Source organism: Ruditapes philippinarum, unplaced genomic scaffold, assembly GCF_026571515.1.
Source record: "Ruditapes philippinarum isolate M1 unplaced genomic scaffold, ASM2657151v2 ctg2076_1_1_1_1, whole genome shotgun sequence".
Classification (NCBI taxonomy): domain Eukaryota; kingdom Metazoa; phylum Mollusca; class Bivalvia; order Venerida; family Veneridae; genus Ruditapes; species Ruditapes philippinarum.
The window spans coordinates 89,068-161,156 of NW_026861980.1; the positions used below are offsets into that span (position 1 = coordinate 89,068).

Below are 72,089 nucleotides of genomic sequence, written 5' to 3' on the forward strand. Positions count from 1 at the left end.
TATAAAGGAGACTGGAGATTAGAAGTGACACAAATTAATCATTACCTGGTTGAATTGTTCAGTACAATAGTAACTGTTGCTGTCTGTCTGTCTGTCTGTCTGGCATTATTGTCAGAGAAATTCAATAAATTGTTTCATTTATTGTGTATGATTTAACCTTCTTACTGCTTGTCAGATGTACAACATGACAGAGAAATGGCATTTAGCAATCATTTTCAGCAAACATAAAGTCTCTGTTTATTTACATTTTGCTATCATAAATTATTTTTATACAATTCAGAAATTAATAAATAAAACATTTTCAAAGCCTAGCTTCACATATTCACACAACTACCATTCAGTTACGTTTATATCTATGAATAAGAGCAATTACAAGAATGAAGTAACGTCTTCTTAATACACAACTTGGTAAGTTGTGAAATTCAGTTATGCACTAATAAACTGATATTGTATCTGTGTTTCTGACCGTTCCTAGATATTTTCGGTTATTTTTAGAAAATCGGCATGTAAAAGGTAATTATCGTCGAAAATATTCATTCAAGTTTATGGTCAAATAATCTAAAAACCAATCCTAGCTATTCAAATGGATCTGCTGGAGAATGGAGCACCCAGTGCACATGTACTTAATTCTATATGGCCGGGCATAGATAGATCACGATGCACGAAGTCTATTGCTTTTTTAAACATTCATTTTCAGTTTGGAAATATGTTCAGAATAATTCAATGGCTAACTTGCTTTAACAGGAATATCCTAGTTTTTATACAAGCATTGTAAGTTAATTTGAACTCATTTACTGTCTATTTCTTTATTTAATCATATAAATACATATACAGTAGAATAATCAAGTTTTCAACAAAAAAACTGAATGAACCATAAATATTTTTTTTATAAACTTATCCAGTTATTGCAATCGTTTATTAATTTTGTTTTGTTGTTTTCATCTTTTTCACAATACAGTTCATAGTAATGGTCCTTGGTAGGATGGTTTCATCATTGTTTAAAGATAACTTTTAAATAATGACATTTTTTTAATAGAAGTAAACCAGAAAGTGCTTTTGGTCCTATATTATTTGTACTGTGAAACAGTAATGAACCAGTAACAGCCTATCCGTTTCCAGATAAGTAGTTTTCAGCTTTTTCCGAGCAATTTTATTGACATCATTAAGTAAGAGCCAGATAACAACTATTAAATTCATTAAACACACCATGTTATAGTCCTTTTGCATAAAAATCATAATGTAAAAGTGAAGCGCTTCGCGAAGTTATAGTATATTACCACTACATTCTCGTACATTTTGAAATCGAAAACCACAAGTCAATGTTAAAAAGCAGCTCGTTTAATTTCTTTCACTCATTTCAATATGTTTGTATTAAGACATTCGTATCTAAGTTTTGTTTTGAATAGAAAATCAACAAATTCAGTTAATATTTCAATTGCTTCTTCGGAGGGCTTCTTCCGAAGAAATTAATTATTCTTGTTAGAACATACTGTTTTTTTTTTTGTTTGTTTTTTTGTTTTTTATATTTGTTTTTAGTGGCTTAACAATCATGTTCCAGGTTTAAAGAAACTCACAATTCTTTAACAGGCCTGGTATAATGTTTCTTGAAAAAAGAGCCCTTTATGGGATACCTAGAGATTGTACAGAATTACGAGCTGAATAATTTTTCTAGCAAGGATTTTATTTCAATTTATTCTTGATCATGAATCAAACAACTCTCTGGTGAATTAAATATAATTCAAAGCAGAGAGCATAAACATGCCAAGGCACATTCTTGGCACGGTTATATAAGTAAAAATAATTAATACTGTATCGAATAGGTATTGTATTAGAAATAACTAACACACAAGAGAGTAACGGTAGGTCTGTGCTTGCTCACGTGTAGAACTTTCTCACCATATAATGTACAAAATATAAGTAGAAAAACATATATTTTCAAATACAAACAGGTTGTTGAGAATGTAACTCTACATCAGATTCCTAAAATATTTTACACTTTTTGTTATTTTCATGAAAAAAAAAAGTTTTCATCTAACCTCGTTATGAAAACATTTATTTATGACAAGATACTGTACATGTATTTAAATGTATTTCTATTTTGGTTGTTACTGTGACTTGATACAAAAACTAAAATAATACAATACGAAAACAAGCTACTTAGTAAAAGGTTATCTCATTTTTCCGAAAGAAATACCAGTAGAAGATAAAGGCATAATATTTTACATTTCTTGCTACTTTGGAGAGAAAATTTATCATATATTCTTTCCGAAATACAAACATAACTTTATAAAATTGTACAGATTTACAATACATTTTTTTCTTGCAATTGAGCTTAACATTTAATGTGTTACGTTGGGATGCTAGCTGGTGATATTTAAGTTCACTATAAGATAGGAGTTTTTATGTTTGAAAGCGTTCGTTATTGTCTTTCAAGCCAAAAGGATTTATCTTATATTATTGTTGATTCTTTATATTAAACTTCAGTCGAGAATGCCGAACTAAAATAAATGTGTAATTAAAGTTGTTACTTTATCAGACGTTGACATACAATGCTATTTTTTGTGACTGAAGTGTGTTTCTTTGGAAGGATTTACCCTTTTAATGGATTTTAACTCACAATAACACTATAAAGGTCTGTTGCGACTTTCCAGATTTACTGGTGAACGGAGGGGCTCCTCATTCATTTTATCAGACACCGTTAAATTTAACGTTTAAACATTCTCACAATTGCATAAGGCACAGCGTAGGAAATAGATATCACTTTTCTAAACAGAAGAATAAGGGAATCACTGAAAGCTACGAAATGTCATCATAGGTTAACATGTATACATTTTGTGCTATTGAATGTGTCGATTGTGCTAAAGATTGAAGATTTAAGCCATTACTATGGGCGATGTTGCACCTTACATTAACTCTCATAAACGGAACCAATCAATCCGCAATAGTAATCTTTTATGTCACCTATTATCCTTCATGTACAGACTCAATCAAACCGAGTCTGCGATTCTCTTGTAATTTTGTTGTGATTTATGCTTCCGAGGGATCACTTTGTTTCCAGATTTTTACATGTAAGACATGTTATGGCATTTCTTTATCTGATATGTTGCCATTTACATTCACTCTTCAATTTCGAAAAAAATCAGCTGTATACTAAAATAATTTCGTATCAAACTAATACTTTGGAGTAACGCTTTTTTGTATCCCCTGTTAAACCGTTTGCACAATGCTTTGGTTACCCATGATGCGATTTATTTTATCAAGCTCATTAAATTAAAAGATAATGCACTTATGAAAGGACCCTCTACTTACTGGGTATTATACAGGTGTCAAATGAATACATGTACAAATGCAAAAGGAGCAGGAGAACTGTGGCGGCAGTTTAAAGAAATATAAAGAAAAAAAGATTTAAAAGCAAAATATTTATTTTTGTGTCTTTAGATTGAAAGAAGTAAACTAAAGAATTCACATGAAAATCCTAATAACAATTGACATCTTAATTGTGTAGTTAAACATAAACATAAACAATGGAATATATATATAAAATGCAATAAAAATAAAATTAAATAAAAACTAAATACAAATAATGAAATGTTCTCACGTGAGTCTGTTCCCTAGGTTTTGTTGAACACTTTAAATTATTAAAATACGACAAGTTCCATAAGGGAGATTTCAAAGTTTCAACTTTGAAATACACGTTGCACATGTATAACATGTTTATATAAAATTGGTTACTGTTCTTTCCTATGTCACCAATTAGTTTAAATCCCAATGTAAAAAATATCTAATATTATATATCTAATAAGGGTACAAAGCCAAACTAATTTTTTGAATGCAGCGCAAAAACGATACGCAAAAATGTTTCTAAGTTCTTCTTTTGTTGTTATCCTTTTCATTATACTTTAACAAATTTTCTGACACATGTTTGACCTCCTCCAGTTAATGTCTGAAATAGAAAATTTTCTCTTTATTTTCATAACAAAATATATCAATACATAACAGCCTTTTTCAAGGAAGTCAACTGAGGTACTTAAGCCTAAAACAATAATATTTGATTTTATAAGATCAACTTGGTCACTTTTAAAACGAAAATATATGCAAAGAATTATAAAGAAAATAATAATCATTAAGAATTGAGAAAAAAAACTATGTACAACGTATTTTGTCCAATTTTAAGGCGATTCTAGTTAGAAGTATTTAAACGCTTTTCATTTTTTTGGGTCATCTGTTATAATGCAAATGACTTTTTTCTGGAAAATGGGACTAACAAATGATTTAAAAAAAATTTCAACAGACATTGGTCCAAACCTACATCAACTACTTTAGATTTTCGGACAAGTCATGTCAAAAAACCTCAGTGGAGTACCTCTAACGTTTTCAGTATTTGTTAAATTGAAATTTATCTAAATTCAGTGTTTTTTTTTAATTTATCTTAATCCAGTAAGGAAAGAAAACACTTAAATACCTGTAGTTATCTAAGTGTAGCTTTTATTGATGATATTAATTAAGGAAATTATTGTGTTTTTCACTAACATTCAAACAAGAAATATCCCAGCTCAAGCAGCTTTAAATTGAATTCTAACACTCACGTGATTTTGTCACTAAAAACAAAGAAGGAAAAAAAACTGGTGTTAAACTGCCAATAAACACTGGTAAGGGACTACTTGTATACGCGCTAGCTGTTATGTTTCCACCTTCGATTGTATAGTTCGTCGCCTTATTCTAAAAATGTCCTAACTCCATTTTTACCAAAAATGAGATAACTGCACATTTATTTTAGTATTAGTTTGTTCTATCTCCAAAACAAAACTTGTGAAGATTTACGTCATACTTTTGTAGATATAGCGTCTGTATTTTGTTCTATGTCCAATGGAAAGCTTTGCTGTTAGCCTTTTTTCGTCGTATCTCCAACACATGTAACACTTTTAGGCTAATCTTTCGTGCCAGCCAATCAAGTTGAAAAATATATGTCATGTGACCTGAAGGGGTCTGACAATATAATTGTTCTAACTCCAGTGATAACAACAACAATCGTATCTAAATCAGCCAGCTAACTAGGAAAGTAACAGTTAAAAATGATTTCTGAAGCATGTAAGTAATATATTTTAGCTTTTATACGTTTTATAAGTGAATTTATATTTTGTATTAGTATTTGTTTCATAGTATTATCATTATTTTATATATATTTCTCAAAGTTTCACAATCACATAGTTTCGGATAACTATATTCGGATATTCGTATGAACTATTTGGAACTATTTGGAGTATCGAACATTGTTGTTGTTTAATTGTTAATGATAATATTTTGTCCATTTCAGGTCAGACTTACTTACATTATCAGACGTTGTCCTTACAGAAATGTTGTCTCTTAGAACTTGTGACTGCAGTTAGCAGAACTTCCACAAAACTATGGAATTTTATATCAACAACATCAAGTCTGTGGGGAAGTTTTGACTTGCCATCAGTTTCAGATAAATCATTGTTTTAAGTCTTAAAATATTCACAAAATAAATAGATATTTAACATTCCAATGGGATCGGAATACCACTGTCTTGTCAAAACATAGATTTTAAGTTTGCATGCGAGTTTCAGTGTTCTCCGGGTCATCAATGATTATATTTATTAGATAATAGCAGAATTCTTAAAGCACAATACGGCATGATCTAAAATGTTGCCGGCTCGGTTTGATTAAGCCTGTTCATGGAATGTCCAGTATCTACGTTTTGCGACAAAAACCAATATGGGAGATCGCAAAATTCACTGGATGTAAAATCTTGAAAACGACGATTTTGCAATCTTGAAAGATTGTTAAGAACTTGAGCAGATATTTTTTCATACGTTGATATTAAACCACAAACAATACTTGAGACTTTGAATGCATGTGGTATTGACTTTAATTGTGTGAATTAAAAAGAATTATTGGTAACATTTTAACATTGATAGAAACGATGGCAAATGTAAACTATGTATATATAACTCTATTGAATCAGAATACCACTTCCTTTTATGTTGTCCAATTTATACTGTTATAAGAACTAAATATTTAGGAAACATTTCATGGCCTACTATACAAAAATTTTCGACTATATTGTCCACTAATAACAAAAAGCTTATTCTTAAATGTGCTCACTATGTTCATAATGCATTTAAGTTGAGGCAACAGTCTCTTGAAGATGTAACTGCTTCTTAATTAGTTTCATTCTTGTTCTCTTTTTGTTATATATTGTATGATGTAATATTTGTAACTATTTAACTTTTGGCCATATTTTTCATGATACTCTGTTAATGGCCAAAGGTAATGTTTATTTGCCGATTTGCCAATAAAATGAAATGAAATGAAATGGTAATATAATTTATATCTGTATCATTTAATCACAATATTAGAGATGGTTACAATCATTTCATTTTTCATAATGGTTCAAAATATGTCAGTTTGTTTTAGCAAGTTCATTGATTAAAAATTTTGTAAAATGTTTGTTTTTCTTTTTTTATGGCACAATTTTATATTGTTATTATCGAGAAAGGCCCACGTTGGAGATCACGTGAATGAATTTACACTTTGACATAGTAATTTACGAAGATAAAGTGATTCAGTGTCAGCGGTTCAACCACTCTGGCTGAAGATGTTCTTTAGAATGTAAAAATCTACTAATATTCTATAGTAAAATTATTACTCTTAAAAAATGCTAACTCAAAAAGTATTTACAATTTTAGCCTTACTTTGTCATATCTCCGCAAACTCATTTTTAGAGTAATTTTTTAATCTAAAAATAAACATTTTTGTTCTATCTCCAAATTTTTTTTTTAATTTTTACAATTGCTGCAAATTATAAAGGTATATAACAAAGTGCTTTCATCACATGTTGACATCTATAATACCAATCCAGAAGTCCACACTGTTAGGAGTTATTAAATAAAAGTTACAACGTCTTGAACCTTTAACCCTTTTTCCCAAAAAAGAGGAAATTGTAGATACACCATTTTTAGAATAGGGCGACGAGTTTACAAAGCATTTAAAGCAACAATAAAAAGTATTCTTATTTATATTTTCAGTTTGTATCATGTTTTCTTTTCATACAATACCGAAATAATATCTCAAATATACTAACGCCACATATTTGATTCATATCAGTTAATACATTTTTTGACAAAACGGCGCCAATCCGTAAGCAGCGTAATGACGTCATCCTAAGTAAACAACTCATTCGTAAACAAGCTGACGTTATTTCATGCATACAAGAATGATAAATGGGGCACTGATGTAAAATACAATACGACGTAAGTTTTTATTGTTGAAAACTTGATAAAATAACGTTTTCTTTATTATTTCTTTTGTTTAATAATTTCTATATCTTCGCAACAGTAGGGTGCGAAAATCGAACGGCGTTATACGAAATTCGGCACCGGAAGTTATTTCCGCTTGAAAAATAACATTACTGTAGTGATCTTCCTTATTTTATCATATTAGAATCGAAATAACATCGGCCTGAGAGGTGTATATCGGCTATTTAACACCGGTTTTGTCGTTTTGATGCGAAACAATTAACCACTCAGGCCTACGGCCTTCGTGGTCAATTCTTACGCATCAAAACTCAAAACCGGTTTTAAATGGCCAATATACACCTCTCAGACCGATGTTATTTCTTAATTATAGCATATAATTATACCAACTGACGTACATATATGTTAGAATATATACAAACTTACCATTGTTAGTGTATTACCATCACTCTTTCTTACATGTGTACACTCAAATGTATCACCTTTTTGTTTTTCTACTAAACTGTCACCATCAATTGTAAAAGTTACCTGGATTAGACAGAACAATGTCAATAAACTTTACTTATGTCAGGCATCACTTTAAAAAAATGTTACAATTTAAGGATTATTCACTTTGAAACGTCAAAATGTTATATGCATGAAATGACTGTAATATATGACTTACTTTTTAAAAGAAAAAACGTATTTTTTCTCTATCGTAAAGTATAGTTGAATTATTACCTTCATATTACGTCCATCAAGAGTCATGGAATTTTCTTCCTTTCCTATCGTGAAAGAGAAAGATTTTTCACCAGCTGCAGTAACTGTTGTTAATGTCCAGTTGTCTCCGTCAACTTTAAACTCCTGGGTCATGCCAGATCCCGCTGACAAAAACTTTAATGCAATTTCCCTCTTGTCATCAGGAACACCTAGAAAATTGATAATACTTTGTATATTTGTATTTTACTATATACTTTACTATATTTAACTATATATAGCATTTTAAAAGCAAGTTTGATTCCTTGGTTGATCTAATATATCTGACATATGTTTCTGGGAAATGCAGAAAAATATATCAGTTTTAGATATGGCAGAAGATTCACATCTTTTGTATCGAAAGATATAAAATGTAAATGATACACTTAGATAGCATATGAAACACAAGCTTTCTCATAAGTTTTCTGTTTTTAAATGATATACATACCATATAAAATTTTATACGATTTGGAATATTTATACATTTCTTAGACTCTTGACTCTTGACTCATTTATCTATAATTATTTTTTTGTTTTAAACTGTACGGAATATGCACTGTTCACACTTTTTCCTATTTTTTTTTTCAATTCATTCATCTACTTTTATCTTTAATATATACAAAAAAACTTTTTCATCTTAGCGGAAGAAAAATAAAACATACCAATGGCTTTCATATACTCTTCAAAATTGTCTGAACTGTCAATTTTCCATTTTCCAGCGACACTCGCCATTATACATATATTGTCGACTTTCCTTTGCTATTAAAAATATTCGTCAATTTTAATATTAAACTACTTTTGTTTTTATAACAAACTTATTTATTATTATTTTATATCTGATTAATAAACAAATATGATCACTGCATATATATCCTTTTTATGAAGTTTCCTTGTAGTAGTTATATCTCTGTGCTGTCTTACATAAACTAAGAAGAAGCAATTTTATCCTATCCTCTCTGTTCACTACGGAATGTTGTCTATTTCTCCTGTAGTTCAAGCAATAATGGAATACCTGGTCTGTTTATATACAACGTCATGACAGAGAGAGTGTTCTAATGATGAAGACCAGGTTATCACCGGTAAAACAAAACATAAAATGTAATCATTATCACATACATGTGGTAACGAGGCCGTTTAATTGTAATATGTTAATCCCACTTTATGTTCATTCATGCATTTTTGCTGTATTAATAATTATAAAGTGTAAGATGAAAGTTGGTTTAATTTCAAATTAATTATTTCCTGTTTTATATTCCCCACATTTCCTTGCCTTCATGTAAATGAAAGTCTTTCAAGTTAAACGTAGCTTTTAACATTAACTATTTTAACTTAGCCTTTTTATATAATGCTATGTAAAAAACAAAGATAGAAAATGATATATAACGACCTAATTAAGTATGAAAAACATCAACTTCAGACAGAAATGATATGGACTAATTAATAGAAATATAAAAGATGAACTCATATAGATCATTTTAAACACACTATTAGTTGATACAGCATAAAACAAATTTATAATACATATACACATATAAAACTAATACAAAAAAAATATGCAGCATTGAAAAAAAAATGAAAATTAAAGACTGAAAAATGATTTATTTAAACAGCATTGTGTAGTTCATAACTATGCAAACTATGTTGTCCTTACTTTGAAAAGCATCAGTTTTTTTTGTATTTCAGACTGAAATAAAATATCTACAATATTCAATATAATAAATCATGTAGAAAAAACAGGCATTTCTTAATTAAAAATCTTATATGTTTGTAAAGCTAAGACACTTTATTTTTAATGATTGTAACTATGGTTTCTTTAGCAGTAATCAATATGATACGTAGATAGTAAGAACATACTTTTTTTTATTTTAGTCTCATTTGTGTTTACTTCTCCACAAAAGTGCCGAGTAAAATGACAATAGTTGTATGAAAAGAATAATACCGTATATATTTAGGTTTCCCTATTTTTGCGTAGTTTAATACCTAGTCTATTTAATTACCGAGATACTGTTTTACAATCATTTGGTACGTGATTATGAATGTCAAGTCTGAAGTCTATGGTGACACTAAGTATGTTTTTTTCTTCATCTTTCAATTTTATATCAGAATTATTTAAAGAAAACGCAAGTTGAATGTATGTTTTCTTTCCAGCTAGAAGTACCTGAAACTATTTTGGATTCGTTTTCAATTTATTGTCAATTAATGCCTCAAGTGAAGCTCACTGCGCAATTTATACATCGTAACAGATAAGAAAGCGTATTTAGTTGCACTATTAAATAATCAGTTACAAAAACCACATGATTTAAAATCTAACGTTTATTTGCCAGTTTTATTAGAGTGAGTCATATGTATTGCCATATGGTTAATAAATGAAGCAAAATAACACATACTTTACAAGATTCAAAATAACCTTCACCTACAAAAGTACAAAATATCAGACATTTTATTAAGTCTTTGAATACTTTTTAGATAGTATTATTTATATATACTCTTCAACAACTGAAAGATGGCTAACTCAAGATATAACGGCGACATGGAAGTTATTTTATCAATCTCGGAAAAAGGAAATGTTCACGTGATACATCTGGCCTTAAAGCATAGACACACTTTATTGACGCAATGCAGGGGCATTGTTAAGAAGAAACAAACATGTCATACCGGTAGAAGGGAGCACTTTATTGAAGTGCTTGTCATTTTCATAAGCACTGTATTTTCGTACAATTTTATTGTGCAAGATGAGTCTTGGTGACATTGGAATTTGGACTATAACATCACGGTTATTGTCAAAAATGTAATTGTCTTAAAACTGGCAAAACGTTTGGACATTTTTTGGAGCCATATCTTATTGATATACTTTCGAGTTTAATTGCTAAGAATACATCAGCATTTATCGCCTGTAACTACCTAAAACAGATGTACATGTATATAAAAAAACCCTTGAAAAATTCTTCATTCAGTAATATTCAGTCACATTTTACTCGTTCTTTCTTCAGAGCAGCTGTAAGAAAATGACTAGCACCATATGGTGCTGATTCACGTAGCTTCAAAGTTGTTTTTTTTTTCTGAATCGTTTGCTTCAATTAATCCTTTTGTAATCTCTAAGATACGACTTATCCCGTTAAGTGATGATCTGACACTCGTGTCAACGATAGAATTCAATTTACGATTGTTTTGTCTAAGTAACAGCCTAATGTTTACTGTCGGTTTGCGTGCATCTTCAAATGACTCGTGTCCATTTTTGTATGAATGTATTCACCTTCTACCAGATGCATAGGACACTTTACCATCCTTATAGGTACTACAAATTTGATTATAAATACTATATTAGCTGAAACTCGAGGCTTGTCTCGAGCATTAATGTAACACCGTATTTCAGCACTTTTATCAAAGCGTTAACCAGCCTTAATTTACAAATTGTTGCTTTTGTAGACTTATTTTATATCGACATACAATTGTACAGTGAAAAAGAACAAGTATGTATGCGGTACTATTTGAAAGAGTATGCTATGTAGCATATTTTGGTATACATATGCATAGATTGCACGGATAATGTTAGCAATAATACGTTATATTGAATACATATTGACCCATCCTCGAATATAAACTACTAAAGCATATATTTTTCAGGGAAAACTTCTAACACGCTATAAAGCACATTAATGGTACTAACCTTAGCAAGTTAATTCCCTGAACCCGAGCGTTTCCGAACAACTATTGAAGTTTCTTTTTTACAATTGTTTCATATGAAACATGTCAGACACTAGATTTGCATTTTTTCCGCCGATTTTTACAAAAAATATATATTAGAGCTGATCCACCCAACTGGCATTCCTTGATAAATAACCAGTGATTGCCAATTATTTTCAAGTGATAGACTCTTAATTTCATATGATTTCATATAATTTCATCGGTAAGAGACAAATGGCCTTAAACTCAATTACACATCGCCTCAGAATTAGGATAAATGTTTACAAAATTTAAAAATAATATCAATTTAAATTATCTTTATTTTTTATAAAACTTTTCTGAAGTAAAAAAGATTATTTTAAAGATTATTTAATGTTTATTCTTCTTATAATACAATGAGAAGAAATTTTACAGTCATGACATTAAAATCAATAAACGTTTCCAAACTAAAATCTGTAAAACTTTAAGCGCAAAACTTTTACTGCAAACAATCTGAAAGGAAAGGGAACTAAACATATTACTTTGAAGAATGGCCAATACAATATCATTACTTATAATCTAATGCATATACTAACTAGTATTATCAAACGATAAATCTTGTTGTAATATTGTTAAAGTAATGGTAATAATTGTAAAAATTAAATCGAAATAACAGCCAAATCACGAGGGTGATAAAATTCTGACAAGTCTTACATAGTTTATGCACATAAATCTGTCTTTCTTAATTGAATTATAGCATGGGATTGGTATATGAACAATATAAAAAAGCGTAATAACAGCAAAATCTTGTGGGGAAAACAAATACAATTCTGCAAAGTCAGACATTTGTACATACCGTATGCACATTAATCTGTCTATCTTAATTGAATTATAATTAAGCATAGGTTTGTTATATGAACAATATTACAAAGAAAATATTCATTACTTTATTCCGGAAATAAGTAAATGAAATAAATTTTAATGTTCATATTAGTAATACTTTTAACAATTTACCATACCTTAAAATATAGTCCAATCATAAAGTTCCTTAAATGATTAAAATAGAGGTTACATGAACTTGATATCTCTTTGCCAAAAAGGATTATAGACTTTTTACACATTGTGAGATTTACGAATCGGATTATTCAAATTTAAACTTTAAGCAAAACAACACAATTCGAATTGATACAGACTGGGTTTGATTGATTCTGTCATGTAAACCTTTCTTTTATTTTACATCAAATAATATAGAAATGTTCCTTTTCCTGAAAATGACATTTTCACAAATATTCAACAGTATTAAATATATCTTATATCATGTAGATCTATATCATCAATAAAAAGAATCAAATCTTGTTCTCAAACTTTTATCGCATTTGCATATACATTATATTTTTTTCTGTCAGATAATTGACAGATATTATTTATTTTTCTTACATTTTTCCAGACATTAGTGTCTTCATTATCAAGAACTGAAAAATAACACCTGGTCATAAATATGTCTACAGTTCTACTACACTAATATCTTTGTAGACACCCGGGATTATGTGAAGACAACAATATATATGAGTTGTACAGGTATAATAATAGAGATAGTTGATTCGTCCTACAAGTAGAGCTTCTGAAAATCAAATTTAAGTACATTGTATAATTTATACATCGTAACAAATGAGTAAGCTATAAATTACACTACTAAGCCGTCAGATACAAAACTAGACCATTTGTAATGACAGAAATATACATCTTACTAAATAAACGCTTTATTTCAGAGACAATTTGAACGATATATAGTACAGCAATGGGAGATTACTTATGAAGTTAATTCTCAGAAGCGGAGTGATGTCTCTTGAAACAACTATTGAAGCTGATTGTTACAAAAGTTTCGCGTGAAACATTTCACAAACTAGATAAACGAAATGTAGACAAAAAAATAAAAACATTATGATTATCATATGTATTTTACTTCAGTGAAATAGAATTGATTAAGAGATTGATAAAGGTTGTCATCCTCGTTTTACTGCAATGTTAGTTAATACAGGTGTCTATAAACATTTCCCAATTAGAATCAACGCAAATCTTTCACTGCAAACAAGCTGAAAGGAAGGTGAATAAAACACATTACACATAGCTTTGAAGAATGGCCAATACAATATCATAACTTATAATCTAATGCATAAAGTAACTAGAATTATCAAAACGGTAAATATAATGGTAATAAGTAAACATTAAAGCGTAATAACAGCAAATCATGTGGGATATTAAATAAAACTTTGCCAAGTCATACATACGTTATGCATATAAATCTGTCTCTGTTAATTGAATTATAATTAAGCATGGAATTGTTATATGAACAATATAACAAAGAAAATATTTATAACTTTGTTCCGTAAATAATTAGAAATGAAATAAAGTTTCATATTAGTAATACTTTCAACAATTTTCCATATCTTAAAAATGTAGCTCAATCATAAAGATCTTAAAATAAATTTGAATAAAGATTACCTCTGTGACAAAAAAGGATCGAATTATTTTAATTTAATGGTGATAAATAAGAATTAGAAAATTCAAAATGTAAAATTTAAAAATGAAGCAGACTTGGTTTTATTGATTCTGTCATGTAAACCTTTTTTTAGTTTAGATCAAATATAATAGAAATGTTTTATTTCCTGAAAATGACATTTTTCATGAACTTTTAACAGTACTAAAACTATCTTATATCACGGGTATCATTAATAAAAAGAATTCAATCTTGTTTCTACATTTTATCGCTTTTACATATACATTATATTTGTCCTGGTAGATAATTGACAGAATATCATTTATTTTTCTTACAATTTTTTTCAGACATCAAGAACAAGAAAGAAAAATAACACCTGGTCATAAATATGTCTACAGTTCTACTGCACTAATATTCTTTGTAGGCACCCGGGATTATGTAAAGACAGAAACACTAGTATATGAGTTGTACAGGTAAATTTATAGAAATAGTTGATTTGTGTTACAAGTAAAGCTTTTGAGGATTATGTTCAAGTACATTGTATGATTTATACATCGTAACAAATGAGTGAGCTATAAATTACAATTTTATGCAATCAGATACAAAACAAGATGATGTAAAACTTAACATTTGTAATAACAGCAATATATCTTACTAAATAAACGCTTTATTTCAGAGACAAATTGAGCTCTATATAGCACATCAATGGGAGGTTACGTATCAAGTGAATTCTCAGAAGCGGAGTGATGCCTCTTGAAACAACTATAGAAGCTGTTAGTTATAATTGTCTCGTGTGAAACATGTCACAAACTAGATAAAAGTAAGATTAAACAAAAATGAAAAGTTATGATCATCATATGTATTTTACTTTAGTGAAATATAATTAAGTAAGAGATTGGTGTTTTTTTTCTCATTCTCGTTTAATTGCAATAATTGAAAATACATGTGTCTATAAACATTTCCCAAATACAAGCTTATAAGGTATTGAGAGTACACCATTCACTGCAATGCTAACAGTTTTAAAGGGAAAAAAGGTGTCAAGGGATTAAAGACTCATTACTCAAAGATTTAAAGAACTATTATTATTTTACTATACTACAGCAGATAGATCTCTCTATTATTGAAGTAAAGATATAAATTGTAAAATGTAATAAAGGTAAAGTATTCTAAATCACATGGGAAGGTCATGCATAGTTTGTGCATATAAATACGTCTTTGTTAATTGAATTTTAATTAATCAAGGATAATACAGTATAACAATGGACATAATTGATAGATTAATTATGGTTTACCTTACTCCGGAAATAATTCAATGAAATACGTCTATTTTAATACACTTTATAGTTAATCGAATTGACCATACTTTTAAAGAATGTAGTCCGATCACAAAGTATGTAACCATGGTTCATCATGTTCATATGTTTCATGTAATGTAATGATGAAAACTTTCTGTCACAGCACGGATTTAAAGACACAAAAGACACAATTATATTCTTATGGTAATCAATACGAATTAAAATGGCCAGGGTGTAAATTTAAATTACAAATGTTGCAGCCTCGAATTGATTGAACCTGTTCATGAAGTTCCTTTTGAGAGAGAGACAAACCTTACGAGGAAGAGATGAAATTGAAAGATCCCCGGGAAAACATAAGTTCATGAGGGGCTACATCTTGACCATAGGGCGGATGCTTGGGACTTTTACAACCAAGCAAGTTTATTTCAAGAAAGTTTGAGTGAGCCCTTGGTGCCGAGGTGATTTCTTTGTGAAATATTATGTTTTTCTGGCCGAGGTTGGGGCGTTTTTATTCTTCAAAGCCTGCATTAAGTCACGTCTGCGAAACTGACGTGATATGATTGAAATATTCTAGGGAAAAAGAAATATTTGAGAAATTTTACTGACCTGACTCGGTTTTATGGAACGTACTCCTTAAAACTTCAAGATCATGTAGACAAAACAGAAAATATATCAATTTACTTTTTACTAATTGTCTACACTGTCGAATATACATCATATTTATATCTTACATGATTATGCAATATGTCAAAGATGCAGCGATATCATACTAACTGTTTACATGCGACGCGACTTATTAAATTGATATCCCTTAAAATGATTTTAATAGCTCGTTGGTAACTAAATATTTTGAGCTTGTACAAAAATATTTTAAAGAATTAGAATTCTTGCAAAATAGATATCCCTTGTGAACAATGAAAAAAAGAATAAATAAGTGAAAACTAGGTTTGATGAGAGACAATAAAATCATCATAGCACTGGCTTAATTCAAAACTTAAAGAATTGGTAATGAATTGATTATCCTGCAAGATCAGGAAAATACAATAATATTGAGGTTAAGTATGTGTCAACTTCTTACGACTGCTTCACATTTGCAGAGTAGGTTCATCCCAAGTTTGTAGCAGTATTTTGAATATACATAGAATAATGTTTTACGTCACATCAGCGTTATTTGTGCCATGAAGAAGCCATAAATGAACGCCCAGTACATCCAATCAGGTACAATTTGTATATTATCTTTCCGATCCTTAAAGCACTACATTATTGCTTTGTTTGTGGTAATTTTCAGTTTCTTCTTTTTGATTTTTTTTTCAAAATGGGTAGCGCCATTATTCCTAATTGATAACTTGTTCAATAAATTAGCATCCTAAAGATATGTAGCTTGTGTTTTTGAAATTTACCATTTGAGGTATGTCTTTGGTTGCATGCTTCATAACCTCTGATTCCCTTTCATTAGGTTTTTCATTTTATCAAGTTCCGCCCATTGTTGTCTCGTTTAAGTTAAATGCTTTGTTTTTTTACTTGCAATGTTTGTAAATTTCAATTTCATCATGTTTATGTATAAATGTTGAATGCTGCAGTTAAGCCGGTGCTAGGAAGGAATGGACGGTATCACACACTTACTACCGGAGTCCGTAAATTACTTCCGTCCTATTGTGTACAGTATGCAAAATTACCAGCAATTGATTAACATTAACATTAAACATGTTTTCAATTAAACTAGTTTACCCTTTTAAAACATGTAATGTTGCCATTCACTTTGCATAGATTTACTAACTTCACATTTTCTTGACTGTCATAATCTAATTATGATCCTATATACAATAAGTTACATTTCATAATGTAACATTGCGTCTGAATACTAAAGAAAATAAATCTTGTTGTTTTTTTCTCATGCTTACTTAATCTTGAGAATTAATTTAAAAGCACTTGAAAAAAAAACGTTCAAAGTAGGTCAATGCATGTGTTGAATCCATCAACGCATACTTCTTTTGTTAAGGGAAAATTGTAGTAAAAGATATCACTCAATGAAAGAAAATACAAATGGTTTATACACGTTTGAAAAGTATCCTTCATGGCACTAGAACTAGATTTTAAATCCCATCAGACTAACGTTGATGTGTACATGTATTCATGTCTATGAGCTTAAAACAGTTTCTGTTTCTTTCGTTGAATATTTCAAAATGAATTATTTTATTCATCTCTGTTTTACAAGTAATTAATTGTTTAGCCAGGAAAAATTCAATAAAAATTATTAGTATCTGCTCTTACGAAACGTAAAGAATGTTTCACACAGACATTGAGGTCGTGTAGCAAAAATATAAAGTTGGTATAAACACATTTTTATAACACTGTTATTTAAATTTGAATAATTATTAAATTAATACACTGCGGTTCATCAAAGTGTGCCAAATTGAATATAACCAATGAATTGATTTTATAAATTGTGAATGATTCCTAAATTCGTAACATTTGATGGACAGATCAGATCAGAACAGAATAGATATTTTATTTAAGAATAGTACATAAAATACATAGGCATGCAAAATAACAAAACAATAAGTCATGATTATATATAAAAAGACAATATGATAGTTAATAAGGTAAGAGAAAATACATTTGTTTACAAAGAGGATAATAAGATACCGATAAGTTATTAGATAATATACATGTGTGTATACTAATTCCAATTTGAAACAAAACAAATCAAAAACAAAAATCTTACAGTATTATAATCAAATAAACGTACATAAAGATAGAGTAATTATTAATGCTTACAAGTAAGACTTCTTTCATTTCAAATGTGACGCAGATGGTCTTGTTCACAGTTGACCATCTTCACTTTTTTCACATGTTAATATTTTTAAGATTTTTCGTTTTATTTTATGATATTCTATAAGAATATAGATCAATATATTCTATATTTTATTATTTCTATAAGAAATATATATTTCTAATATACTATAAGAAACTCTTTGAAGATTGAAGTACTGTACCGTATAATAATACCAAAGCACTTGCAAATCGATTTATAACAGTTCCGATGAAATTTTACAAAACTGTTTGATAAAGAAAACTGTAATAAAACTTTTCTACTTTCCACAGACATCCTTAGATACGCACATCATATTGGAATATTGCTCTGTCCCTAAAGATTTACTTGATATATTGATTTGAAGTCATATAATAAACATTTTAAGGCATAGCAAAATCGTTAAACGTTATCAAAGTTAACAATGCTTATTTCAACCATTACTTTGCTTTTTTCTAGTTTCCCCTGATGTCCGTTGACAACTATTGACGACAAATATGGCTAGGTCAAATAAAAAAAATCCTGCGTGAATTAACATACACTATCTTGTCCAGATAATCAAAAGCTTAAAAGGTGTCAAGGTAAAGAACTAACCTAGTAAACGAGTGTGGAATGCACTGATTCTATTTCTTCTCATAGATAAAGCATTGTACTTGCATATTACACTAGAGAGTAAAATATTCCATTTTCTTTGCCAAACATTGATAAAATTAATTGAACTCATGGAGTGTTCAAATAATCAAACATATTTATAGAAAATACATAAACACACAAAATGATTTGCCAAAATCGTGTAGGCAAAAGAAAATGAAAACGTTGAAGGCCCATTAAGCCCTAAAATACTATACCTTTAATTGTTGCTCACACACTTGTAATTTGTTTAAATTGAAGTCTCAAAACTATACTTAATCGCCAATTAGATGAACTTTTGCTTCTTTTATCCTATGTCAATTTGTACAGTCATAGTGATTTAATATTTTGTATGGAAATCTAAATACAACTTTGTTTACATTTGATTACCTCTATGAGAAATAACTGCGCATTCAGTGCTTCTTTCTTATGGTGATAAGCATATAACAAGTTCATAATCCATTATTAAAGCATTATAAAACACATGTTTGCGCTGTCTAAAGAAGTAAAATGTATTCGTTTCTGACGCTTAAAATATGCCTATAACATATTTTTACCCATTGTGATTTTAGTATGAGCGATTTTAGATCTTTTATATTTCTAATACTTTATTATAAGTTTTATAGTTTAAGATTTTCAATATTTTCAAAGTAATGATTTTACCAACATGAAATTGATAACAGTATTGTTTAGATGGATCCCCAATATAACGTAATTTTATTAGTTATAAAGATTGTTGACAAGTTATATCACCCTATATGAACGGGTGTTTGGTAATATATAACTCGAGTCGCTAGTCGAGGGTTATATTGAAAGCAACCGTTTAAACATGGCCATATAACCTTACAGCAAACTTTCTTTTTCAGAGGAAAAAAAGCGAGATTTCTTCGTAGACAGCAGCTGTAGCGACGTTTCAAACGTGCAGTATTATAAACGTCGTTAATTGTTTTTCTCTTATTCATTGATGTTGGCAATAATAAAAGACATTCAGGGTTTGTTTCAACTTCAAAATAAACCATATAATGACCAGCTACTAATAACAAGGCAATAGCGTATATAAACCATGTTTTCACAGGGCAACAGTGGTTGATAGCTTTTAACTAACTAATTAACTAACTAACTTAGGAACTATCATCTCTTATTTTCATTTCATTTTTCAAGTTCCTGTTTTCTGGAAAATTCTTGGCTACATAGTATTGTGACATCATCTCAATTATAATCCACCTTAAGTTGGAACGTCATGATTGCAGTGCAGTATTAGTGCATATCAATTAGTGAAACATGACTGTATGCAATGGAGATATTATTTTTTCTAGGAAGTATTCATAATATCTGTAACCAGGAATGATAGGATTGTCTCATGATGTTTGTATAGAAGACAGCGACATGTAAAACTATTACAAATATCGTGCCAAAGCAATGCCGTAACTGCATCGTGCGTTCTTTGCCTTCCAGGTCATACTGATCTCGTCCAACAAACGTTGTATAAATACGCCAAATAATTCTCTATCGTCTGCAGTACAATAGAAAGAACGCGTAATAAACAAATATATCCTGCAGACGTACTGAATTCGAGAAAAAAAATCATTGGAAAAAAATATTAAAATAGTTGCTCAATCGTAAGAAGAGACTCTTGTTGTGCCTTTTTAGTTATTTGTTAAAAGGATTTATTATTTAAAAGGCTGAACATGGCAAGTGTTGTAGGAAAATGGAAACTTGACACGTGCGAAAACTTTGAAGAATACATGAAAGCTATAGGTTAGTATAAATGATCAAATAACATTTTGTTAAAGACATAAGAGTACCGTGTAAATGTATTTCAATATATTGTTTTAATTCTATGAAAAGCTTATATAATAGTGTCATTCTCCTGTCCGGTATATATGTTTAAAGACTATCTCGCTATAACTTGTTCTATGTTGTTCTTTATTTTGTTCTACCTTTCGACGTTATTTTCACAATTTATTTGAAAAGTTGGCAATTTGATCATTTAGAGTTTGATCTTTAGCAAGTGTCATTTGCCAGACACCAAAAATGATTAAAAAAAAAACAATTGCTAGACCATAATTTCGGATGTACAACAAATCTGTTGATATTGAACTATACATTCGGGTATATTTGAATATCATAAACATAATTAATATATCTAACAAAAACGCAGATATTATTCTGTCATTTAAAAACATGGAGTCACAAGAAATGAAAATTGACCAACCTTACTAATGGATATATAATTTTGTTAAGAGAAATCACTTTGATTTATATGTTAAAAACAGACAGCGTAAGAATGTAGATAACGTAGATAAGATAGCTTGCAAGACTTCTAACATTTTCGAATGTGACGCAGAAAATCTCCGTTTTTTTTTCACAGTTGACCATCTTCGACATTTTCACATTTTAATATTTTAAGAATGTTCCTGTTATTTTATGATACCGGTACTCGCTGTATTATAAGAAAATTATTGAAGAATTTATATATAATATACTGTAACGTTTTACAATACCAAAGCAATGACAAATCAATTTCCTATGAAAACACTTCCTATGAAATATTACAAAACTATCTGATAAAAAACTGAACTGTATAAAAACTGAAATCAAAAAACAACTTTATTTGCATTTGGCTACCTCTATGAGAAATAACTGCGCATTCAGTGCTTCTTTCTTAAGGTGATAAGCATAATACAAGTTCATAATCCAGTATTAAAACATTATAAAACATGTTTGCCGCTTCAATGTAAATTATGATACGTATAACATTGTATGGCCTATTGTAATCACAGAATGAGCTATTTTAGATCTTTTAACATTTCATTCTTGTATTTTGTTGTTTATATAATTGTATATAGTCAACGTATTTTAATGATTTCAGCGTATTGATTAATAGCAGTATTGCTTAAATAGATTCCGAATTGAACGATATATACGTCTTTATTACGTTTTTCTCTTATTCATTGATGTTGGCAATAAAAAACATTGAGGGTTTGTTTCAACTTAAAGATACATCATGTAATGACCAGCTACTAGTAATTTGTAAAACAAAAACTATGTCATAGCGTAAACAAATTATGATTTCACAGGCAATACTGATGGATAGCTTCTAGCTCTTTCTGTTGACTTACTAACTAACTAACTAACTAACTAAAATAGGAACTATCATCACTGTCAGAATGTTATGATTGCAGTGCAGTATGAGTGCATATCAATTAGTGAAACATGACTGTATGCTATGGAGATATTATTTTGTCTAGGAAGTATTCATAATATCTGTAACCAAGAATGAAAGGATTGTCTCGTGATGTTTGTATAGAAGACAGCGACGTGTAAAACTATTACAAATATCGTGCCAAAGCAATGCCGTAACTGCATCTAGCGTTCTTTGCCTTCCAGATCATACTGATCTCGTCCAACAAACGTTGTATAAATACGCCAAATAGTTCTCTATCGTCTGCAGTACAATAGAAAGAACGCTTCATAAACAAACATATGCAACAGACGTACTGAATTCGAGAAAAAAATCATTGGAAAAAAGTAGTTGCTCAATCGTAAGAAAAGACTCTTGTTGTGTTGTTTTTGAGTTATTTGTTGAAAGGATTTATTATTTAAAAGGCTGAACATGGCAAGTGTTGTAGGAAAATGGAAACTTGACACGTGCGAAAACTTTGAAGAATACATGAAAGCTATAGGTTAGTAAAAATAATACAATAACATCATGTTTAATGCATTATGGTAGCGTCAATTCATTTTATTTTAATTCTTTTTTATTTTATAAAACGCTTTTATAACAGTGTCGTTCTCCTGACAGGTATATATGTTTTATGACAACCCCGCATTGTTTTGATCTACTTTGTGCAGTCATTTTTTTGTTATTTTCACCATTTATTTGAAAAGTTGGAAATTTGATCATTTAGAGATTAATCTTTAGCAAGTGTCATTTATTAGGCAACAAGAAAATACAATTAATTGTTAGACAATTATTTCGGATATACAACAAATCTGTTGATTTCGAACTATACTTTTGGGTACAATGCAATATTATCGTTTTGCAGTTAAACATATTTTATACAAAACAAAAACACAGTTTTTACACAGTCATTTAAAGTCATGGAGACATGAAGAAATTAAAATTGACGAAGTTGACTAATGCTTATATAAGGTATCTTTCGACGATATTTCTAGGCAAGCGAAAACTGTGTCAAAATGTGATGCATGTTATTACTTTTAGCAAAAGCAAAGATGTTCTATATTCTACATGATCGCGATTTATGACAAAAGTACAATATGTTAACCATTTACCGACGAAAGTGAGACTGGTTATCTGGCAGGTTATATGGCTTACCATTGTAAGCTCATATAACCCAAGTCGCTAGGAGAGAGTTATATTACGAACAACCGTTTATATACGTCCATATAAGATTTAAGACATGTTTATAACGAATTTATAATATAACAGAATAACTTTATTTGAGGAAAACGAAAATTACTCCATAAATTGACAGCAGCCGTGTGTATAGATCATATAAAATAACCGGAAGTGAGATTTGTTTATTATAAAAATCTTATATCGACAGGAGCGAGACTTTACCTTACTAAAATCATTACCACCGGGAGAGAGCCTAGTTAATTTTGTAGCCATATACATTATTACCATTTCAAATCATTTTTGTCCAATAAAATTGCAGTATTTCAAATGAATCATATAATACATTTACTTTGGTTAATCCACTACTTTTATTTAGTCTAGTAAATCAACAGTTTTATAAAAATTATTTCAAACACTGCGCCGTTCTTGACCAATTTAATATTGTAAATGCTTACCAGTACCTTAACTAAAAAGTGAGAGTGATGCTTGTTTATAGTATAATCATACATCGGCTGAAGACTTTATTTTGCAAAGCATATAACTCTAGGCCATTCAATATTTGAGCAATAGAGAACACATGGTGCTAATATAATAATTTACGGTAAACATTGATTCCCACTTACACTGTAACCTACCAATACAACGAGCTAATGGGAAGGTTATTGTTCGAATTGCTCACAACCAATCTAAGTACATATAATACACGATATTTGATTGTCGCGTAAAAAGTTCTCATCTAAAATATAAAACGAAATTTCCTGGATACATTTCGAAGATTAATGACAATGTAGGGAAAAAAATATACGCATGAATATTGCATGAAAGTCATCATATTGCCATTACCGTTATCGATCCCAAGAACTTTTCTTTATGCCTAATGTAACTTTATCAATGGCCGTCACAGCGTTCAAAACTTTTATCAAGAGAAATCATGTGGCGCTGAAAGTGCATTATCAGTTATATTTAATTAAAAATATATGAGTCATGATAATCATCGATTTTGCAACATGTTCTATTGTGAAGGTGAAATTGTATGAAGATAAATGGAAAAGAATTAAATAGAACATAAATTTCATTTTTGCTAGTCACTGATCCAGGAAGTAAAAGAAATTGCTACTCTCAATTTCCTTATAACTTAGAAAACAATGCATTAACCTAGTAATTCATAGAGGATATCAAGTTTGTCTCTCCAAATTCATCGAGTGGTATGAAAAATATTTTCACGAATGACGGTAACCAAGACTGTAATACGATCATTTTATAACATGTGATGAAAATAGCATCGTATTGAAAGGGGGAAAATGAATTTTCTGTTTATTGTATACCTTTTCTCTTGTTTGACCTTCAGCAAACAGCAATTTAAACTCCATGGTTAAATTCCGGTATTGAAAAAAACTATTAAAAAAGAAAAATAACAATTGAAGAAGTATAAGGGAAGCAATTTAGAAAGTATAAAAAATCTTGTACATTTGATATACAATCAAGCACGTAATATAGCTACGGAAAAAAGTATGGCATGCTAGATCACGCCCGGCAAACTGTCGCTCCACTTCAAAATTGTGGTGTACGGTAAAACGAGCGAACGGCATTTCCGAGATAGAGCGGAAGGCCGATTTAAACGCCTAATTGTAAGTATTGTTTATGTTTTTGTCTTGTTATTCATTTAAGTTGTATTTTTTCGAAAAACGGAAAATGTAGTTCCGTGTAGGATTGATTTAGGCTTCCAATGATCTAAGCTGTTACAAAAAGAAAATTATATTAAGCCCGGGAGAACTTTTCTCCCTGACGAAGCGAACGATGATTTGTAGAATATTGAACTTCCCAACCATAGAAATGCCATACCCTTCAGATTTCTTGAAAAAGTGTATTAGTAAATTATCAACCCGTAATAAGAACTTGTCCTTCGTGCAAAATAAATTACTCCTGAAGGATTTCTTAAATTTGTAAATCGATATTTTTCGAAAGTAGTGGAGCGAAAGGGCAAGAGATGGAGCAAAAGGTTTGATGTTGAGCGCAAGACGATATTAATTTGACGTATTAGGAGGAGCGTAGTCTATGATTTTTTACATATAAAAGCTATAGAAGTTAAATAAGATATGATCAAGTGTAAAGACCGAGATATATGTACCTTTTAAAGACAACTTATAAAGTGTGATATCATTTCAACGACTATAGCGTAATAAATGTAATCGCGAAGGTGTCACCTGTGGCTGCCGTGTAGATTCCATTATTTATGTTCGAAATTTGGATGAGGCCCGACCATTGAATCATACACATGTATGCATGGCATCATACAGGATGCCACTTATTCGAGGTCAATCATGATATTTCACACGGTTATATACATTTAAAAACGTGTGTCTGTGCAAATTCGACAAAACCGAATATTTTTAGTTCTACTGCGAACAAATGTTTCCGAGCAGGTACGTGTAACGCGATTGTTCACGCCAAAATGTTATGATTTTCGAAAAATTAGATATTCAAGGTGCAGAACATAAACAAAATTTTGCAATGCATGGAACACATTAAATGAAATGGATCACTTCTACCGAGTTCAGTTCACAATGACTTTCTGTAATTAATAGCTCTAACGTACATGTTCAGAGCAAACACAAATAAGCCACGTTTTCATGAATTTGTAAGGTGAGGAATCGCTATGAAAATGGTTGACAAGGTGTCAGTCGTTATAAGGATATAACACGTGTTTCAGTTATGTTTCAAAATACTTCCTCCCTTATTTTGCATTGTTGTTGAGTTTTTTTATTTTCCTCTCAAAGTGTAAATAGAAATTTCTAACTTTTCGAAAAACATAACATTTTGGCGTGAACAATCGCGTTACACGTACCTGCTCGGAAACATTTGTTCGCGGTAGAACTGAAAATATTCGATTTTTGTCCAATTTGCACGGACACACGTTTTAAAATGTACATATAACCGTGACCTCGAATAAGTGGCATCCTGTATTATGCCATGCATACATGTGTATGATTCAATGGTCGGGGCTCATACAAATTTCGAACATAAAAAATGGAATCTACACGGCAGCCATAGGTGACACCTTCGCGATTACATTTATTACGCTATAGTCGTTGAAATGATATCACACTTTATTAGTTGTCTTTAAAAGGTATATATATCTCGGTCTTTACACTTGATCATATCTATTTTAACTTCTATAGCTTTTATATGTAAAAAATCATAGACAACGCTCCTCCTAATACGTCAAATTAATATCGCCTTGCGCTCAACATCGAACCTTTTGCTCCATCTCTTGCCCTTTCGCTCCACTACTTTCGAAAAATATCGATTTACAAATTTAAGAAATCCTTCAGGAGTAATTTATTTTGCACGAAGGACAAGTTTTCATTACGGGTTGATAATTTACTAATACACTTTTTCAAGAAATCTGAAGGGTATGGCATTTCTATGGTTGGGAAGTTCAATATTCTACAAATCATCGTTCGCTTCGTCAGGGAGAAAAGTTCTCCCGGGCTTAATATAATTTTCTTTTTGTAACAGCTTAGATCATTGGAAGTCTAAATCAATCCTACACGGAACTACATTTCCCGTTTTTCGAAAAAATACAACTTAAATGAATAACAAGACAAAAACATAAACAATACTTACAATTAGGCGTTTAAATCGGCCTTCCGCACTATCTCGGAAATGCCGTTCGCTCGTTTTACCGTACACTACAATTTTGAAGTGGAGCGACAGTTTGCCGGGCGTGTGTAGATATGATTATGAAAAAAAATGTTTGGCCTTAAAAGCAGTACTAAAAATATATTGCAAAAAAAAAAAAAAAAAAAAAAAAACAGAAAATGAAAATCAATGTATATTTTGAAAAAGTAAAGAAAATTAAACTAATGACATGTCTTTTTTTCTGAACTTCTCGAGTCAATTTCTACTTAAAGAAAAAGATAATGGTGATACTTTCACTTCTAAGACTGAATCTGAAACGAGCAATGATTGACTACGTAACAATACCCGATATTTAAGAAAGTAAAGGATTTAAGCAATGACAAGTTCCCGTCCCCTGTTTTAAACCGTACACCCGTAGTGTTGTAGGAATAGCAAATGCCACAATTGATTGTTTGGAGAATCAATTTTGGATTAAGTCCGGAGTTCCTTCCCCTTATACTACATTATAAACAGGGAACCAGACTAGTTTGGATTATGAAGACCGTACATGAATAGTTTGGGGGGGGGGAAGACGCTTAAAGGGTTATTTATAAATATTCATGGTTATTTGAGTCTTACGATATTTTTAAATTTAAAATATATGAAAGATATCAAATGCCTTTTGCCTTAAAATAATTGTTTTACCTGGTGATATAGGAGGCGGGAATTGTAATATGTTGCATTTTTAATTATTTCTCATGTACAAATTTGCATAAACTTTTTTTTTATTTAAATCTATTTACCATTGTTGACTCGGCTCAAATCAGGTTATACACTCATAGCGGTTTGAGTTTCGTGATAGCAGTATAAAAAATGTTCAGTCATTACATTATTGCCAGAGCCAGTATTCTGGTCCTTCGGGATCATGGATTCCAATATATATTGTCACAAAGAATGGATACTGTATAAAACCGGTGCTAGGGACGACAGACATAAAACATGTTTATTGTGTCTGGTATACAAACCCAATCAAATTAAGTAAATGTATGCAATTTCCGAATAGATATTTTTATTTTCGTTTTAGTCTCCCCTGTCACAGAATTTTGTAAAATAATGGTACAGTTTATAGTGTCAAGATATACATTGAAATTTGAAGTTAATTATTTAAACTTATATGTCATGGTGGTGAATAGTTTTTTTTTCAAATAAAATAAGGTAAGGTCATATTTCATTTGGAACGTAAATATTTTATATTAAAAAATATAGGTTAAATCATATGTTTTAATGATCAGATGTAAAGTCTTCTAACCTGAAAATTTTATAATATAATATAAGATGCACTAAAATCAAACTTCAATCATTGGCACCAAATGAAAATAATGGTTGAATTATAAATGTATTTCATCCGAATAAAACACAAGCAATTGAAGAATTTCATTTTTGCACAACTGATATTATAGATATAGTCCGTTTCTAATGTGTATAGTTGGTTAATAAATATTAGAAATTGCACATGTATAAGGTGTTGAAATAATTTGATTTGTTAAGTTATAAATATCGATAGAAATAGATATCGATAGAGAAAAACATTATATGAAAACAACTTATTTCAAAAAGGTATGGTATGAGAACAAACAACAAGAAAAATCAACAGCAACAACAAAAAACAAGAACATAAACACATAAACAAAACACTTTTTCTTTGCCAAGACAAGCGACAAAACTGAGTTATATGTAGAAGAAGGAACCTGTCAATGTAAACTATACGTTTGAGACAACCGTACACATGTATAGCTGTTTCAATATTTATAGCTGTGACAATAACAATGTGAAACACAAACTTATATGATTACGTACGTGTTTCTTAGGAAGTTATCAAAGTAAAACTATACGTTTGAGACAGTGTTAACCTTACATTACCCTAAACGTAAATTTTACAGCATAATTGTTACAAATTTGTTTGCTTTGTTTTCTTTCAGATTCACTCCTCGTGTTATTATCAATTGAAAATCAATAATCCTGTAATAATATAATAAAGAAACTCGTGTATCTTAATAATCAAGATGGTGAAATTATGGTGGATCCCAAGAAACGTAGGAATCCGAGGAAATCAACACCTAGGATTACGAGGAAATAAAAAAAAGATATGAATATGTTTTGGCTAAATAATCTTAAATTACTCAACTGTTACAGTTACTGTTACACTGTATCAAATAACCCAAATAATTGTTTTAAACCTACCATAAGTAACTTATATCATCTGAATGGAAATCAAATTGGGACAAAGCCATATAAACACCTGCCTTAATGTGTCGCCATCTCTATTATGAGCGGGTGGTTTTTCTTAGAAGTCGAATAGGACACACTAGTCGTGACCTTAATTCCAGAAGCGTCTAACTTGATTTTTTGAAAATATGGCGTGTTTGGTATCGTTGGATTCGTTTTAAAAAGCTCTACAATATGCACTAACATATATGTTTGTAGCTCTAATGTAAAGAGGGTAATGTACTGTTCCACAAACATCTAACTTGGCGGTTTTGAGTTCCAGTAAGATCCACAAGCAAATAACTCGCCTGCCAATGAAGTAACCGCATTTATACCACGTGATTAAATACAAAACAACAGAAAATGGAAAATGTAAAACGTTTTCGTTATTGTTATAAGTGTTTTTAGGATTTCTTTGCTATGTAAGTAGTTCTTTTTCAAAACTATGTATACTTGATAAATAAATTTTACATAAAAGACAGATTAAAGTAAAATTTTTAACTTGTTCTGGTTGTAAATTCCGTATGTCTTTTGAACACATTTTCGGATGGTATTAAATTCGGATCTGTTTTACTTATTTCAATAATTAGTATAAACAAATCAAAACAATGTTGTACTTTTTTTTCTATCTGTTTACCTATGGTTATACCTGTTTAACATTGTACATGCAGATTTCTCTGATCTACTTGCATATTTTTAAGTTTTTGAACTTAAACTATTGAATACAATTTCCTGTCCCGTTGTCTGTTTCGAATAGGCAATACAGAAACAATTAATATCTTTGACTTGTGTTTTTTTGTTTTCAGGTCAACATTAAATTTTATCAGCCTTCCTGATGATGTCCTAGTGGTGGTTTTAAGCTACATTCCCTTACAGGATCTTCTGACCTATGTAAATAGGACGTGCAAAAGACTGAATGATCTAATCAAGACCAAATCTTCTCTGTGGCGTCATTTTGAGTTTGATTGGGAACTTAATGTGAAATATGGTGATTTATGTGAGATACTGAATCATGCAGCGAGTTTTACCTATTTTCTTTTACCACAAGGCTCTGTTATCAACTGTCCTGCTCCAGATATTGATTTCATATTCTTAACTAGATTTGTACCAGCTAGACACTTATACTGGATCTGCCTAACTGACGTTCCGATTTCAACATTAAGCTTTATAAAGTATATACCAAATTTGCAGATTGTGAATTTAACAGGATGTTACAATTTACGTGATGAGGATTTCCTTGTCCTTCGTGATTGTAAGGAACTAGACCAAATATATGTATCATTTACAGACATAAAACCTAAAACTTTAAGTGAAATTATAACTGGAAAACAGGTCATAGTTTTAGACGCATGTGGTGTAGAGTTTGATATTCACGAGTGCAAAACGATTGTTTCCCCAATATTTGGTAGCCTGCTTTCCTTTAGTTTGTCTTTAAAAGCGGATATCGAGACACAAGACTTTAACCACCAGATAATTGATTAATTCATTGACACACAGTTCCATATTTACCTGAAATGAAGTTATACATTTAACTTATAACACATATAAAAGTGTGAGCATTTCTATCGTTAAAAACAAAATGAGTAGACTGAACATTCACGAGGTTCTGTCAATGCTTGATGACTATGATGACGGAAATGAGATTTATGATAATTTTCAAAATGCTTAAATGACAGAAGTACCTACAGAGGCAGTACAATCATTTGATGAATCAAATAACAACATATCTGTTTTTTCTGACACTTCTTTCAACCCAAATGATTTCGTTGAAATTGAAATTTATGCAGAGGATGCAGCTGAGTTTAAGAAAGCATGTCAAAGTCTAGAAGAAAGTAATGCAACATGCGACGAAACACTGATAAACATTGAACAGGCCAAATTTAACCAGGCTACAGATGTTTGTGAAACAAAGGAAGATGATATGACTAAGACATCAGCAACTGAAGAAAGTAATACATTAGTTGCAAACATAAACTACAATGAAGTTGCCAACCTGAACTACATAGAGGAATCTGAAGAAACACTACCGACTCAAAATGAACATGTCGATGTGAATAATAATCATGATGATAAAACAACTCCAGATAAAGACATAATATTAGAAAGGGAAGGAGATATACCCACTCTTTCTCCTAAACGAAGTAGATCAAGAACTAAACAGATTGATTCCTGGAAGAAGAATATCAGGAAACGCAGGCGGCAAGCTGGATTGGAGTACATAAGTTCTAGAGGAACACTCATGGCAAAAAAGTTGAAACAGAATCACAAAGATTGTAAAGGTAAATGCAGATATGCATGTTCATGGAGTTTCAGTAATGAGGACACAGATAATATACACTCAGAGTTCTGGTCCCATGATGATGACACAAAGATGTTGTTTTACGCTGAGACTACAGAAAGGATATTGAAAGGTACAAAAGGAAATAAGAAAAGAACAGCAGGTAACAATACCTCTAAAGAAGAAAATACAAAGAATGATAGTAAATCCAGGAGAAAGTATACATTTCAATATTTTTTCAGGAAAGGTTCTGAAAAGATACGTGTATGTCAAGACTTCTACAGAGGAGTTTTGGGTATTAACATCTCTCGTGTAAGAAAGTACTATGAAAAACTTGACAAGAAAACAGAACTAAAAGATATGCGTGGTCGGAACACTACATCTAGGATTTCTGAAAATGATATTGAGTTTGTAAGAGAACATATTCGATCCTTCAATAAAGTTCCTTCACATTACTGCAGAAGTAAAAGCATTAAGGAGTACCTTGAAAGTAATCTGAATAGGACAAAGATGTATGAATTATATAAAGCAGAATGTGCTAAATGTGATCGTAACCCAGTAAAGTTTTCAAAGTACAGAGATATCTTTAACAAAGATTTTAATCTTTCATTTTACATTCCTAAAAAGGACAGGTGTGATTTATGTGAGGAAATTGAAACGAAAGCTAAAAACAAAGAAAACAGTGAATGAGCAAACTAGAGCTAAATTTGAGAAGCATAAATCTGACAAGGGTGACACAAAAACAGAACGAGACACTGATAGAAATCTAGATGACCCAACAACAGCAACAATCTGCTTTGACCTTGAAAATGTTATTGCCTTACCAAGAGCTGATATATCAAACTTCTTCTATAAACGTAAGTTAAATACCTATAATCTCACTGCACATTGTTCAGTTGACAAAGCTGTTTATAACGCGATATGGACAGAGGCAGACGCTGGAAGAGGCGGAAATGAAAATAGCAAGTGCTCTTGTAAACATTTTGCATGAAATTAATTCAGTTCATCCTGGAATCAAGAACTACATCCTTTGGTCGGACGCTTGTGTACCTCAGAATCGTAATTCGATAATGACTTTTGCACTTAAGACTTTTATGAATACGCATAACATACATTCAATCACACAAAAATTTGGCTGTCCAGGTCATTCAGCGATCCAGGAAGTGGATAATGCACATAGCAACATAGAAAAAGCCCTGAAATGTTTCCGAGGTCTTCAGTCCAGTGTCATTGGTTCGAGTTTTTAAAATCAATCGATGCACGACGGAAAGGACCATTTAAAGTGATACAAATGCGACCTCCTCACTTTTATGACTATCAAAAAGTCACAAATACTTTAAATTTTGGAAGTGTACCATACACAAAGGTCAAATGCTTAAAATACTCACGAAACGATAAAATGGGTATAAGTTTTAAATTGTCGTTTACTGAACAAGAATTTGGACATGGGGTAATATTGACTGGATCAGCGACTCGCAACGCCCGACAGTGCTTATCTTTACCAATTCCATTACCAGTTTCAAGTCATAAGAAACCGGTAATAAGCAGTCTGAAAAAGAAAGACTTAACTAGTATGCTCAAATATATGAGCCAAATTGATAGCCAGTATTATATGGCTAAATGCTTGATAATAACTTAAAAAAGAGAATACAAAATTGACAGTATCACAATAGTTCAGTTTTTTCCCTGAAAATTGTTCTCATGTTATAAACAGTTTATTGTTTTATTTTAATTGACTGTTTTTGTGTGTTAAAAAATCAGAAATTTAATTCATGTTTTGAAAAAATGATATGTCGAAGTTGATATTGTTATTGCAATATTTTATGTTAAGTAATGATGTACTACAGCAAAGCATTTAAGTGGTATTGTTTTTAATGATTTTATAGTAATCAATAGCAAAAATACCTATACTGCTATTGTAAAAGATGTAATAGTCACTTTGGCACAGTATCTGTAAATTGCGCTAAAGTTACATCATGTTAAGTACAATGTTTTACTAGCTTGCATTTGCGGTAGACAATCATTGTCATAATCAAACTGTTTTGATTTATAATTATAGTGGTTGTCATATTAATCATAGATGTTTCAAGCTTGTAAATTGTTTAAGAAAACATTATCTTTTGTAAATCGGATTTGCGTAAGAAAATGTACATTTAGTTTGATGGCAGTTAAGTGTTCAGTTCAAAATAATAAAATTTGTAAATCATGAATATTCTGGTTTATGTTTCCATCCGAAATCCAGTTTACATTGTCCCGAAGACAAAAGATTTAAGTTCCAAAGTCATATATCAATAAATTTTGACATAAATTTTAGAGCCAAATGCAGCTAAGTTCGGAGCTGACTCTGGAATTAAATTTATTCATAGAAAAAGTAAAATAAAAGGAAATTTTGAAATATGTTTTGTGCATTTTTCAATTTGTTTTATTTTGAATTTACTTGATATTTAGGATAATGTGAGTCTATATAAAAACAAAAGAGTATACAAAAAATCATAAAAATCTGTAAATTTATGTGAGTTCTGGTGACATTTCAATCTTTAAAAACGTTTTTCTCAAAACAAAAAAAATCGAGTTATATGACTCTGGAATTAAGGTGACGTAGTGTTACACATTCTCACCTTTTAACGGGCTATGATGCTCCTTTTTAATCTTATAGCTTGCAATGAATATATTATTGTCAACCATGTTCTCCTTGAATTCCATGACCTTGCACAGGTTCGTAATAGATATTAACGAGTAAATTCACTTGCTGAACTTTTTGCCTCAGTTCCTTCACAAAAATTATTGGTCGACTACTTTTAAGAAATAAACATGCATTCTAAGATTTTACTTACTCATTTTATATACCTTATATTTTATAACTTTTTTTTTTTTGGGGGGGGGGGGGGTGTTAATAATCAAATGTTTACAATTATATTGTTCGGCGCGGTATGGCCAGTAATGTATGAATAAGCCGAGAAACCCTACAAACAAAACCTTCTAGTTTTACAAATGAAATCTGGGGAAAATATCAATGTAAAACTAAACGTTTTTTTTTTTGGCCAAACTTATATACTGAAAATGATTCTTCTGGGGATGATATACAACATGTAAATGTAAAACTATATGGTTGAAAGACAACTTTACATATTTACAGTTATTTCTGAGGTCAATGTCAAATATAAAACATTATATGATTACGTGCGTATCTTAGGAAATGACCGATGTCAAACTATGCGTTTCTGAGACAATCTTACATTTGTAGTTGTTTCAGAGGATAATATCAATGTTAATTTATACGTTTTTGAGACAATCTTATTTATTTACAGATGTTTCTCGGACCATTATCAATGCAAACTATACTTTTGATAGAACCTAATATGAGCCGCGCCATGACAAAACCAACATAATGGGTTTGCGACCAGCATGGATCCAGACCAGCCTGCGCATCCGTGCAGTCTGATCAGGATCCATGCTGTTCGCTTACAAACCCTATAACAAGTAAAGAAACTGATAGCGAACAGCATGGATCCTGATCAGACTGCGCGGATGCGCAGGCTGGTCTGGATCCATGCTGGTCGCAAACCCATTATGTTGGTTTTGTCGTGACGCGGCTCATATATTTATTTACAGGCGTTTCTGATGAAAAACGAGCAGACGCACACAAATACCTGTCTACAGGATCTGACATGAGCCAAGAGTTTAAAGCTGATGGTGATAATTGGACGATGACAACGTGTTCTGCTGGCAAAGAACTTTCAGTACAGTTCTCGTTAGGGAAAGAATTTGATTCCATGACTTTAGATGGTCGCCAAATAAAGGTTTATATACATATTTGAAGTTATGGTTGAATTTTAGTTTTACTAAGTACCAGAAAATCGTCAAAAATAATATATCATTCCTTGCTTTTTTGTCTAGTATCAATTGACGTAAATTCTAGATATCATTAAGTAATATAGGCAATTTTAATACGAGGGTTGGTAAAAAAATTCGTATTATCCTTTGTATATAGGGCTTTTTAGGAGTAGTCTCTTCAAACAGACAAAAATTAAACGAATGTATGAACAAGTAATAACATCGACCGGTTGCGGGCTTATGATTACTTTTGTGGTTAATTTAAGTCTATTATAGTGACCAAGGATATAGCCAACCGTGTTACATATCATTTTATATACATAATTAGTATACCAATTCATAGTGAAAGAGGGATGCAAAACAACTCCAAGACAGTTACCACCAACATAGAGCTTAATTCTATACATTTTATTATCATACTAATATGATTTTTTTTATAAATATGATGTGATATAATTCATTGTTTTAGTACGAATCATGTCATATTCACTCTAGATAAAATATACTTGATTTCTGTATCATCGACGAAATTCTATAATTATCAACGTGTTTCAAATATTTTGTAATGTTCGGTCATGCATATGTTGCATTTAAACGTCTCTGACAAAGTTGAACGAAAAATTGCAAATTCTGCTATGATGGCTGATTTATACGCTCCGCGGGGTGACATAGAAAAACACGAAAATACAACAGTGATCAGTTGTGTTTTTTTTTTCGTATTTTCGCCTTTTGCTCCGAAAAACATGAAAATACACTTTGTCGACTTTCGTTCTTAGGCTCGCCAGGCATGATTCGTCTGGCGGCCAGCGGAACGAAAAAACGACATGGCACAAATCAACCACGATCTAGTCTGTTGCTGTGTACAGCTAAATTCCAGGCAAATAGATTATGCTGTATTGGCAGCTAGTGAAGTTATGTGGTATAAACAAGCCTACATATATCTTACGATGAAATACTGAAACTTTTCTGTCTTGCGATATATCACGTGATAAATTATTATGCTATGGCATTTTAATTTTACTAGGTAACTTTTACAACTGCTGGGGACAGTCTGGTGGAGAAACAGAAGGGTGACGGTTTTGAATGTACTCATGTTAGAAAGGGAGACGGAAACACACTGACAATGGTAAAAAATCTTACTTTATCCTGTTAAATTAGTAGAATTTCATCATATAAGCTTTATAACAAATAGAATTGGTTTATAAAGGAACGTCTGTGATACCATAATTATGTTTGTAATGGCGATAAACATGAGCTTAGTATTACATATCTATATACATGTATTGCAAATAATAAATTGTTCTACAACAAAGTATATTTTTTCAACATATAAATGTCCATGATAATCGTTTAGAACTTTATCAACCTTTTAAAAGAAATAGTTCAAAAATAAATATCAAAATGGTAGATTTGTATTCGTTTATCAACATTTGAAATACTTGTTGACAATGCGTCGAATATATTCTATTGACCAATCCACTTTGTTGCTACCTATTATTTATCATATAAAATTTCTCTTAAAAGAGGAATTCTAAATAATTTAAATGTTTTCCTATTGATCATTGTTAAAAAAAAAATTGGCTAACAAATCACACAAGCAAAATGATTCACTCAAAATGTTTGAATTATGTATAAAATGTTACCCTACCCAACCCAATTAAAACACTTGTTTGACTATTTTCCTACTTCTAAATATCCCAAAAACTTACCAAAATGAGAGGCTGTTTTCAAAGTATGCCTAAATTTTCTTAAACGTATATTGGTTGATCTTGTCAAATATTAAATACCTTTACCTTGTAGTTTTGATCTTATTTGACTTTGAAAATATAAGGTACCAAATCTGTTATTACATTTATCATAATTTTTCCAATAACTACTTATAAGAATTAATATATAAACACAATTAAACATTCTTTGTTCTTTCCAAGAGGGATCTTAGAGATACAGTAATAAAGTTTAAAGATAATAGAAATAAATGTAATGTTGACTCTTCTGTGGTTTGAATCCACGCTCTTCAGTTTCAATGCAGTTGACAGTACTGTAATTCTAGCCTATTTGAATACCCTTCAAAGCGAATTAATGCATTAGAGGGGTCATACAGTGTATTGATATGAGATTTATTTTAACATTTATCTGAAATATTATTATAAATATTTTATATTGCAGACATTGACGGGTGGAGGACAGACATGTATAAGAAAGTTTACCAAAATATAACCACATTCCACTGGTGCCAATTATTGACAAGAAACTTCTATTTTAATACTCCAATAACAAATTATACATTTGTTTAATTTAGTATTCGTAATGCATATATTTATTACAACTTTTCATCTTTTCATCAGCGAATATTTTAAATATATTGTGTGTGAATGTGTGTACGCGTGCTTTGTACGTTTTTGAATAATTTCGAAAATATTATCGTGTTTCCATGGAGACATTGAGGAAATACAATGAAAGTTTCTGTAAATAATTTACATCTGAAAACCCTTAAAATATGTTGACATTACATTAAAATGTCTGAGCATCTAATTAGAATCTATCTAGCTGGAGTACCGGTGAGTGGAGATCCTTGAGTCGGCCAATTTTAACTTTAGTTCCTTGAGTCAGCGAGTTTCCAACTTGAGAACGATGAGTTGGTGGGCCCAGTTTCCACTTGGAACTCCCGTGAATGGGTCAGTTTCCTATTGACGATTCGTGAGTGTGCCAGTTTTTACTGGAGATCACTGAGACATTGTGTTTCAAAATGGAGATCAATTATAGGAGTACGCTACCTGCTGTACTATTGTCCTTAAGACACATTGAAGGTCATTTCGTTACAAATTCAAATCAAGGGTTTTCATGTGCTGCCTAGTTGTGGTATCAGAATCGCACAAATCTAGCTTGATTGCAGATATTTGATTGTAAATTGTCCTTATTTTTTACATACAGACACATAAGGAATATTCAAATGGTTAAAATGTTATGTTACAGTTTACGGAGATTTTGGGAGGTGACGTGGTATGCGTCAGTTCTTACATTTTGAGATAATTTAAATTTTGGTCCCAGATAATCTTATTTGAATACTGTTTTTAACACGTCAAACACTGATTATGCTAAACAGACAAAATTAAACAGAAATGGGTTTCATTTGTGCTAAAAATGCTTTAAAAGATATATTTGATATTTCTATCACCGTTAAAGAAAAATCTTGAATTTTTTTACAGGGAATGGTTGGCAAAGTGATAAGTCTCGGAGCACAATGAAACCTCTTAAAATCTTTAAAATCAAGATAAATCCCGATTTACATATCTTTTTATTAGTAAAATAGTGTTGTCTCGTATATTATGAATATACCTATTTGCGAAAGTATTTATTTCGTAGCTATGAACTACATTTTAGGTTGGTTTTACATGGTATCTATGTTAGACCTTGGCTATATATAATGTTAGATCCAGAATGTAATAAATGTGTATGTATACGTGTATTAGATCAAAAATTACATGTTGTACAAGTGAAAAGATATCTTGTTATATTATGTTAATAAGGTTAATCCAGATCCATTTCTATTTTTTATATCAGTCACAAGATCATCTAAGGGATGTTAACGGTCTTTTTTCGATGGATTTTAACTAGCACCAACACGGCACATGTCATGTGACGACTTGCAAGCTTTATTGGTGAAGGAAGACCTCATGTGCCCCTCCGTCCATTATTTCGGACGCGAGTAGAACCACCGACGTTCCATAAACTTGCTGTATAGCTTCTTCACATGAAATAATCCGAAGTCCATGGCGGGATTCGAACCTACAGCGGTGAGGGACAATTTGTTTGAAGCTTAACCACACGACCACATACGTATTGTTTGTTTGTTTCATTTTACGCCTTTTCCCAACAGTATTTCAGTCATATAGTAGTTTCCTTATCATCGCTCCTGGAGAGTTACACCAGTACTAGACAACCTTGCTCCGCCACAGACGTATCTAAACGGCCCAGCAACTGCTGTACCCTAAATAGCCATAGGCCAACCGTTATCCTTATTTGTTAGATTTTCAGTAGTGGTGCAAATATTCAGTCAAGACTGAAACAATATTTCATGGACTTTGTGAATAAACTGTTTTTCCATTTCATATATAGATTAGCACACATTGTCAATCAGTTTGGTTGTGTTTAAGTCATACTAACATTGTTAAGGTCAATGCTGAAGCTTAACTGGTGGAAGAGGACCTCAGGTGCCTCTCTATGTATTATTTCAGGCACGCTTAGGTGCCGATAAGAACCAGAAATTTGGACTTGGTAGAAACTTTCAACACCAAATAAAATACATAGATATTACTGTATTATTCTCACACATACACAATTATCCACACTAGCTTAGTTTGCAATCAAAATGACATAATTAACCGATGTTACCATCATAAATACACAGCATGCGCAACACAGTAGAATAACTATTTCTAAATATCACTATTGCCGCACCAACAATGTTAAGGTAATATTCCAACTTTCCAGTTTTAGTTGTGGATGAAGGCCTCGGGTGGTGCCCCTCCGTCCTTTATTTCTGGCACGATTAAGCAAATGAGTAGAACCACTGACTTTGCGTAAGCTCGATGCTGTAAGAATTAAAAAGTCCCCTACTTGATGTGGTGTGAGGGGCAAGTGGTTTGAAGTCAACGACCTTAACCACTCCGTCACGGACGGTCCCTTAAATATCACCAATGTAAGGTTAAATTAGCTGTTTACATATGATGTTCTTACAAATTGTACATTATTAATACAGCATTTCACCATAAAGTACGATTAAGGATATCTGCGGCATTTGATAAAACACCGCCAAAATCGTATGATTCACGTACGTACATAAGGATACTTGATAAGACAGGCCTCAGGAGCTTCATAACATTTTAAACAACAGTTGACTATATCAGGATATTTTTCTTCATATACAATGTATTAAAAATAAAAACAAACAAAAAATGAGCAATGTATACAGCAGATGTCCAGTATTTGAATAATTTTATTTTTTTTGTGTATAGACTGAATGACAGTGAAGCAAATATCAACACATGATTTACATAAACACCACCCATGTCGCAAGATGAAAATATAAATTAAAATACTTATTAACAACAACACAAGTTGAGGAATATGAGCAAAACAATAAATACATAAATATTTGTATATTGATCAGAAAAAGTAGTTTTTTTAATCAGGGACTGGTAATGTGTACCTATATTATCTAATGATACATTGTATGAGTACTTACATTTAAAAATAACACTATAGTTAACTATGGACCGACAGCTTTTTTTTCTAGTCTTTGCTAGAAACAGGTGTTTCTAAAGTTTCTCTGTCTGCCGTTGTTTACACGTTGATGCTAACTTTGGGACTTACTCCACTAGCACTAGTTGACAAGTGAGGAAACTGTATATTCATCGTTCAGTACCAGTACTGTAACTGGAATTGGTTTCAAATTTGTATAAACTTAACAATTGTGGTTGCATTTTAAACTATTTGAATTTTTTGACAGCCATTTTAATGGTCTTCTTTATTTTCCATTCCTGCTAGAATTTATACTCCCTTAATGCTAGAATATTTTATATTTTATAATACACAATACAGGTAAAGTACATTTTACCTGAGCATACAGTACAGAAAAACAGTGGCTATAAATGACCTCCCTTGTGATTGTGGCTTTTACCTAAAGGTGGTCTCTTAAAATAAAATATTTTGACTATGAATGTTTGGCTATGTATAAAGAGCCAACAACATGCAATAAAAAATAAGAAAATAACAAATATAACTACTTACATTTCATTATCAAAAGAATCAAAATGAATTATCAAAAGTAACCAAATTACTACATGATTTTGACAAAGATTACAATGCATTTCCAAATGGCAATCTTCATTTTAGTAAATGTTTATACATCATAGAAATGTACTGGAAAAAATGACTAACAAAATCATTTCTAAATTTCCCCTACAAATATTGAAATTTAGTAAAAAAAAAAACAACAACAAAAAACGTATCAATTTAAAAACAAAATCCTACAATGAAAATCTCAAACACTAGAGAAATATATAATTATTTATATGAAGAGTTTAAATGATAAATGAAGAAAAATCAACAAAAACACAAATTGGATCATGGTTGTAACTGGTACTTATATTCCAGTGTTAAACATAGGGTATGTCTTATGAAGGGGATGTTAATATTACCCCTAATAACTTCATCCCTCCTTTCACAGCAGCATTGTATAAATACTAAAATTCAAACAATTTTATCAACTTGGCCGTTCAAATGAAAAAACAATTAATATAAAACTATTGTATAATGTAAATTTGTTTATCTATCACCAGAAATGCCTTAACAAATATTAGTTCAGCAAAGCATCAAAATATTAGCACTTTAGAAACAAGTAAATGTACCAGTGTTAGAGCCAGAAAAACAAAACATTCAACAATTAAGCCTGGTGTGACAGCTTGGTGTGAAAGGGTCGTAACTCCTTCCTTATTTAATACAAGTTACAACCCTTTTGCACAAAGCCTTCGTAATAATATATTGGAGTGAAAATGAAAAGACGATGAAGAATTCAGGCAATTTACAGAGAACAAAAATTTTGGTGCCTTATTCTTGGTGAAAAATTTGTAAAGGTATAGAATGTAAGGGTACCCTTTATGCATTAACATATCTGTTCCTTGATGCCATAGTGATCAAATAAGGCATTAAAGAGATCATGTTAACTGCTATGTAGATCATGTTAACTACAATGTAATATGTTTCAACAAAAAATCTACACATATCTCAACAATATATCAAAACTACACACTCCTAAATTCATGCAAATTTTCATAAAAATTTAGAAATTGTTACCTATAGTAAAAATTTTGTCAAGTACACAAATAAATTTATAATATAATATATTAGCCTTAGGAACTTAAAAACTCATAAAAATTAAATAAATGTGAGATGTTGAAATATACAATTAAAGTCTGTATTTCCTAAGTAACAATGTAAGAGAAAATGGTAATAACTAAGCAAATTCAATCATATTATGCAATGCAATTTAGATTGTTAAATGGTATAAAGTTATATCTAATAAAATATTTCTATAGAATATATTTTTAGAAAAAATTATTATGTTCCATTCCCGCAGATATTTTACATAAACTGTCACTGTTATTAAATACTGTACACATGACTATTGTGCATAAACAGAAAAAAATGTTCCTGAACAAAATATTATGCTATTTTAAGGATGATTTTAACCTTTAGCTATGATTTTGCAAATGTACCATTGGCTCTTAAGGATATATGCTAACATATTTCTTTTGGAAGTATATTTTTTTCAAAATTCAAACAATTTAAATATACCCAGCAGATATATAGCTTTATACACTTAACTAACATTTATTTCTCAATAAAAAATAGTGATTTTTTTTGTGTGGAAAATTTGTAAATTCATCTGGAGATGTGTAGCTTTAAGCCTTATCTTGCTGAATTTGTATAACGTACTTGCCCTGCTTTAAACAATGGAACTTTCCATAGTCACTTTATTGCCTGGCTTTTATAATGGAATTTTTTCATTGTCACTACTTGACATACTTTGAACAATGAAACTTTCATTGTCACTTTACTGCCCGGCTTTGAACAATGGAACTTTAAATTGTCACTTTATTGCTGGGCTTAGAAAATGGAATTTTTCATTGCCCCCTTTTGCCCTGCTTTGAACAATGGAACTTTCCATTGTCACTATATTTGATTTCCCGACGCAAAAAAGGCTATATTGCAGCCAGCAATATAAAGTTAGGTCAGACTTCACTAATGAGTTGGCTCTCCTATGACTTTATACTGGTGGTGCTTGGGCAAGTCATTATACTTGTCAGCATTGTAAGGAATGTAAATCTCACACAGTAAGATATGATGATCTATGAAGTATAGAATATAAATATGATGAGGTAAACGCACAAAATAAAATAACAATAGGGTCATTATAACCCTGGATTGCTCATTCCATTTTTTTTCTTCCATTTTGTTTGTACAAAAAAAAATGCAAGTTGTTGTTGGTTAAGTATACATATGAAACAGACAACAAACATTTTTGATCACAATAGCTCACCTATAACCTCAGGTGAATTAAATTGGTGTAAATAAAGTGTATATACATAAAGAAAATACAACACTGGCTCTCTTGCTGTGATTGTCTCCCTTTCTTAGTTTTACAATAAATTGTTTACAATTTGTTGTAATAATCTAGTTTGCATTATAAAATCATGGTATGTAATTAGAAATAGACCATCAGAAATATATAAACAAAACCAACAGTACAAATCAAACCATGTTTAAACAGTAGAATATCTGTGCCTTACTTGGCTCAAAACATTTTAATTAGATTTTAAGTGGCATTGACATTGTGAAGGTCATAGGGCAACTTTTCAGCAATTCCTGGTGAATGAAGACCTTAAAAAATCCTATGTGCATTATAAAAACCACTGACCTTCTGTTAGCAAGATGTACAGTCCTCACGTGGAAGAAGCATATCCCTTTTGGGATTTGAACCTCCCCTAGTGGTAAGGAGCCAGTAATTCAAAGTAAGCAACTATAACTACTCGTGCCATGGAGGTCACTTATCTCAAAATATAGTTCTCTTAGTAAACTGTCAAGCTCATTCGGGACAAATTGCTTTCAGTAAACTCACAAAGAAGTTTAAACATGAAAATGCTAAGGCATTAGATTATGGAATGTTTTAACAGAAATATGACTTAATATAAAGCATTATGACTTTACCAGTAATATATAACCAAATAGCTAAAGCAGTCAACAGTATTATAACAGAGGCAGGGATAGTCTCAAAGAACGCACGATACAAAAAGTATTCTCAATGGGGAAACAAACTATAACAACAACAACAGCAAGAGACCAGCTTTTTTTTTATAAACAAAACATCTGTCAACTTTCTCTACATTCCTAATAAAATTATAAAAATAACACACTGTACTTTTCTCTACACAAAGTGCATAAAATCACAAACAATTATGGATGACATCTATTGACATCATGTGATGACATCATGTGAGTTTTTTAACAAAAGAAAGAAGAGTACCTATAAATAACAAGCAAATTCAGTTATTTTGTATTTTCCAAAAGGGAAAAATAAATGTGAAAGCTTTAAAACATAATTAACAAAGAGTGGGATGATGATATTTTTGTATTCTTCACCATACATGGCCCATTGAAGTTAGATTTTCATGGGCATTTTTAGAATTTCTATCAACATATAATTTCCGTAAGCTGATCATGTTCTTTTTTCTATCATACAAACAAAATTAGGATACAGAGGGCATTAAATTTTGCTAAATTTTATTTAATATATGACATATAGTTAGGTTTGAAAAAAACATGCATTTATTTCTTTGTGTGATTTTGTTCCTGTTGAAATCAGAGTTATATAACAAGTTTATTTACTTCAAGGAATAAATTTATCACAAGATATTGCGGACAACATGTTTGATATGACTATAAAGTTCACTAGATATAGATTAAATGGAAGGACTGACTGACCGTACAACAACATGAGTACTTCTGCTTCCTAAAACTGGATACCCTAAACTAAATGTAAAATTCTCAAACAGAAACAACCTAATCAAGTCCACACTTTTTTTTATAAATATATCTTTTACGTTAATGAATTGCATACAAAAAATTTAAAACCAAGACTAAGCATTATAATCTAATTTGTTGTAAAATAAACATAGAAATTATGAAATTATCAAGATTTTTTCTTTCTGTAAGTTTGGAAATGTTATAGTCACTAGAGAGAAGATCAAGTTGAAGGCTGTGAGACAAGGTGGGGAGGTAATGATCATGAACAACCTCCGTACATACAGTACCAAAGGTCTAACTAAAACACAACAACTTCTCCACTTGTACACACGTAATTCTGTAAGCTGCCCTAGGTATTTATCCATACATCAATCTTCAGCTTTCATTCCCCGAAGTTCACCATGCTGTCTTTGCTGAAATAAATACAATATATAATGTGAACTACAATTTCAAACAGTACCAGGAAAATTGCTCTTAAAGCAGCATGCCTCCAGATAAATGCTTATTTTCATGAAAATTTTGAAAATTAAATTAAATGTATATTATTGTATAGTAACCAAAAGGAATCATTTTACACATTATTAATGGCAGTTACAACCCACGTTTATTACAAAAAGAGGTCAAAATATGCAAAACATGCCCTTACTGCGTTAGTAACGCAGTAGAAATATAGTTACACATAAGGAAAAATTCACCAATAATCGCTCATAACATGTAAATTATTACTTGAATCTTTCTACTTTGCCTAAAATCTTAGTAAATTTTAACAAGTTTGATTCATTGAAATATTTTCAATCATCTTGAGGCATGCTGCTGTAAGTTTAAGAAAAAATTCTTTCAGATGTTGTTCAAATTGGAAATAAGTCAATATTTCACATGTTATGATACATAACAGATAATTCAAAATTCTTAACAGACATGTATCTCTGAAGTACTGAGAAATGGTGTTCCCACAATCCTTGGATCTGGTCCAAGTCAGACGGGACATTTTTTCTCACCCTGCTACATGTGGCACCCAACAGATTTTACCTCTTAGTCAATGTAAATGTTTTCTATTCCTGAATAGAAATTTGTGGTTCATATTCAATACATAGGGGGAATATGCTATAGTATGGAACTGATCATAAACTTAAATGAAAATGTGTTAAGTAGTCAAGTAGCTCAGCCAGGATGGTGTTCCAAAAGACCTAGGGTTGTGTTGAGGTCAGATTGCACATCGTTCTTTGCTTCTCCTCTTGTGCTTAATGTGGGGCCATAATAGTTTTAAGCTCAGAATCCAATGTTCTATATGATATTAATACATGTGGAGATAATGTCATGGTATAAGTACAATAATTATTAGAGAGGAATATCTGTAAGCAGTTATGAAGCTACATCGTTAAGAGCTGCAAGACCTATTTTGAAGATCAATGGTTTAAGACCTGGACAAGCTGCACATTTTTCTCATCCTATGAGACACACATTAAACACTTACGTCATCTAATTCTTTCTTTGTGGCCTCCTCTATAGCTCGTATATCTGCCATTGTCATTCCATACCATTTATCTGTCCAACAAAACACTTGTCTATGAAATGTTGTGAATAATCTGTGTTCTTGCTGAAAATATAAATGTACATTATGAATAAGAAATGTATAGATATTAAACAAGAGCACTGCATGGAGTGTTAACTCTCGTCTATAAAGGGCAATCACTATCAATAACTGATTTTTATAAATAGTATAAGTTTAAAAGGGACATAACTCCTAAAAGTAATGATTTCAGGATAATGTCCCTTGTCTTACAAATGTGCCTTGCCATGATAGTTCCAAATTAATTAAATAAAAAATTAAAAAAGCAACATTGACAAAAATTCTATGTTAAGGAGGGACATAACTCCTAAAAGTAATGATTTCAGGATAACTGTGCCTTGTCATGATAGTTCCAAGTCAACAGATTTGAAGTCATCAGACTCATCCTACTAATAATAGGCAATTATGACAAAAATTCTACATTAAAAAGGGGCATAACTCCAACAATATAGCTTTCAGAATAGTCACGTTGTCTTTCAACTGTGCCTTATTATGACAAACAAGTATTTCAAGATTCATGCTGATATCTTTCTTACTTTTAAAATGATTTTACTACAATTAAATAGGCAATATGTATCCAATTAAACTTACTCTATTTATAAAACTCTCTACTCTTCCTTGAAGTCCAAACCATTTAAATTTTATCGTAACTAGTTTGTACGCACACATCACAGGCTCAACAGATTTCTGAAGAAAAAGAACAATATTTGTTTAAATAATAAGTGATACACCTCTTTTATTTTAAAAGAAAAAGGGCAACATCATTGACACAGATATGATTTAATTATAAAATGGCTCCACAAAGGTTTTTTTTATATGAAAGGGTAGATATTTTTTTTTTGAGACTTGTGAACCCTTCAATGTAGATCTGGACCAATAACTAAGCATGCAAATTTCAGATCATTGCCTCACTCCTTTTCTTAAGAATATTCCTGCTTATTGTGTAAAATGACCCAAAAATAAAAGCTTTGTATGCTTTTCACTGAATCAAAATTAAGAATCATATTGATTTTCAATTTAATTTCTTTACTAACTTTGGCAAGTATTTCTGTTTTAAATGGGAGCCAACATTGCAGGACAGACAACAATTATGGCACACCATGCTGAGTCGTTAAAGAGTTCGACTAGTAATCTAAGGATTGCAGGCCGCGTGGATTCAAACCCCGTCAGAGGCAAGCCGTTGTTACCATAAGCAAGAAATTTTAAACACATTGCTAAGTACTGGTTGGTTCCAGGACTGGATTCGAGAGTGTTTCAATATCTTCCAGTACAATCAAACTAAAATAATTTTTTATACACTAACAGACAATCATTGATTTCTAATAGCTCACCCTTTACCAGTTCAGGTGGTTAGAAAAAAGGCAGATTCATAATAAATGCGGAGCTGGAGAGCCAATCAAAAATCTCCAATCTCATAATAGATAGCAGAGATTTCTCATAAAGGCCATACTTTTTGCATAGTGGCCCTGTTTTATGTTCATAATGTTGTGGTGAACTTCATATTAGCCTTAAATTTGAAGTAAAAACGTGCCTTATATTGGAAAGTTAATTAATAAAACCTAAGATAACTTGAATACTCACCATCCAATCTTTCTCTACCAGCAGACCTCTCCCAGTCTTTTCTGACTTAAACAATTTTGGGTCAAATTCTTTCTTGTAATCCTGTAATAAAAAATATTTTAGAAATCCTTAACCTGCTGAATCTGTTTAATGGACTTGCTGGGACTATCAATTCTCAATATCGGGGACATCAAGGTAAATTTAATATTGATCCACCAAAAATATAGAGCCTGCCAGACTGCACAGACTTGCAAGCTGGCCTGATTTTATACTGGTGGCAAAGACTAATCACTTTTGGTTCCACCAATTTAAAGGGTTAGATCATTTCACATATTTTGCAATATTGAGCTGAAATTAAATATTTTCTTAAACACTTTTTATGTGTGTCTATTAAAATACCAAATAGAGCTCGAACCTGTGTTACTCATAATCGATCATGTGACACTCAAAATCAGTTGAAATCATTGGCAATTTTGTTTCTTTTATATAGTAACAAGTGTATTAATGTTCATTAAAATACTGACAATGGCAGAAGATGCAACAATTTAGTGCCACATCTTTGTGAAATTTCATCTTCCTTATTCAAAACTGCATACTGCTTATTTTCATATCTAATAATATTATCTAATATTCACCAAGCCAAGATTTAGTAAGACTGTCTTAACTAGTTCACCAGTATATTGATTATTTTACTGACCTTGCTACTAATGGGGTCATTAGCTATATCTATGGTTGTTACATTCCTCGATGTTAAATCTTGACCCTCTAGCCCGTGTATCTGAAATATAGAAATGGTAATCATGTTTTCAATGAAATATACAGCTTTATTATACACAGTACCTATAAGTTTTCTTAGGAAAGAAAACAGAAAGTTACAACAGAAGAATATCACTAGAGACATAACATTGTTTATGAGCATTGATGTTGTATTCATACGCCTATTCTGAAAGAAAAGTAATTCCCTTGCTGTTGTTTTTTTTTTAACATTTTCTTAAATGCATTCTAAAGAATGTATATCATAAAAGGTAAATAACTCAAATGTGACACTCTGGAGGGTAGTGTCACTCTCATTGAATAGAGTTGTCTTCACATTAACCCTGCAAGCATGGATTGCACTAGAGACGAAAGGGAAACAACCCATTAGAACAGCTTACTCATGTAATTCTCTCCTATTTCATTAATCCTTACAGTTTAAATGATATGTTAGATAACCAGTATTAAGCATGGCCAGTCTGTGCAGTCTAACTAGACACTACAATTTTATCTTCAATAAGGAAAACCTTTAAAGTTACAACTTTTCAACAAAAACCAAGTCAATGTCACAAATTTATTATGGTACTGGTAACAGTAAATAGAATCCTTTTTGCCTTACAATAAAATATGAGTTGCAATGACTTTAGCTGGCCATTCTTCAGAGGGGGGGAAATATATTTTTATTTTGCACATATAAACAATATTGATTACAAGTTTTCCAGTGTAAGACAAGTTCTATATCTAAATAGTCTGTCATTTTGCTTTGATAGTACAACTGGTTTTAGACTATGTATTTGCATACATTTATGTAAATGTCATAAGAAGTCTGGTGATAAATCTAAAACATTTACATAATAGATCTTACATTTCCTGTTGTACCTCGGTCCCCATAATGCATTGTTTCTATCATAATGTAAAAACCTTCTTTCATATAACCTGGATTCTGAAAAACAAATCAAAACAAAATTGTTGTCAATCAATACAAGTCTAATACAGCTGAAATAATGTAACTATTCCATATAATGTCCTTACACTAACAAGAGCTGTCCGTAGACCAGCACGCTCAACTATTCTCAGTGCTTGATAGTAAAACAAGAGCCTTGATAATGTAGAAATTTCTATCTTCAAAATGGACCATTACTTTTTCAAAATCCATGTTAAAGTTATGAGCCTTGGATAGTGACCTCCTTTTATGCTCTCAAATATGTGTTTTAAGTTTCAATCTATTCCTGTCAGTAGAGTTGGAAATACCAACATGCACACAAAAACATTAGCAAAGTGTGACCGTCACAACTGCCTGAGAAATAGCTCTCCCTATTCATTGAGAACTCAAGCTAGAAACAAACATTGTCAGATCTCACAATGCATGTGTGATAATGACATGTGTATATACTCATCCACTTGTATACCAGTTCACTTGTATACCAGTCCACTTGTATACCAGTTCACAGTAGCCACTTGTATACCATTACCAGTTCACTTGTATACCAGACCACTTGTACACCAGTCCACTTATATACCAGTCCACTTGTATACCAGCCCTTGTATACCAGTTCACTTGTATACCAGCCCTTGTATACCAGTTCACTTGTATACCAGTCAACTTGTATACCAGTGCACATGTATAAAGACAGTGTAACCAACACAACCACAAAGTCTTCTTAAACTCTTGAGGTTTAATAATGGAATCCCTGAATCTCCAATTACAAAGGGCAAGTCAGGGCATATCTATCGCACAGATTTGGGTGACTCGAGTGAAAGATTATTGATCTATATTAGCTAATAGCATAATGCTATGGTTAATGTGACCTTTAACCTTTTAATTCTAAAGCTACCAGTGTTGTGTGGACGAAAAGGAAAAGTTGAAACCTACCGGTGTTATAAAATTTCTTTACACAGATACAATGTATCATACAATTACAGACTTTGGTAATTATTAATATTACAACATTTATCCTATTTCATCTTGGATTATGTATTATATTCAAAGCTATTTAACCATATCATCATTATTACAACAAACTGACCGGAAGTCAAAAATTAGTCACAAGTAGGGCACTTAAAACACTTTGTCAATTGTCATAAATCATTAGTCAATGTTTGGTTGACATTGTGTATTTAAATCAATTAATCTCTCCATATTCTATACACACATACCTAATTAAATTTACTTAATCCTCTGAATATATCAAATAATAATTTGACTAAATAACAAAGTATTGTATACTACAGTTGTCTCCTAGGATGACCTAAGAAGGTAGATAATACAGACTTAATATGTCATACATTGTTTTTCCAGCGTGATTTTATATTAAAACCTATATCAGAATTAATTCTTTATTATTTAACAATTTTACATGTACAGTGTACCAATTCAATCTGACTAAAGTTCAGATCTACTTATTTCTTCCATGTAAATCTGATGATGACCATATATGTTTTGCCTTCTTTATAATTCAGATTTTCCAATTAAACTATTTTTAGCCATGCAATCAAACCAGTTTTTACAGATAGGCATTAGAAGAAGTATCAAAATACCGTTATCCTTGGAAGTTAAACAAATTCTTGATTTTTGTTAGCATGAAAGAAAGACAAGCAAGAAAACAAGAGCTGTCACAGGAGACAGCGAAGCTCGACTAATAAAATACTGGACGCAGTAAGGAGGACAATACTATGAAAGAAAAATCAATTATGTATAATTATGTATTAAGTTACAGTAAAAAAATTACATTTGTTAACATAAATTCCAAGATCAAGGGGAATAATTCTAAAAATAGTCACGCTAGAGTTATGAACTTTGTCACACAACATGTGTGTAATGATAAGAAATATATATTTGAAGTTTGAAGTAGATACCTTAAAAGGTAAAGAAGTTTCTTAAAGAAAATCCTAAGTTCAAAGAGAGATAAATCTGTAAATATTGCTTCAAGAGTTATGAACATTGTCACATAAAATGTAATTGATGATAAGGAATAAGTATTTGAAGTTTGAGGTAGATACCTTTAAAACTGAAAAAGTTATAGTAAAAAATAACATTTTTCCAGTGAAAAAATCTAAGTTTATAGGGAGATAATTCGCTACAGTTACGAACCTTGTCACATAAGATGTGGATGATGATAAGGTACATATATTTGAAGTATGAAGTTGATCCCTTTAGAAATAAATAAGTAACAGTAAAAAATAATATTTTTCAAGGAAAATTCAAGTTCAAGGGGAGATAAATTTGAAAATATTGGTGCTAGAGTTATGAACCTTGTAACATAAGATAGGGATGATGATAAGGTACATATATTTGAAGTATAAAGTTGATCCCTTTAGAAATAAATAAGTAACAGTTTAAAATAATATTTTTTAAGGAAAACTCTAAGTTCAAGGGGAGATAAATCTGAAAATATTGGTGCTAGAGTTATGAACCTTGTCACATAAGATGTTGATGATGATAAGGTACATATATTTCAAGTATGAGGTTGATCCCTTAAGAAATAAAGAAGTAACAGTAAACAAGAGGGCCATGATGGCCCTGAGGTCGCTCACCTGTATATAGGCCCCCCCCCCCCCGGGCCAATTTTTACCCAAGGGCTTTTATTTGTTTATTTGAACAGACTTGGTAGACACCCATAAGAAGATGTTTCATGCTAAACATCTAAGTTCTAGCTCATTGGGTTTTTTAAAAGAAGATTTTTAAAGTTTTTACTATACACATATAGTTAAAAACAATGACACCCCTGGGGCAGGGCCAGTTTTGACCCCCGGGCTTTTATTTGAACAAACTTTGTAGATATTTACTTAAAGATGTTTCATGCTTAATATCTAAACTCTAGCTCTTTGAGTTCTTTAAAAGAAGATTTTTTAAGTTTTTACTATATGCATATAGGGAAAATCAATGACCCCCTGGGGCAGTGCCAATTTTGACCCCAGGGCTTTTATTTGAACAAACTTGGTAGACACTCATTAGAAGATGTTTCATGCTAAATATCTTAGCTCTAGCTCTTTAGGTTCTTTAAAAGAAGACTTTTTAAGTTTTTACTATATGCATATAGGGAAAATCTATGACCCCCTGGGGCGGGGTCAATTTTGACCCCAGGGCTTTTATTTGAACAAACTTGGTAGACATTCACTAGAAGATGTTTCATGCCAAATATCTAAGCTCTAGCTCTTATGGTTCTTTAAAAGAAGATTTTTTAAGTTTTTACTATATGCATATAGGGAAAATCAATGACCCCCCGGGGTGGGGCCAATTTTGACCCCAGGGCTTTTATTTGAACAAACTTGGTGGACACTCACTAGAAGATGTTTCATGCTTAATATCTTAGCTCTAGCTCTTTGGGTTCTTTAAAAGAAGATTTTATAAGTTTTTACTATATGCATATAGGGAAAATCAATGACCCCCTGGGGCGGGGCCAATTTTGACCCCAGGGCTTTTATTTGAACAAACTTGGTAGACATTCACTAGAAGATGTTTCATGCTAAATATCTAAGCTCTAGCTCTTACGGTTCTTTAAAAGAAGATTTTTTAAGTTTTTACTATAAGCATATAGGGAAAATCAATGACCCCCGGGGCGGGGCCAATTTTTGACCCCAGGGCTTTTATTTGAACAAACTTGGTAGACACTCACTAGAAGATGTTTCATGCCAAATATCTTAGCTCTAGCTCTTTGGGTTCTTTAAAAGAAGATTTTTCAAGTTTTTACTATATGCATATAGGGAAAATCAATGACCCCCCGGGGCGGGGCCAATTTTGACCCCAGGGCTTTTATTTGAACAAACTTGGTAGACACTCACTAGAAGATGTTTCATGCCAAATATCTAAGCTCTAGCTCTTAGGGTTGTTTAAAAGAAGATATTTAAAGATTTTTCTTTCGGTTGCCATGGCAACCAGAGTTCTGCATGGAATTAAATTCTTTGAACAATTTTTAAAGGTGATCACCAAAGGAACATTCCTGTGAAGTTTGGATGAAATTGGCTCAGTGGTTTATGAGGAGATGTCATTTAAAGCAAAAGTTTACGGACGGACGACGGACGCCGGACGGACGACGGACGGACGGACGGACGCCGGACGAAAAGCGATCACAAAAGCTCACCCTGTCACTTTGTGACAGGTGAGCTAAAAATAGTATTTTTTAAGGAAAATTCTAAGTTCAAGGGGAGATAAATCTGATAGTATTGGTGCTAGAGTTATGAACCTTGTCACATAAGATGTGGTTGATGATAAGAAACATATATTTGAAGTTTGAAGTTGATACCTTAAGAAATGACAAAGTTATATAAAAAATATTTTACTGCACCAAAACTTTAATCTGAAATCTGGACGTGGACGCCGGGGCGGGTAGGACAGCTCTCCATATACTTTGTATAGTCGAGCAAAAAACTATCCACAATTTTTTATCAAAGTGAGCTGTAAGTGAAAATACGTGTGTTACATATTAATTAATATAATTATACTTACATAAACATATGTTCTGCAGTATGGGTAAGCATTCCATGCCTTTTCATGAATTTCTAATGAGCCTTTTGGTGCTATTTTTCTGATAAATCCTGGAACTTTACTGAAATAAAATGGAACAAATATATATATTTAGCTTTTCATGTGAATAATGTTTGCCTTTTTATCCATGGAAAATTTACAGGCCCTTTTCATAATTTTTCAAAGATATCCCACCCAATATAGAAATTTAAATAATAAAAGGTCAATGTTAAAATTGACTTTTCTTACAGCTTGATGGTTGAACAAGAGTGTCTGTATAGTGTGTTCACAAAAAGAAAATCCATGCAAGTGTTATGTGTCTTGGACTGTGACCTTCCATTGACATAAATTTCAAAATGACATGTGTGTTTGAAATTTCAAGGGAATTTCTTTGATATTTTTGAAAAAAGAACTTACAACCAAAACCTCCACTGGAATTTTCTAATTCATAAAAAGTGATATAAATCTTGATGTAAATTACTAAAATTAGTAACCTGTACTCGTGTGATCAATACATTGCTTGCTGAGACAGAACTAACTCAACATTCATTCAACTTCTTAGAAGAGATTTCAGACTTTAAGAATGCTACTAAGGTTGGTTATGCCCCAGCATAAAATAGTCACATAACAGCTATTTGCTCATAAGATGGTCAGAGTTTTCTATATTAAACCAGCAATTAGAACCAGACAGTACACAGTAGAATTGACAATAATTGATCCAGTATTTTTAGATTGTTATAAAATAAGAAGACCATTGTTGAGAACTAGTATCACATCTATATTAATTACTCAATTAACTTTCATGTGAGATTATAAAAATCTTGTGATAAAACAGGAAATATAAAAAAAGATGTTACACTATTATGTATTATGTGTATAAAAATGTTCAAGCTGTAACCATAGCGATTTGTAATATAGGGGCTTTAGAAGTTTTGTCATGTGTGTATAAAACATTAACAGGCTGTTGCTTTACCATTCAACATAGAATAACAATGTGAAAACTCTCTTCTTTTACAAATCTTGTTCAGTCTTTTTTGCAAATTAAAAAAAAATGTTTTTGGTTCCGCTTTTTAGTATTTTTTGTCTAAATCACACAATTTAATTGGTCACAAAAACTTTATCTCCTTACCTTTGAAGATGATAAATTTTATGTGTGTATTGTCCTTTAGTGAATGTTTTCCCATTGGCAAATAATGGTTTTTCTGGTGCACAGATTTTGTTATCATTCTGAGCCGTATCTGTATCTGTTTTTAGTTCGTTCAAATCAAACGGTTCATTGACGAGCACTTCTATACCTTCACCACCGCCGGTATTTTCTTTACTGGCTTCTGCTACTGAATATAACTGTGCCACTTGGTACTGCAATCAATGATATTATACATATATTAGTCTTAAAACAGTTTGATTTGATTTGATTTTCTTTGGACCGGGCGGTCAAGGATAACCTACGAAAGTGCAAGCACTTATTTCCAGTAGGGTCTTTACCTCACAGCTATGAGATACAAGGGAATCCGGGAACCAGTCCCTAGCTCTTATTGAATAGATTCCTTGGTTCTTTTACATGCCCAGTGTATAGCACTGATACATGCGAGAATTACATGTACCTGGGTTTCTTACCAGTACACATCTCAAGTTTAAAGCCGCATGTCTACAGATTCATGGTAATTTTCATGAAATATTTTCAAAAGTATTGTCAAGTGAACATAGTAAGTAATTTACAAATTGTGACCAGAACAAAATTTTATATAATTAAAAATATATAGGTCTGAATACTTGTATGTATTGTAAAAATACCCCTTCCAAGACTGAGAAATCAGTCATAAAGTGTAACATGAAAATTACTTCTTGTATAGTGAATTTTCTCAGGGTGATTTACAAGAAATATTTTGGTTCATCTGGAGGTATGCAGCTTTAATTTCTTTGCATGTAAATGTATTAATATAAAACAACATGGGCCATAGTTTTATTCCATCCTACATTTGCATCCTTTAAATTGAAATCATGCTTAACTTCACTTATATTTAATCTTAATGAGCACTTTAAATTACTTTATTCTACTTAATTCCATATTTATGCTACTAAATCAAACATACATTTAATTCACTATCATTCACATCAGACCACAAAACCTCTGTACAATTATTAATTTACCACTTTAATACATGTACCGGAACTCATCATCAATATTGTTTTAACTATATTGGATTTCCAATTGACTTGGTCATAATTCAAAATAATTTCATCATAGTTTCAACTGATTATCAGTAAATTTCATCATTATTCCAAGGAAAGTCATCATAATTCAAGTTAACAACATAATCAACATGTACATCCTAATGCCTCTCAGATTTTGATTTCATTGTATCATAATTTGGAGACTTGTACTATTGAAAACAATTAAATTGTATACCAATACATGCACAGTGCATCATCAGTGGATCATTTTTTTTTCCTGGGTTTTACTTTTTGTGATGACAGGGAAAGAGATAATGATAGAAAAGTCATATTCAGATGCTTGTACATCGGTTCCTTTTTTCTAGTGTTATATATTGTGGCAACAGGAAACATGTTTTTATTTTCGCCTATGAATAGTACTAGTATGATACAAAAGAGAAAGAACATCGAAACACTTGATAATCTGATTCAGAAAAGATTTAACAATCCATTTTAAGTCAAATTGTGATACAATAGATTTTAAACTTCAATGCCCTTCTCTGTCTCACTATTAAGATAGGTCTCAAAAAATAAAAATAGTTATTTTTTTACTTTTTCATAAATAGGGGAACAATGCATACTTTTAGGGGGAGTCGAATGAATTGGCCCTAAAATAAGCACTGAAAGCAGTCTATACTCACAATATATGTACTTCAAACTTTGCTATCTGATTGAACATACTCTAGTCTAAAATCATCAAGTATATAAAAGAGTAGATTATCTAGTCTGATAAGTGTCTATATTTTTAAAGTATGTTTTTACATGTATAAGGATCTGAGCAGCCTCAATATAAAGACCAATAAGCTACAAACCCAATACAAGACCACTTTGGTTTGTTTTTTGTTGTTGTTTTTTTATTGGGTTTTACGTCACACTGACACAGTATAGGTCATATGGGGACCTTCCAGCTTTACTGGGAGGAAGACCTCAGGTGCCCTTCCGTGCATTATTTCAGGCACAAACAGGCACCTGAGTAGAACCACCAACGTTCTGTAAGCTAGCTGGATAGCTTCCTCACATGAAAGAATCCAAAGTCCAAATAGGGATTCGAACCCACAGCGGTGAGAGGCAAGTTGTTTGAAGTCAAACACCTTAACCACTCAGCCATGGACGCCCACAGACCACTTTGGTATAATACCTTAAGTTATGGATATATATCTATTTAATGCCAGACAAAGACTTCATAATACATGTATAAACTCATCAAGTACATGTAGCTTTTTATTTACAGCACTGTCAGTACATTATATGGACATTTTACTGAAAAGCTATATTAAGTATAGAAATCTTATTAATTGTACACACTAATCCCAGTTACCGTATAAATGAGCAAGGATTAATAAAATCGGACAATATGAATAATACATGATAATTCATCATTAAGAATCACGTATATTTGTTGAGTGTTCCCACTTAGTATATAATTTTAATAGAATAAGCAATTAATCTATAAAAAAAATGCTTACCTCTTCCACAGTCATAGGAAGAACCACTCGGCTGCAAAAGAATTGAAAGAAAAAGTTAACTTTTACAAGAAAAAAGGGCTATAATTCCGTCGAAATCCATGATAGAGCTTTAAGCCTTGGATAGTGACCTCTAGTTATGATCCAGAAGTGATGTATTAAGTTTCAAGTGAATACCTCCAGCAGCTTTTAATAATTATTCCCTAGAGTTATGGGCCTTGGATAGTGGCCTCTTACATGTGTCATGTATGCTCTCAAATTAGTATGAAAAGTTAAAAGCAAATATCATTAGTGGTTGATCATGATGACAGCTAAAAATGGTTCAAAAATAGTTCTTCTGTTGGGACTACCCATTCAAATACCAGGGCCTTATTCAACAGATAGAGGAATGTGTCATACCTTTAAACTTTGTGAAATGTAACATACAATGTAGTAATAATATTTTTTTCAGAGAAAAAAATATTTTGTAACTAATTTTAAGGGGGAAAAGGCATATAAAAGGCCCATGCTATAGACAAAAAATAAGCCCTAAATTATGCTTCATAATAACCAGTCTAAATTATGTTTCCTAATAACCAATCAGATAACAGGTGTCTGTGTGGTAAATGATAATCAAAACCAGAGACTATTATAACAGAGGGATGAGAAGCTCTAAAAATAGAACATTTTCAAATCCAGACCCACAATCATGTGAGCGAGATTCACTGGCCCTTGCAGTTGATTAAATTCCGCCATCTTGTTTTATATAACAGAATTTGTTGACATTTTCATCCATTACAGAGAATAAATTACATCTTCTTAATCTTTATTTCATTTTTATGTCAAACATGGTCTCAGAAAATCTTGCAACAATGTGAACTTGCGTGATTATAAATTCTTGATATAGATTTGAAATGTATGATGCCATAGCTTCCTCTCCATTTTCATATAGCTCTGTGTCAAAAGTCAAAACGAAAGTGATGACAGGATTTTAATGTAAAATAAAATTAATATAACATTATTCTCAGGTGTGACAGTTAATGTTTCTTATTCAAAGGGAATTATTTTTACTTTGGTAAAATGTTTTGAGCTTTTAAACAATTTTGACAAGACAAATATAGCATTGTCCAGAAGTCACAAGCTCAAAGCAATGTCACAGAAAAAGAAACATCTTATTTATCTATCTGAATCAGACTATCTATCTACCATTAATGTCAAACACCTTGCCAGGATGAAGACATGATTCTTGACTAGTCACTTCAGAGACAACTGTGAGAAACATGGGAATCCAGGAACCAGTCCCTAGCTCTTATTGGATAGACCCCTTGGTACCAATACATGCCCAGTGCTTAGAACTGATACATGCGAGGATTACCAGGATTTCTTACCAGGACACCTCTAGGTAGAGGGAATCATGGACAGCATCTCTCAAAAAGCCCAAGGGTGTTACCCATGATAGACCCGGGACCACAGTAGTGACTGTCAGTGGTCTAATTAAGTTAACTGAGCTATCGCGCCACCACAATTTATTTAAAGGACTACTTTCACCTTTATCTTTGAATAAACATTTCAATTTAATTATAAGCACATCAAAATTAAAGAATTAAATGAATAAAATAAAGAGTAAGAAGGCACACTTATTGGGAAAATTAGAACATTATGGCTTGGTCCATAAAGTGGGCGGTTTGGGGCAAAGTTTAAAACTAAATTTAGAAATTTTTATATGTTCGCTATGTACTTGAGATCAAAATGGCTCTTAAATTCACACACAAAGCATCTTAACTAAGCGAATTACACAATCGAATATTTCTTTATATGTCTATGACTAATAACTAGCAACATAATTCAAACTCGATCGATCCCACGTGAAAAGGTCCATGAAAATGCCGGTCGAAATAAGACCTGTAAGCAAGATTTAGTTTCATATCTGTTTTTTCATTGACGTTTGTTCTAAATGCTTCAAACAAACCACAACAGAAACTTACTATTCGTGTATGAGCACCATGGTACTAATCTGTTTTATGAAAACAGTATTTCACTAATTTCAGCTGGGAGGAACCGGAATGACGTCATTTGCGGAGAAACTTCCGGGTTTTTCGGTATAAAGCAACTAAATTTAAAAGATCTACCATGGTTAAATAACGCTAAATATATTCCTTCAATAAGTTTAGGAATACTCAACACTACTCATTCCGCGTCACTTATTTCACGGTAGGCATATTTTCATGTGACCAGTGTTAAAATTGGTCAGAATTGGCAAATTTTATTCATACACCTAAACAACAATTTTTTTGTGCAAAATATTTTAAATCTAGATTTTTACACGGAATTACTGTACAGTAGTGATGTTGAGTACTCGGTTCCTATGATATCAAGGGTTCTATGATATCAAGGTATTTAAATTTTCTGTGACTGCTAGTAAAAGCAACACATGATGATGCTAATATTTGTAAAACTTGCACACTAGATTCATTTTCATCTGCCAATAAATTTTATTTGGTGAATAATGAAATTGTATTTGTGGCAAGAAAAACTATTTTATAAAACCCTCATATTTGACTACCATTTTCCTTAAAGGTTTTTACACAGTCAATTAAATTATGTTATAAACACATAAACTGACATATAGTCTGTTCATATAGTTTTGATTTTATAGCAAGTTAACTGTTGGAAGTTTTTCACAACTTAACTTGAAATTTTTGACCCTTCCATACTTGCTTTTTTGGGGATTACCTTGATACCACAGTAACCTCCTCTGAAATTACCCAAAATGCCAGACATATAAATTATAAATATAAATATTCTAAAAAATGTCATTCTTATTGGTTCTTTTGAAATAATTTTTTGACAAACAGTTCTGGAAAAGGTTCAATTATAAGATGGAAGAAAAATCTCATTCATTTATGACATTTATATTTAAATATTTTCCGACAAACGTTAAGTATTGTGATATCATAGAACCCCGGGCTACTTATCATATATATATATATATAACTTAATATAAGCCGTATTGAAAAAAATTCATATTTCAACTTCTATATAATAATAAACAAGATAAAAATGTTCGCGGGAATAAATCTGCACACCTACCATCAATATCACCATTTATTTAATTTCACCCATGAAATATGGTGCTATATCAGTCAAATATATTTCATATTCTTTAAAAATAAATATGATATATAGATACGAAAGTGGGCGAAGTCAAAACTCATATTTATTTTAAGGGACTTCTTTCACCATTTTGTTTGAAAAATGTGATAAATACAAAACAACTTTTTGTTGAATTTCGATTTAGTAACTATCTAGAATGATAGAAAATGGTCTAACTAAGGAAATTAATCCGAACACCAATATCTTTAATTCAGTCATTAACGCTGTACAGACGTTTTTAGAGTTGTTTACGTGACATCACAATGTAGCGCTAAATATGGCGTTCAAAACAAGACAATAATTATATTACTGCACGCTGTACAATTGCAGTTGCGTAGCAAGCAAGGGGGTTTGTAACCATTTTTATCACATAAACTGCGACGCAGGAGTGTAATAAAGCCATGTAATAAAAACGACATTACACTAGTGTAATAACACTTTGGCGTGACGTCATTTGCACTATATATAAACATAGCATTAAAGCGCGCTTATGTTAAGCGTTACACTATAGGCGCGTCCTTGAAATATTACTCATTTTAACAGTTTACTGTTCTTATTTTATATATATGTGATAAAAAGAATATTATATTCGTGTAAATTCAATACTAAATTTATTGAACTCGTTGAATAAAACAATATTATGCTCGCCAGAGGCTTGCATATGATTTTATTCAACTTGTTCAATAAATTAAGTATTAAACTACACTCATTCAATATCCTCTATTTCTTTGATAATGAAATTAAATAAAAAGGTTATTTTTCTTTTTTCGTGAAATATGGTATATATTTTCACTCAAAACGAGTTGCTCGTGAAAATATGTGGCACTAAAAGTTATCATGTTTCGTGAAAATATACTCCATATTTCTCTCAAACGAAAAAAAATATCCTCTTATTTTTTCATTCCATTTCCAATATTTTCATACTGTATAATCCTTTTGACTCCATCGACACAGAAGATAATAATATTATTCACGATTTATGATGGTCAATTTTAAACTTCAACATCCAGCAGGCGAAATAAACATCAAGATTATCGCCGTTTTACTCCATTTACAAAATTTTTCAACAAATTTACAACTGGCTCCCAAGGTGCCGTATTCAAATGCACCTCGCTTTGAATACAAGAACCACCTGGCTATAGTTAGAGCCAATCGGTAATATGTTGGTTCCCATATTCAAACGTGGCACATTTGAAGGTATCAAAGGTATCTTCGCAGCAGAGTAAGATGATGTAGTAAATTGTAATTCCCATAGTCTACCATTCTGCCATGATGTCCCAACTGAAGCAGGAGTGGCTTTACATGAAGAGGAAGGGTACAAGAGGGCGTGAGCCCCTAGTATGCAGTGATATTTTGAAAGCTTAACTCTTTTTTGGCATGAATAGCCCTGATCAAGGTTACCTCCATTTCATATTGTCTCAAGTTACTGTTTGTTTAGATGCTCATTGAATGCTGTACAGAGACCTACTTTGACTCAAAATTCTTCTCTTCGGCTAATTCTCCCTGGAAATTGCATGGAGGTAAATAATCACCACTTTGTACTCCATAATAAACCTTTTAAGGGCATGACTGGTGAAATGGGGTCAGTATTCAACAGTGAAAGCTGCACTTTGTACTTAACAGGCAGACTTACCCTCATTAACCATAAACAACATACAAACAGTTTAATTAAAATATTTCAATATTAACCATATATCAACTGGAAACCTATTTTATTTTCAGAAACAGTGACCTTCAACCTTCCTAAAAGTTTGCTATATACCATTCCTTACTCTTGTCAAATGCCAAATCATTTGTCATATAGACATGTGTACTTGTCAAAAATTGAAAGGTAAAAAAGATGTTAAGAAGAGAATAAAAGACAAAAGGGCCATGATTGCCCTAGTATTGCTCACCTAAATATAAATGCTCTTAATGACAAGGCACAAGTAATAATTTTTATAGTTAACTATAAATGAAAGCAGATATATAATCTAAACCTTAACTGATATCACAAAGTTCATATTTGTACCTGAAATAGTGCATGTGTAAAAACATAAATGGTTGCTCATACGGTAATTGCTAAGGGAAAACGATAGTTACTATAGGAAGTCACTGGTTGCTATACAAAAAAATGTTTCCTCCAAAGTCAATGAAATCCATTGTTAGATTCACTTGTTGCTATGGAAAGGTAATGTTTGCTATAGAAGTCACTGGCTGATAAGTGAAATGTAAATGGAAGTCACTGGTTTCTATGGAAATTAACAGTTTGTTATGAAAAGACAATGGCTGCTATGAAGTCCTTGGTTGCTATGGAAGTCAATAATTGTTATGGAAAGCAAATGGTTGCTATGGTAATTCAATGGTGGCTATGAAAAAGCAGTGGTTGCTATGAAGAGTCACTAATTGCTATTTGAAGTCACTGTTTGCTATGGAATTCAATAGTCAAACCATTGATGGAATGATCAAAGGTCCAAAATAAGAGCATAAGACAATACATGTAATTGATAAAATTTGTATATTTGTAGAAAATATTCAATGTATAACAATACATGTATGTAACAAAATCATTCAAAAAATGATATACATAATTGAACTTTCAACATCAATACTGTAACAAGAGCTCCACTGAGGTGGTGCCATGTATGATCACCTTAGTGCAACAACAGGTTACCTCTAATTAAATCATATAAGGAGTTAACATGTTACTGCACCAAGGTGGTGCCATATAATATATGCCTGATTGCAAAGTTTCGGTATCATTGACAAAATAGGTCTTACTTAATTTCATTTTCACAGAACAAAAAACTATTGTTCAAAAATCATAATTTCAAAGTTCCAATATTACATTCAAATTTGCCTTAAAAGGACACAAAACAAGGAAAATTTATATATTACTAAGCATGAGCGTTACTCAGAAAGTCTTAAAGTGTATAAAGCTATATCGCTCCTGCCTGCAGTTTACACAATTTTTGTTTGAAATTTTTAAAAAGAATTATTCCAAAATGCAGGTAAAAAGGAAATATGTTGGTATATTTTCTTTTGAGCACATGTATGAAATATAATTGTAAATGGTTAAAAACCTACTGAAAATAGTGGTATCATATTTTGTTGCAAACATTTATTCTGTTTAGCAGTTTTTATGTGCGAGTTTTTTTCTCCTCCATTTTTCTTCTTCATTTTGGTTGAGTTTAACAGATGTTAACTTTGTTACAACTCATTTGAGAATCGATATAAGATTATGGAAACAATATAATTTTACAGTTTTTAAATTTAATAAAAAAATTTCATAAGTAATTCAACAGTGATCCATGTATATTTTATCTTTAAAGACATGCTGGTTTAAACCTTAGGCATGAAATGAATCTCAAAGACAATTTGGTAAAAAGGAGCATATTTCTATCAATATTAAATGGATCAAATTACACCTAATCTGTTTTTTTTTTGTTTAAAATACTTGACAGACAAAGATTGAAATATAATAACTCGTTGAAATCCTACAGAAAGTAATAAACCAAGGTAAAACAATGACTTTACAGAAAAGTTGCATATACGAACATAATACTAAATTGATTGCATAGAAAAAAATAACTTGACCTGTGCTTTGATACAACATACATGCACGCTAAATATGAACACAATCATTGACATCCTTCAAAAGTTATAAACAAATAATTTGACCAAATATTTGCTAATACAGGGACACATCATAAGGGTACTAGTGTAGATACCCCATTTTGTTGTTTTAGCCACTTTCATGTCTAACCATTTTAGCCACATAAAATCCATAACTGAATAAATAGCATTAAAGAAAATTTACTGTTATCTATCCTTTCATAGCCAAAACAAAAAGACCTATTTCTACAGGTTAGATGAACCAAACTTTGGGGCTTATTGACAATTTTTTTTTATCATTATGTGGCATTTCCCACAAAACCAGTGAAAATAAATATTATCTTTCTGAACAGTTGCTTGTCTAGTTTCTTTCATTTTTTTAACCAAGATTATGACCCAAATGAAGTGCATAACCCATTGGATGTTGGCCCAGACAGAAGGACAACATCATACCATAATACATGTATCTCCCTACGGTATCCGAAAACACAAGTGGATACATTCTGATAGTTACTCATAAAATTTTCTTTGATTACACAGGTTAATAATTATACACATGAACTAGACTATAAAATTAAATGCAATTATGGCAAAATCTGAAGTTATTTGGACTTTGACCTGAACACCCAACAATTACACTCAGATAGGCATAATGTCATTTTAATTGGTAAGTATCAATATTTTTTTAAATTCTAGATGTTAAGATTGTTAAAATTTTCACCACAGGTTGGGGAGAAACTATTACCAGCAATAGCAGAAAATCAAATTTATGCCTCAATGATTCGTACTTGGTAAAACTTGTACCCTATCTAAGTTAAAATAAAGTAGCACCAATAAATACCAGTATGTAAATTCTAACTTAATAAGGTTAAAGAGAAAACACAGAAACCCCTTCAAGACATGAACACAATTGGACACAAACCACTTTGTTCTATGTATTGTATCTTCATACAAAGATATTTAACAAATTCTTCAAAATATGCCTGTAACAGAAGGATGAAAGAAATGGCAACAATATGGTCCCAAATATTTCTTTTATGGAGGCATATTATTTCAAGAAAATATCCCTTTTTTACACACAGTTGTTTCTCCTTTTTTATGAAAATGTCCTTTTCACATACATTTTGTTCTTTTTTTATATATATATAAATGTTCTTTGTTACACACAACTTGTCCTTTTTCACACACAAATTTTTCTTATTATCAAAATTTCCTTTTTCACACACAATTGGTTCTCTTTTTATAAAAATGTCCTTTTTCACACACACAATTTGTTCTATCTTTATAAAAATGTCCTTTTTCACACACAATTTGTTCTATTTTTATGAAAATGTCCTTTTTCACACACAATTTGTTTCTTTTTTTATGAAAATGTCCTTTTTACACACAATTTGTTCTTTTTTTATGAAAATGTCCTTTTTCACACACAATTTGTTCTATTTTTATAAAAATGTCCTTTTTCACACACAATTAGTTCTCTTTTTATGAAAATGTCCTTTTTCAGACACAATTTGTTCTATTTTTATGAAAATGTCCCTTTTCACACACACAGTTTGTTCTATCTTTATAAAAATGTCCTTTTTCACACACAATTAGTTCTCTTTTTATGAAAATGTCCTTTTTCAGACACAATTTGTTCTATTTTTATGAAAAAGTTCCTTTTCACACACACAATTTGTTCTATTTTTATGAAAATGTCCCTTTTCACACACACAATTTGTCTTTTTTTTTAATTTGTTCTCCATAAACTGTAAAATAGACTAGAATAGACAGCCTACCACAGTTCTCATAAAAACTAAATAAAGATTCAAAATGCTTGTTTAAATATTTCAACAAACATGGTAAAAGTGAGAAAAACTATGCCACAGACCATGATCATTCTCTTGACAGTCATTTTGACAAAAATCTATCCTAGTTTATACTGGCCTGCAATAAGTTGAAGACATGATATTTTTTATGAATGTTCTGTTAAAACTAGGCAGATTTCCCAGCTATTCAGATTGGTAAATCCTTCCAGAGCAATGAAATCTAATATAAGTGACAAGAGCTGTCAGTAGGGGGCAGTGTGCTTGACTATTCACAGTTCCTGATAGTTAAACAAGGGCCTGAAATCCATGTAAGAGTTATATGTGTGACCTCCTATTTTACTCTTCAATAATTGTGTGAAGTTTCAGTAGTTTTGGAGATACCAACTTCCATGCAAAAACTTGAGCAATGTGTGCTGCCAACACCTGGTTGAAAACAATAGCTCTCCCTATTTTTCAATTAGTCAAGTTTAGAGACTCTGATAAAGTCTGTAATTATGAAACAGTACCCGTGAAAAAGGGAAGCTTTATTTTTTCTTTGGTTTGGTTTTACATCGCACCAAAACTGTAAAAGGTCATAGGCAACTTGCCAGCTTTTCTGGTGGATGAAGATCTTGTATGCCCCTCTGTGCATTATTTCAGGTAGGAACGGGCACCTGAGTACTAATTAACAATTTGTAAGCTAGCTGTAGACCAGTTGCTTAAGACCACTGTCATTACTGTAGAGTAATATAATTTTATATCAGTTCTCATCTTCCTGTTCCTCTTCCATTTCATCTAACATTTTGGATTTCTTTTTCTCTTTTGTCTCAAATGTCAAGTTTTCTTTATTGAAGTTCAATGTCATAATTCCAAGGTCACCATCAAATCTATTTTTGGCAATCTAAATGAAAATAAGAAAATAATAGTCATACCATAATGGAAACACAATTCTTTAAGCAAAACAGTTCACGAAAACATCCCATCCCAATAAGCACAAAAACAAGAGGGTCATGATGGCCCTTATATCGCTCAACTGAATATAAATACTCTTAATGACAAGGAACAAGCAATATTGTAAACTGCATGTATAAACAAATAAAAAATCAAAAAGCAGATAAAAAATCTAAATCTTAAACCGATATCATAAAGTTCATATTTGTATATGAAATAGTGCATGTGTAAAAATTACTGGTTGCTTTTGCTATGGGTAAACAATAGTTTCTAAAGAAGTTGCTAGACATAATCAGTGGTTTCCTGAGAAGTCACTAAATGCTATGAAATTCAATGGTAGATTAACTCGTTGCTAATAAAAGTAAATGTTTGATATGGAAGTCAATGATTGCTATGTAAAAGTCAATGTTTGCTATGTAAGTCATTGTTGCTATGGAAATTTACATTTTGCTATGAAAAATCAAAGGCTGCTATGAAATCACTGGTTGCTATAGAAGTCACTGGTTGTGACAGAAAGCAAGCAGTTGCTATGCAAAGTCAATGGTTCTTATAAAAAGTAAATAGTTCTCACGGAAAGACAATGGTTGCTATGGAAAATTAATGGTTGCTATGGAAAATCAATGTCTGCAACAGAAGTCACTGGTTGCTATGGAAAGTCAATGGTTGCTATCATGGCAAGTCACTAGATGTTATGAAAATATACCTGGTGCTTCAGAAGCCTATGGTTACAACTGAAAGTTACTGGTTGCTATGCGAGTCACTAGTTGCTATGGAAAGCTTTGTTCCTCTTGAAAGTCACAAGTTGCTATATAAGTCAATGGTTGCTATGGAAGTCACTGGTTGCTATGATAAAGGTTGCTATGGCAAGTCAATGGCTGCCACAGAATTCTGTAGTTGCTATGAAATGTCACTGGTTGTTATGGAAGTCAATGGTTGCAATATTGGTTACTGGTTGCTATGGAAAAGTCAGTGGCTGCCATGGGAGTCTATGGTTGCTAGGAAGTCAATGGTTGCTAAGGAAAGTTAGTGGTTGCTATGGAAGTCAATGGTTGCAATATTGGTTACTGGTTGCTATGGAAAAGTCAGTGGCTGCCATGGGAGTCTATGGTTGCTAGGAAGTCAATGGTTGCTAAGGAAAGTTAGTGGTTGCTATGGAAGTCAATGGTTGCAATATTGGTTACTGGTTGCTGAGGAAATTCAATGGTTGCCATGGAAGATAATGGTTGCTATGGAAAGTCAATGGTGGCTACTGAAAGTCAATGGTTGCTATGAAATTCAATGGTTGCCATAGAAAGTCAATGGTTGCCATGGAAAGATACTGGTTGCAATGGAAAGTTAACAGTTGATATGGAATGTCACTGGTTGTTATGGCAAGTCATTAGGTGTTAAAGATATCTATGGTTGCTAAGAAAAGTCAATGGTTACTTTGTGAGACACTGATTGCTATGGGAGTCACTGGTTGCTAAGGAAAGCTATTGTTATTAAAGAAAGTTACTGGTTGCTATGGAAATAAAAGGTTGCTATGGAAAGTCAGTGGTTGCTATGGTACTCAGTGGTTGCTATGGGAAGTCACTGGTTACTATGAAAAATCACTTGTTGCTATGGAAGTCAGTGATTGCATTGAAATGCACTGGTTACCATTGAGAGTCAATGGTTGCCATAGAAAGGCACTGGTTGTTTGTGAAAGTCACTGGTTGTTTTGGAAAGTCACTGGTTGCTAAAGAGGTTTATGGTTGCCATGGAATGTCAATGGTTCCTATGTAAGTCAATGGTTGCTATGGGAAGTCACTTGTTGCTATGAGAAGTCAGTGATTGCTATAGAAAGTCAGTGGTTGGTACTGAGTCAGTGGTTGGTATGGAAAGTCACTGGCTGCTCCTGAAATGCATGACTGCTATGGAATGTCACTGGCTGCTATGAAATGTCACATACAAAGAAAATCTATGTTCCCCTGAGGTAGGGCCAATTTTGACTCCAGGGCTACAATAATAAATTTGAATAATTTTTGTTGTTGTTCCTCTGACTATGTTTCATGTTTATAGCCCATGCAGTTTTCAAGGTCATTTTTGAAGTTTTACTATATAAGGAAAAGCCATGACCCTCTGGATGGCCAATTTGGACTCAAGGCTATAATTAGAACAAACTTATAAGAGGTTTGTCAGCTAGATGATGCTTCATGTAAAACAAACTAAGCTTTAGCTTTTGTAGTTTGAAAGAAAGTTTGTTTTAAAGTTTTTTACTATATAAATCAGATTACAGACAAGTTCAATGTTGAAAAAGTTAGGAACCTATTGAATGAAGATCGGCGTTTAACATGCAAGGAGTTAGTGGAAAGTCTTGGTATTTCTGTTGGGTTAATTCATACAATTCAGATAGGTCATTTGCAAATGTGTCAAGTTTCTGCCAGATGGCTGCAAAAGACAGACCAGTTAGTGCCTGCAGAAAATCACTTAAAGATGTTTTCGGTAGTATTTCGTGTGTATCGTAATGTGCATCCAAGGGAGATAATCACAGATAATTACTCTTCAAAAAGAAAAAAGTTGAATAGTACTCGGATAACTGTATTAAATTTCAATCAAATGGAAAAATTATTTCCAGTCCTGTCATGTCAAAAAACGTCAGTGGTGTCCCTTTAACATTTATCACATTACCTGGACATATTTTTTCCTGGAGGATTTGGTAAGTCTCTGATCCTGTATCAGTAATATATTGTCAGCCTCCTGGGTAACTTTAGCACTTCCAAAAATAGATGCTGTTGATAACTCTTCTGTCTCATTCAACTGAAAACATTTAGCTGATATGAGCCGTGCCATGACAAAGCCAACATAATGGGTTTGCGACCAGCATGGATACAGACCAGCCTGCGCATCTGCGCAGTCTGATCAGGATCCATGCTGTTCGTTTACCAACTCTATTACAAGTAGAGAAACTGATAGCGAACAGCATGGATCCTGATCAGACTGTGAGGATGGGCAGGCTGGTCTGGATCCATGCTGGTCGCAAACGCACTATGTTGGTTTTGTCATGACCCGGCTCATATATCAATACAAAATATCAATGTTTCAAATATCTCCATTTACCCTCACACTATCAGTAACTTAGCTCTGTGAATCAATGTTTTAATCTGTGGCATATTTTTGTTTGTTTGGTTGTTTTTAGGGTGCAGCAACACAGTATAGGTTATATGGTGCCGTAACAGGAAAGATGATTTTGTCTAACCTCAGGCCCCGTGTTCACAAAGATTTAAGGATCAGGATCAAGATCAGGATCAAATTTGAAAACCCTGATATTCTTCATTGTTTATCCTCATAGATAAATATCTGATTATAAATTTGATAAAACTGGACTTGAAATTGCAAGTATATGAAATTTTAGAATAAATTAATTGTTAATTTTGCAAGATATGGGCATTTTACGGTTGATCCAAATATTGATCCTGATCCTAAAATTGATCCTTATTTTGATCCAAATATTTTTGTATTTGTTTTGTTATTTCTTGATTTTATCCCAAAATAGTTTGTTTTCTTTGCAAATCAGCATATTTTAACATTTTGAATATTTACAATTTAATTCAACAAAACACAAATAATTTTAGTAACATTAAACAATGAAAATAAAATCAGGATCACTTGATCCTGATCCTGATCTTTTCTTAATGAACACGGGGCCAGGTGTTGCAATTTTTAAAATTAAACATTTCTCTCTATAGCTTATTTACCACTAAAAACATCAAATTAACCATTCTGAATTGCAATGATCACATTTATAATAATATAGTACTAGAATAGATCATTTTATCTGTTGCTTTAGTTATATATATGTATACATGTACAATAGTTACAGCTTTAGTGTATTGTTATTATAATTTACCTAAAGCTCTAGTTATATGTACATATAATTGTTATTATATTTTACCTAGAGAGATAGTTTTATGTACACATAAAATTGTCAATATATATTTTACCTTTCTTGGATGAATAATCAATGTTACATGGCAATTTTTCTCTGTAGCAAAGTTCCGGAATGATGAGACAACCTGGTCCTGTTTGAAGAACCTGTTCCTCTCATTGTAGTCCATTCCAATCATAAACTGCAGATTGTCAACAATCACATGACTTATGTCATGTATATACACAGCATGTGACATCGCCTGTAAACAGATTTATAAAACAAGACATAATCTGACAGGTTTTTATATAAAAAAAATGAGATAAAAATAATTATATCACTCAGCAGAGTAAATAGAAGCAAACAATTACTTACCAAAGGTGGGACATTTTTGTCTCAATGCATATTAATTTCTTGAAACAAATCAGGAAATGATTAATTCCAAATAAGCATTAATATGCTCTGGGCCTTTTAGATTCTAAAAAGAATATGTTCAAATGCAATTTTTTTTTATCATTCTAAGTATTCTAACAAAACTAACCCTATCAAAAATGTCAAATATGACTTATAAATACAATTTTAAAGAGGAACAATAAGTAATGCTACATGATGAATACTGAAGCTAGCGGCCTTCTAGTTTCTGACAAGAAAAAATTCAAACATTTTTTACAGGTAAATGCATTATAATACCTTTCTCACACAACATCTGCAATTTTGACCTACGCTTTATAAAACGTTTTGTAGAGGACCTAAAGGTTCTAGTATATCTTAATAACCCATGAATAGATTTTAACAGATTTTTTACTAATGTATTCATGTCAATGTTCATAAGAATCTGATCAGCCATTTCTAAGAATAGG

At 31.5% G+C, this 72,089-nt stretch overlaps 4 protein-coding genes across 4 annotated transcripts in view; 1 reads left to right on the forward strand and 3 right to left on the reverse strand.

Moving 5' to 3' along the window:
- Nucleotides 1–3,402: 3,402 nt before the first annotated feature.
- On the reverse strand, nt 3,403–9,059 carry LOC132717529 (sodium/calcium exchanger regulatory protein 1-like). The gene is made up of 4 exons (XM_060701016.1): nt 8,675–9,059; nt 7,998–8,185; nt 7,704–7,805; nt 3,403–3,943 (listed from the first exon to the last, which is right to left on the reverse strand). Exons 1-4 carry the CDS (start codon nt 8,742–8,744, stop codon nt 3,893–3,895), a joined length of 411 nt encoding a protein of 136 aa, XP_060556999.1. The 5' UTR covers nt 8,745–9,059; the 3' UTR covers nt 3,403–3,892.
- A 13,238-nt stretch (nt 9,060–22,297) lies between these two features.
- Nucleotides 22,298–37,588, forward strand: LOC132717531 (sodium/calcium exchanger regulatory protein 1-like). Its single transcript, XM_060701018.1, has 4 exons — nt 22,298–22,595; nt 35,049–35,236; nt 36,295–36,396; nt 37,437–37,588. The coding sequence occupies exons 1-4, from the start codon at nt 22,526–22,528 to the stop codon at nt 37,485–37,487; spliced, it is 411 nt and encodes a 136-aa protein (XP_060557001.1). The 5' UTR covers nt 22,298–22,525; the 3' UTR covers nt 37,488–37,588.
- A 7,241-nt stretch (nt 37,589–44,829) lies between these two features.
- Nucleotides 44,830–59,980, reverse strand: LOC132717532 (phosphatidylinositol transfer protein alpha isoform-like). The gene is made up of 10 exons (XM_060701019.1): nt 59,844–59,980; nt 57,883–57,913; nt 55,332–55,561; nt 54,185–54,284; nt 49,604–49,681; nt 48,683–48,763; nt 48,007–48,087; nt 47,017–47,112; nt 46,330–46,452; nt 44,830–45,268 (listed from the first exon to the last, which is right to left on the reverse strand). Exons 1-10 carry the CDS (start codon nt 59,861–59,863, stop codon nt 45,224–45,226), a joined length of 885 nt encoding a protein of 294 aa, XP_060557002.1. The 5' UTR covers nt 59,864–59,980; the 3' UTR covers nt 44,830–45,223.
- A 6,363-nt stretch (nt 59,981–66,343) lies between these two features.
- LOC132717533 (twinkle mtDNA helicase-like) overlaps nt 66,344–72,089 on the reverse strand; it is a 14,686-nt gene continuing 8,940 nt past the window's right edge. Inside the window, exons 11-13 of the mRNA XM_060701020.1 lie at nt 71,306–71,491; nt 69,993–70,121; nt 66,344–67,293 (exon numbers count right to left, since the gene is read on the reverse strand). Coding sequence (XP_060557003.1) covers nt 67,153–67,293; nt 69,993–70,121; nt 71,306–71,491 — 456 coding nt within the window. The 3' untranslated portion in view covers nt 66,344–67,152. The remainder of the gene's footprint in view (nt 67,294–69,992; nt 70,122–71,305; nt 71,492–72,089) is intronic.

Excerpts from the sequence above, each read along its gene's own strand:
- LOC132717531 (XM_060701018.1), top strand. The coding sequence starts at position 22,526 with ATGGCAAGTGTTGTAGGAAAATGGAAACTTGACACGTGCGAAAACTTT. Across the intron at positions 35,237-36,294 it reads TAGATGGTCGCCAAATAAAG|GTAACTTTTACAACTGCTGG; the intron begins GTTTATATACAT and ends TAATTTTACTAG. Across the intron at positions 36,397-37,436 it reads ACGGAAACACACTGACAATG|ACATTGACGGGTGGAGGACA; the intron begins GTAAAAAATCTT and ends TTTATATTGCAG.
- LOC132717529 (XM_060701016.1), bottom strand. The coding sequence starts at position 8,744 with ATGGCGAGTGTCGCTGGAAAATGGAAAATTGACAGTTCAGACAATTTT. Across the intron at positions 8,186-8,674 it reads AGAGTATATGAAAGCCATTG|GTGTTCCTGATGACAAGAGG; the intron begins GTATGTTTTATT and ends TCAATTTTCTAG. Across the intron at positions 7,806-7,997 it reads TTGATGGACGTAATATGAAG|GTAACTTTTACAATTGATGG; the intron begins GTAATAATTCAA and ends TGTCTAATCCAG.
- LOC132717532 (XM_060701019.1), bottom strand. The coding sequence starts at position 59,863 with ATGGTGCTCATACACGAATA. Across the intron at positions 47,113-48,006 it reads TGGTAGAGAAAGATTGGATG|AAATCTGTTGAGCCTGTGAT; the intron begins GTGAGTATTCAA and ends CTTTTTCTTCAG. Across the intron at positions 45,269-46,329 it reads CAAAGAAAGAATTAGATGAC|CAAAGACAGCATGGTGAACT; the intron begins GTAAGTGTTTAA and ends TATTTATTTCAG.